Below are 72089 nucleotides of genomic sequence, written 5' to 3' on the forward strand. Positions count from 1 at the left end.
AAGTAAAGGTGACATCTATAGAGTCAGACCATCTAATTTTCAGTATGGGATTTTGGATAGTTTTTGTAGTACGATGGGTGTTTTGCCTAGAGTGTAGTGAGAATAGTATCTCCTTCCCATGGCAACAAGGTGCAGAATATGACTTTGCTCCTAAAAGGAGACAAAATGCTATGAATAATGTTTATAGCCTATAAAGTGACATTTTAAGAAGTTTACAGTATGATAAGAGAGCAGATGGCCTTACAGGGTTGAGGCAAAGTGGCAGATGCAATACCTCAGGGGCAGTCAGTTGTTATGTAAGGAATGATCTTATCCTTTCAGGAGGGATAGAAGGTTACCACTATTGATGGTGACCTACAGAATAGTGTCCCAAATGGGACTGTAGAGTGTGGTAGAGAGTAGTTGGCTTGGGTATCCTAGAGAGGATACGAGTTCCATTATAGGAACCATAAATTATCAGATCATGATGGATGTAAAGCCTTTGAATTGAATGACGGGTTTGGGTGCCCAGTATCTTAAGTTTTGGCTAATTGAGTAAACATGAAAAATAAATAAATAAATAAATAATAAAAAATACAATTTCTGCAGAATCAGTTCTCAAGGTAGTAAGGGTATTATGCAGGCTAAAGGATAGGAATATAGATCATACAATAAATGTATGACTACAATTTCCTGAGTTCCTTTCTGACTTCATATTGTTCAAAACAATAGTATAATCTAATTATAATATTGTTAAGAGTAATAAATTAGCGAAGATAAATCACAGAAGGCCAGTAGATAGAGAAGGTGCAGAATGAAAATTTGGACCATTGATTGCAGATGCAACATAATCTAAATGCCAGTGGAAATACTAGCTAGAGTGGTCAAAGGACCAAATCTGAGTAGCACAGATATGTGATAACCTGGTAGAGACTCTGAAAGATACAATTAGCAAGTACAACTGTCATGTTAGGGAGAAGGATGGAACCAGGGATAGAGTAGTCAAGTTCTATTTTGGGTAAGATAGAAGAAATAAATGAAAGGACAACCAGAAGGGCGCAGAATAAAAGGATCAAAGTTAAGATATAGGGTAGGCTAAGTATTATTCTTCACAAGGTGAATGATAAGGATGGAGAACCCAAAATGGGACCACAATAGTGAGAATAGTGATGAAGATATGGAATATAGTAATGTGATACTCATAGCAGGATGTAGTTGAGGTAGTGCCAGGGGCTAGAATATAGAGCTTGGAGTTGCATGATTGGATCATACTCTATCTATTCCCTATTCCTAAAGAGAAATGGATAGCAATGGGGCAAGATTCCTTTAACTTGATAACAGTATCAAGAAGATTAGGCGAGGAATACAATAATAATGAGCAAAAGCTAGAAAGTGTGCAATGGTATTATGAACTATCTAATCAGGTAGAAAAAAGAAGTTAGTAAGTAGTAAGTTGAATAAAAGTCAATCTAATGGTTCAAATAGGTATGGTGAGAGGAAAGACTGATAGATAATGACACATAGGCATTAGGTTAGACTTTTGAGATAGTGATAAGGTAGTTACAGGTTCATTATGAATGTCAGGAAAAGTCTTTAGTGTGATCAACAGAATCACTTTGCAGTGAAGTAACAATGACAAAACAATAGTAGGGGTAGAACGAAAAGTGACAAGTATAGGTGGTTATAAATCACTAGAAAGTTCAAGGATCAAACTAATGACCATAGGTAAGGGTGGAATTAGTGCTGAAAGAATCTATTAGTGAGACAAATCTTTCAGGATTCAACAAAAGTTAAGGGCACAATATAAACGATGATAGGTATGAATCATAGATCAAGTATAAGTAAAGTTAATAAATTATAAAGTATTATGTCAGGAAGGACAATGGTACGGTAGGGTTCATGCAGATGATACCTTATAGGTAGAGCACAATTGTGCTAGGAGATTACGAAATTTGAAAAGAAAGACTAAGAAACATAGGTTAAACGTTATTATATAAACAATCGGACGTAGTTGACTATAAGAGGATATTTTTCTTTCTCTTCAAGTTTAGCTCGTGCTTTTGGTTCTAGAGGATTATATAAGGATAGAGACTAAGTTAAGGAGACCTAGTTATTTGAGAGTTTGGTAGGCACCAATTCATACACAATCTCCTGATATGAGAATGACGGTAAGTGCATACCTAATGTTAAGCATGAAAGGACGATCAGAGTAGTGACAGGAGTTAAATTGAGTTAGCTACCAAGGCTTGCAATCATCTTAAACTATGAGCTGGAGGAAATTCTATTTGTGGATGAGTTTCAACAGATGAAATTGTTGCTGATGGGTAAATTTAAGGCTAAAGTTTGGAAAGTTGTGGGCAGTATATACGGTTATATTAGGGAGAATGAACGCATGGAGTATCTTGTTTGTAATTAAGGCATAACACACAATTTCCACAGCCATGTTAGTTCAGGTGGAACTTACAGTTTCAAGAGCTTATATCTAACCATGATGAGTAATTTCCTACAAAGGGTAATAGAGAATAATAATGTTGGGTGGTCAAGTTGGGAAAGGAGATACAAGAAGAATTTTCTATGGTCAATTACATGTGTTACATAATATGAAGAATGTGCTGGTAGAAGTCAATTGTAAGGTTAGAATTCCAGGAGTATTGGAACTAGTAATTAAGATAGGACTATGAAAAAAAGAAGAAGGATAAAGTTGATAATGGGATGGACATCCTTGAAGGAAAAAGTATAAGAATGAGAGAGGACAAAGGTTAAAGAATAAGTACAGTAGGTTAAAAGGATATCAACAATAGCAGAAATAGAAAAGGAAGTGGATAAGATCCAAAGGACAGGAGAAGAGCTCAATAGATTTAGTTACAATGATGAGAATAAGAAGGAATAAGCCTGCTAGGGACACACCAATGGATGTTTAAAATAAGTTATGGTGAGGTAATAGATTCAAGGAGTAGTAAATCCTCAACCTAAGTGTCAATGTGTCAGGAAGTTCGTCACACAATAAGAAGCTTTAAGAAGAAGTCAGGATATTCCCATTCCAGAGGAGGAGGAGGAAATGATAAAGTCGCTTGGACTGAGTTGTTAGGGAATATAAACACTTTTGTTATATAAGAGAAGAGACCCAGTTCACTTTTCAATGTTGATAAATAGTACACTTGGCCCTTGGACGGAACTCTACCTAACTAGTTACATAAGATGGATAGAGGTCAGTTTAAATGACTCAAAGCAAATTGGGAATTTGGAGTATCATAAGGGATGCACAGGTGTTGACCACTGAGATCATAAGACGAGTAAAGATCTCGAACAAGATGCCTAAGTTAGGTGCTACAAGAAAGCTACTCATAGGATGCCTTAGGATAAAGAACATAAGTCATGTCCTTGGGAAACAAAAATTGTTGAAAAGAAAGAATAAGGACAAAAATCACTAAGAGACGTGTAAGGGCGCAAGCTAACCACCAAATTGATTGAAGTTATGAGACATTAAGTCAAAAGCAGTGAGGTATAGCGAATACTTGAAATTTTAGAAAAATGGCCAATGAATAGTTACAAGATAAGAGCCCTCTAGGAAGAGATGATGACAGTTAGGACACTATAGTAGAATTAGAAAGCAGTAGAATGTCATCTATGATATACAAAGAGTTTGAACAATAAATGTTTTATCAATCTCTGCATAGCTAGAGAAATAATGATCACATTTGTCCCAATAATCTTCTTTTCTTTATCCTCAGTTTGTTTGAAAATTCGAGGATGAATTTTTCTAAAGGGGGAAAAATGTAACAACCCAATTTTTCTGATAAATATTTTTATTATTATTATTATTTTTCTTTTATTGAGCTAATAATTTATTTATATTTTATTCATGAATTTAAATTAATATTTTTACAATGGTAATTTTTGTTAAATGGGTATTATTTTTATATGTATTATTATTTTTATCATTATCATTATTATTATATTTATTTTTATCTTTATTCTTTATTTGTATGACTAGTTTTAAACATCCATATTAAATGTTTAATAAAATATTATTTTATATTATTAACAATTGATTTAGTAGTCATTAATTTCATTATTATTACTATTATTATTATTATCAATTTAAATGTATTAACAGAAGGTTAGGGACCTTTGTGAACAAACAAGAAAAGTTTAGGGATTTCAATAAAATTAAAAGTTAAAAAAAAAAAAAGCAGAGTTTTAAAAAATTTTTTTGCAAACAGCCCCCCCTCCCGTCTCTCTCTCTCTTCCTCCCGTCTCTCTCCCTCTCCCTCTCCCTCTCCCTCTCCATTCACTGCGTCTCCCGTCGACCCAGTGGCGGGCGACAGTTGGCAAAGGTCCGGCAAGCTTCCAGCGGTCCCCAGCGGCTCCGGCAACCCCCATGGACAGCGAACCGCGGCGAAAGGAGGCCTCAATGCGCGCAGCAGCTGCATCTTTTCAGGCTCAATTCCGACAAATTTCAGTGGCATTCCGGCCAGTGGAGGGTGGCACTCGACTCCTGGGACCATGGGCTTCCCATCCCGACCAGCACTGCTCCGTTCCATGGAGATTTCTGGCGAGTTTCGAAGAGAGAGAAAGAGGAGAGAGAAAATTAGGCAGTGGGCTTTCCAGCAAGTTTTCGGTCGATCCGACCATCGGATCGAAAATCCGAGGCAACCAATGGACTCAGGATGACGAAATCTTCGAGATAGGACGGGTTCCACTCTAATTGGACACCATTTGAAAAAGACGATAATCGGACGGTCCGGATCTCTTTATGAGATTTTTGAACTTTTTCGATTTTCAAAATTTAAAAATAATTTTATGATAATTATTAATAAAATTTGGACTTAATTTAGGTGCAATCGGCTCGAGGATAGGTCATCAGCGCCGGGACCACATTTTTAGCCAGATCCGGCTGTCCGGCGGCCCGTCTCAGAACATGGTCAATATTATAGTCAAGCCTAACATTCTCAGACATTTCGGACGCATTTCAAGTGCCAGATTTGGCATAGGTAAACCTGAACTCCAAGTTGCTCATTTTCGGGTAATACCGATTTAGAATGAAAATTCATAAAATATTCATGGGTGATTATAAAATTATAATTCTTTTTGCAATAGTCTTGTAACCCTATTAAGGACCACAAGGCAATATTTTAGAATTTTCAGAGCTCATTTGGATAGTTTTTGTAAAAGGGTTAGTTGTAAGGACTAAATTGTAATTTTTCAAATTGTGGTTATTTACTGTTTGGATTGGCCGGGCCTAGGAGGGGCCATGTGATATGATTGATTTGTAATTGTGTGATTTGTGGATATAAAAGTATATTTTGAACCCTTTTGCAAGTTGGGTAAGTCTTAGGTATAGGGGGACTCTGCCGGATTTTCGACACGACTTAGAGTGTCTTTGGTTCTTTTAAACTTGTATCGAGTCAACTATATTAAATAATTGTAATAAAATTGTCAGGTGAGCCGAAACAGTCTTCCTCCTTCGCCCAGCCGCCACAGTGACCTCGGTTCTAGTCTGTGAGTAAAATATTAATTTTAATTATAATTTCAATATTATTATATATTTAGGCATGCCCATACATCACTTATAAATATGTATCTATGAAGTTAAACACTAAGCGCATTTTATATTGCATTCTTAATTATTGAAGTGCCATGGATATTGTTTATAGTAATTTGGAGCAGTGTGCGTGCGTTGGCGTGTAGTGTGTGGTATTAGATATGAATAGGATGGGTAGACGCGGCTTGAGAGACACTCGCTGGGACCCGATCCTTTATGGATAAGTCGGGGTGGGCACGGCTCGAGATGATCTCGCTGGCCCCCGCATTTGGTTTATCAAGCGAAAGTCCGACTTGAGAGACACTCGCTGACAGATGTTGGATTAAGAGAACTGTATAGAGGATCAGCTCGTATATATGCACTATTTGAATATTATATGGGTGCGTAAGTGCTCCAAATTTACCTTTTTGATGTTATGATGTGATGTGTATGAAAATTTTGATGGTATTGCATTCCACTCCTTAAGATGCATTAGCTCTAGGTAGCTATAGAAATTGTAGTTAAAATTGGTATTTTACTCTTTGAGTCGAACGCTCACTCCTGTTCACCTATTTTTTCAGGCTACAGGAAGAGTTCTTTTACAGAGCAATCTGCTTTCTTCCTTGCAGTTTTAGTGTCGATTATTTAATTGTTTTATTATTTTTCTAAATTTTAAATCTAAAACTCCGTATATGTTAGTAGTAGTATGGACCTTGTTAGACATCGTGTTAATTTAAATTCTTGAGATTAATAAATGAAGATTTATATGATATTTAAACAATTTGTAAGTGATGGTATCAGGGTTGAGCGGGGCTCCCCTGACTTCAGTTTTTTTTGTTATCGGGTTAGGTTGATCCGAATAAAAATATTTTATTTTATTTAATTTTATTTGCATGTTGGGTCTAAGTTATTGGGCCTTGATTATGGATTTGAGAATAGTAAAACTTACTACGGAACTCGAGGGCTTTATATTAGCCCAGGTCCTAGTGTCGGTCCGGCCTATGGGATCGGGTCGTGACAAAAAAGGAGTTTATAAAATTTATTAAACAATCAATTGAAAATGAATATGCATGTGGCCATGACCCAAAACGCAGCTAAAATAGTTGCTTGAATGTCTAGTAGAGATACCATTCTTCTCATTTCTTGATTGGGCACCAGATCTACGGCTTCTAACAGAAAGATCTGCAAACAAAATTTTCATTCTCAGTAACAAGAGATTGTAAAATTAATTAGCAATCTAATTCTACCTTCTATCTTATATTCCTTGAGTTTCAAGCTTTTTAATGTAATTTACTTGGTATATGTATATAAACAAGAGTTTTCTTCCATATGGTTATCTTTCGCATCATAAGAGTACTTTAAGAGCATATATGATTCAAGAGGCTCTGATAATGTGACTAATCTCTTACTAACTTTCACTTGTTTCTAAATTCTATATTTTGTAGATTATCTGCATAAATTTGAATATGGGAGGAGTTTTAACTATGGCAGTTTATTCCTCTTTAGAAAAGACAGAATCACTATTTTTCCCTCACTATATTTCCTAAATAATATAACATAGAATGTCTTTGTATCTCGTTTATTAATATGATATATTATTCACATTATCTTCCAGATTTAAAATCCTACTCGTAGTAGTATTGTAAACAGCTAAAACCTCCAATCCATGTAGAGAGAGAGTCTCCTTTGCTCGTCTCATACGGACTCATCCCACAACTGATTTCTAATGGCATCTAATTCTCTCCTTTCTGCCCTTTTTACTTGTTTTGCTCCTCCTTCAGACGAATCAAATCTCGTCAGGCAGAACTAAACTCTTTCTTCCGACGAATCAGACCTCGTCTGGCAGAACAAAACTCCTTCCTTAGACGAATCAGGCTTCATCAGGCAGAGCAAAAAGTGAAGAGCTGGCGACGTTAGAATTTAATTTTGTATGGTGTCCGTTGTATGAAGCGCCAAATGTTGTGATGCCACCGCAATATGCCAATAGGCCGAGGGTTATTTTTGGGGACATGGATATTTTCTTTTACCCATCAAAATCAGATCCTCCTAAGGTGATGATAAATATTGACAAGATCTCGAAAGCCCTTTGGGAAGCTGGGTACAAGAACATGTCTTCGATTATTGAGAAACAGCTAACCTCAATTGTACCTTTTAATGAGCATGAACGAGATAGGATCATTTTATATAAAAACAATTCAATCACTATATTTGCTCCTCCTGATGAAGCTTTGGGCATGGAGAATTCGATGGATCTCCGATACCAGGTTGCAATATCCAAGGTTCAAAAAGAAGATTTTGATACATCCGATGGCTATGATGTACGCACATTGTACAATTATGGAAGAAGCCTTATGATCAGATTAGTACCCGAGCATGTTATCCTTGCGTCAATGGCGGAAATGCATGAGTGGAAACACAAAAAGTATGTGGTAACTAACAAAATGAATGGTAACTAACAACAAAAAGCTGCTCCAAATTTGCCCATGCAGTTTAAGTGTTGCCATCATGCATTTCATGTTTAGTGTGTTTTTTTTTTTTCAATAAATAAATAGCGATAATATGATCTTTCAAGTAATTAAAAAGCTTTAGCCAAGTCAAGTTCAAATGGATCGTTTGTGTGCTGGACTAGTGGATCGTGGTCTGAATGGGCTGGGCTGAGTAATGGACCAATATTGGGTAATAGGTCAAATTAAGTTCTAATCATATGAGCCGAGGCTGCCAAGCCCAAAAATTTATTTATTAGCAATTTAATTTTCCTTTTGTAAAGTTAGAGATAAGGATAAATTATAATTTAAATTTTGAAGTTTAGTTAAATTTATAATTTATCTCTATAGTTTTAAAATTAAAAAAAATTTAATACCTAACATTTTAATAACCTATAAGTTAATTTTTACCGTAAAAATTTTAATTAAATTATCGTTAATTATAATAAAAATGATCAAAATACTCTTAATTTTATTTTTTATTTAAAAATAATTTAGTCCCTAAATTTTTATTTTATTTTTATTTTATAATTATTAAAATATAAATTAACTACTTTAATATCCTTTAAATTTTTTATTAATTATAAAATTATATATATATATATATATATATGTGCGCGCGCGCGCGCTCGCGCGCGTGTGCGCTACTCCAAAAAGTGAAGGCATGAGCATTGAGAATTTGAAGTTTCTCGCTTACCAGGTTGCAAAATACAAGGTTGACAGAAGCTTTTACTTCAGGATTGCTGTCTGAGGGCTCTGAGCTAGTCACTTCGTTCATTGATGTTCATACCCATAAGGTCAGTAATCATAACGTCAGTGCAGTACGGGCAGGTCCTGGTTCCTGGGGTTGAAGATTTCTTCCACCCAACCTTTCGGTTGCCAAATTTCGGATACAACTACCAAATATAAAATATATAATTTAATTTATCTATTAAATAAATGAGTATCACATATTTTATATTATATAATTTTATAAAAAATTCCCGTTAATTTCTTTTTTTTTTTTCTAGTAACAAAGTTGAGTTAATTAAAAAAAAATAATTCTTTTAAGCAGAAGTCAAATTTATCATTATAAAAGTGAGAAATTTTTATCAATTTTTTAAAAAGAAAATGGTAGTCTCAACACTTTATAATAGCATAAAACGCTTTTACTTTGATAAAAAGGAGAATACGGGGGCTAGTAGAGGCGGGCAGAATGCACAGGCAAGCGGGGGAGGTTGGGTACTTCCATCCACTGAGCATTGGAACAGGACAGTAGCAGATGCTAGAGACAGGGCAGAGCCTATGCAGCACTAAGGAAGGACGAAATGTTCTTCAGATGTCAAAGGCAAGATTGGATATGCTAGAGGGGGAACAAGAGATTAAATTTGGGAACCATGAAGGAGATTCTTGAAGAACGTGTCAACCCTTTTTTGGGCTCATCCACTTCTGTAGTCTGAGAATAGGTCACAGAAATATTAGTAGCAGCATTTTAATAAATTTAGTTGCACCATGTCTGCATCAGCCTTGACAGATGAGGTGCTCAATGTATCGATTCCAAAAAATTTGTGACAGACCTCAGGAGGATTGTGCCAACCTACTAGGGATGCCCCTTAACTCATTATTTGGAATGCATTCTATGCTATCAAAAATATATATATACAGTAAATGGAAACCGAAAGAAGATTATAGTAAACCTAAAGGAGATTATTTGATGGATTTTTTGCCATCAGAACATAAGGTGACGGTAGATATTGACAAGACTACGAAAGTCCTTTGAGATGCTGGGAACCAAGATCATGTCTTTGATATCCAATTCCAAAAATCATAAAATAGAATTTCTAGAATGATGGCCATGCCTATCCCTTCTGCACACCTATGCATGCCACTTCTCCCACACTGCTTATAATTTCAAGCAGTCCCTAATGGAACCTCCTGCTCTCTATCTGGAAGCCTTACCTCCAAAACAACCATATCAATATGTACAAAATGGTTACCCAGAGTTACCGGCAATGTCTGCAGCTGTCTGTCTTAGAATCCCCTCCACAGAAGCCCTATGCCGTGCATCAGTCTCCTGCTGCAGCCTTCTTGAATGTTCTTTTAGATCTCTGGATGAAACATACAAGTTTATGTCAATAATTTATAAAAACAATTCTAAAAAATCAGGGGGTCAGGATGTACTGTGGTTTAAAACAACAATTTATTGATTTAATATGTATGTAAGGTTGAATCATAAACCTGCATCGTGATATGTGGCATTCAGGTTCTTTGCATGATGGAGCATGAAGTTGCAAGAGATACCACATTTTCTTGCACAGAACACAAACTCCAAAATGACCTCTCTTGCATTCATTCCCATGCCGGAAAAGCCAATTCACCTTCCGACAGTTTGGATATTGGCAATGTGGAGAACAGCATTGTGATGCATGCACGAGAAGATCAACCATGTCCCTAAGCTGCAATTTCATTTATGCTGTTTGATTAGGCCTAAGAGCAATAAACAAAGTACTGCAGCAGAGAAAATTCCTATACATGATACACAGACAATTCACATATACTACAACAGGGCAACAATTCAATAACAAAATCCCACTATCACTTGTCTTATTAAATGATCTCCATACACATCTATTAAATCGAGCCATTTACTGCAAACTAAAACAAGAAAGAATTAAATTAAAACCTTACTGCCAGCATAAAAATACTTAGACTTGATCCAAAAGAGAAACTTATAAACACATCATAAGTAAAATTCATGTAAAGTCATAACTTCCTTGGTTTAATTAGGTACAGCCACCTAGTAACTTATTCAACCTGTGACTGACCCAAATTAATTAATCTAATACTTTAAAAACAGTGGGTACACCTCTTAGCACTTACATTTGTAGCATTTGCAAGAACAAGCATTTGTTAGAATACTGAAATTCATAGTTCGTGATAACTGAAATCTATAATCTATCATCCAATAGTAAAATAAATCCCTATAAATGCATTAAGGTATATGATTATTCCCAAAATTCTACAGGTCAAACCTTGTACTCTCGCTCCAGTTATTATTCCTATGATATTTATTATTATTCACAATTTCACAATTTTCCTTCTTAGTACTAATTATGAATTGAAATCAATCAAATACCACAAAGATTGATATCCAAAAGTATTAAGTGCAAATAATGAACAATTGCATTAATAAAGAAAACTAATATAAAATCTCTTGAATAGAAACTAAATCCAAGGTACAGATTGGTAATTTATTTTTTCTTTTAATTAGACCTATATTTATTTAACTTTAAGTGTTTTGACATTACCGGATATTGAACATAGTTTCCTCTTAAAATCCATCTTAAGAAACCTGTGAACAAATTTCTACAATGCTCTCATTCAACATATCTAGCAAAATTTATCCAATGTGTTGGAAATAAAATAATCACTTTGCAATCATAAACTAGAAGTTGATTTCTCACTCAAATTACGATTCTCAAAATTTAAAATATATAAAAGGAGTTTATAAAATTTATTAAACAATCAATTGAAAATGAATATGCATGCAGACATACCCAAAAAAACAGCTAAAATAGTTGCTTGAATGTCTAATAGATATACCATTCTTCTCATTTCTTGATTGGGCATCAGATCTACGGCTTCTAACAGAAACATCTGCAAACAAAATTTTCATTCTTAGTAACAAGAGATTGTAAAATTAATTGGCAATCTAATTCTACCTTCTACCCTATATTCCTTGAGTTTCCAGCATGTTACTGTAATTTACTCGGGTCTTCCATATAAAGAAGAGTTTTCTTCCATATAATTATCTTTCGCATCATAAGAGTACTTTAAGAGCATATATGATTCAAGAGGCTCTGATAATGCGACAAATCTCTTATTAACTTTCACCTGTTTCTAAATTCAATATTATCTGCATAAATTTGAATATGGGGGTAGTTTTAACAGTTGCCTTCTTTCCTATATTTCAATGTTGTATCACAAAGGTGATTCTTTAAATATCCATTCTTTAAATACCATAATTTCCTGTATTCTTTGAATACCAATGAACATCATGAGGAGGACAAAGGAATGGAGATAAAAGTAAAAGAGGCAGAGGATATTTACCTGTTCGTATTCGCCCAAATCACTTTCCTCTCCCATCTTCTTCTCTTGATTTCTTGTAAGTAGAAAATGGGATGGATCAAAAGGGGTGTTTTGTTTCGGTAGGTTAAAATAAAATTAGTTTTGTTTTCTTTATCCAATAACAACTTTTCAAATTAAAAAAATATATTTTTTTTTTACATTTTTTTCTCTTTCTTATCTTTATTATTATAATTATTTATCACTAACATTATTAGTTATATATTTTATTCATTACTAATTAATATTAATTTGTAACAATTTAAAAAAATATATAATATAATAATAAATTTTAAAATAATATTTATTAATATAATTTATCAATATTTTAATTTTTATATGAAAAGAAAAAAATATAAAATAAATAAAAATTTATAAATTTATTTTGATTAAATATTAATTTACTCCATTCATAATATAACATGATATCTTCTTTCATTCTTCTTCCTTCTTTCTCTATTTTATACACTTTCAAAACTCATTTTCATTCTTTAGTTTTTATTTATTTTATTATATAATAAAATACTTCAATTAAATTTTTAATGCCTATTTAACATTAAAATTTTATGATTAAAAGTTTTTTTTAAAATGAATTATTTAAATGCTATTGAAAAAAAAGTAATCTAGAAAAAATCACCATCACCATAAAGCTTCAACTTAACTGCCTGTTTACATGCTAAAGCTTCCAGTATATGGTGGTTCATTTGGTTAAGTACTTTCTTGCATGACCACCCTAAAGGTTGACCAGTAGAATCTCGAAGTACTGCTGCAATAGCTCCTTTGCATCTTTGCTTTGCCAAAGCTGCATCAAAATTAATCTTAAAACATCCAACTGCAGGGGGGGACCATGATAGGGAAAGCTGAGATGGTTGGAAGAAAGATGTTCCTGGAGAAAGATGAGTGCAATGGAACTCTTCAAAAGAATGGACAGCAGCTGAAACCACCTCTTGGAATTGCATATATTGCTTCTCAAATATAAGCTTGTTTCTGGATTTCCATAATTGCCACAACAAGAAGGCTAGCAGAGGAAGATAATCTTGAACAGCTTGGAGTTGAGATAATCTAGCAGTAATTTTCGACCAACAATCAATCATAGAAACCCCATTAATCAGAGTTGATCGCAAATTGAAAGGAGAGTGAAACCATATTTACACCACTCTTGGGCACTGGAAAAAAAGATGCTTCATTGTTTCCCTTTCACCGTAGAAAGGACATTCAACTGGAATAAAAGGAAGCCTCTTATGTAAAATTCCCCCTGTTGGGAGCCTTTCCTTAAGGAACTTCCAAATGAAAAGAGCTATTTTAGTAGGAATCTGAATTTTCCATATGCTCCTCCAAAACAAAGAATTCTGTTGTTGAGAATTTGGTCTCAACAAAGAATTCTGTTGTTGAGAATTGCATATATTGCTTCTCAAATATAAGCTTGTTTCTGGATTTCCATAATTGCCACAACAAGAAGGCTAGCAGAGGAAGATAATCTTGAACAGCTTGGAGTTGAGATAATCTAGCAGTAATTTTCGACCAACAATCAATCATAGAAACCCCATTAATCAGAGTTGATCGCAAATTGAAAGGAGAGTGAAACCATATTTACACCACTCTTGGGCACTGGAAAAAAAGATGCTTCATTGTTTCCCTTTCACCGTAGAAAGGACATTCAACTGGAATAAAAGGAAGCCTCTTATGTAAAATTCCCCCTGTTGGGAGCCTTTCCTTAAGGAACTTCCAAATGAAAAGAGCTATTTTAGTAGGAATCTGAATTTTCCATATGCTCCTCCAAAACAAAGAATTCTGTTGTTGAGAATTTGGTCCTGGACCGACATTAGCAAAATTAAGATTCCTCCCATGAAGCTGTCTAGCAATTTGATATCCAGAGTTCACTTTATAATTCCCTCTCTTGTCATAATGCCATACAATCTTATCATTCTCCCTAAACTATCTTACAGGAATTGACAGAATATTTTGAACCTCCTCTTCACTGAAGTTTTGATTAAGGGCCACAATATCCCAAGAATTAGTGGACTCCTCTATCAATTGTGATACCCAAAAAACTGTCTGGTTATGATTAAGCTTCACTTGAGGAGGATTTGGAAAAGACTTAGGAATCCACAAATCTTCTTTGCACAAAATAGAATTCCCACTGTCAACCTACCAACGAACTCCTTTCTTCAATACTTGCCAGCCCCATAACAAGCTTTGCCACCCCCATGAAGGGGAGTTCCCCTGTAACACCCCTATTTGCATAGCCTGGTATATTTTACTATTCCGGTAACCGGTATCGGTCCGCATAATTAAGGTAATTAGAACTACATCTAAGACACCTAGATAAGCCCTGAATGCAAATAATTAGTGATTACTAGATAGTTAAGTATAAATAAGAAAAACAAAACATAAAAGGTTAAATGAGCCGGGATTCACAGCGATGGGTGACCTTCCCGGAAAATGACTGTCAGGTCAGTCTTAATCCAAATTTAAAACCAAAAAATGTAACGCCGCGGTCCTAAGGACTACTGCGAACATAGTGGAAAAGAGAAAATCATAGAAAAGAGTTGTTAAGCAAGTCAAATAATTAGGTCAGGGATCCGAAAGAAATATTAAATAACTAACAAACCGGATCAGACCGACGAGGGACAATTTGGTCAATTCACCCCTAGAGGTGACTCCTAACTTAACTATCCAATAAAATAGGAGAAATGAAAATTTCAGAGTCGAGAATTAAATTAAAGAACTATTGAAAAATTAAAGAAAAAGAAAAAGTAAGAAAATTTCCTTTATTATATCATCACCTTACCTCACCATGACATCATAATTCATTTTTTTGTTTATGAGAATTTTTGACCAAGTCAATTACATAAAATTACACCTAAAATACATAAAAAATTAAAAAGAATTTCACTTCTTCTTTTTCCTTGAGTTTCTGCTGCCCCTCCCCTTTGCCACCTCCATTGCCAAACCTCCATTAAAGCTTGCTTCAAGCTTTTGTTTCCTCACTTAAACCTAATTTCTCCCACAATTACTTCATAAAACCTTACTATCCTCACTTGAGAAGGAGATTTATCAAGAAAGAAAGGAAGAAAAGAGAGGAAATTGAAGAAGGAAACATCAAAGTTTGAGGTTAGTGTTTAAGTTTGTGGTTACATACACTTAGAAATTAGAGAAAATATAAACAAAAACAATTATGGGAGAGTAGATAGGAAATTCAGCCAGCATTTAAGGGGTATTGAAATTTCATTATTTTAATGGAATTGAAGTGTTAGCTAAGTTGAGTTGCGTGTATAGAAGTTGATTATAAACTTTAATTGTATTAGATTGTACAATTGTGTAATTAGGGTTCTTAAGCCTCTTGAAAAATTTGGAGAAATGGCCAATTGGTGCAATTGACGCTAATTGAGGTTAGAAATGGCCAATTGGGACCATTTGTTATGTGTATGAATTGATAGAATGAAATTACAATTTGGATTGGTTAGGGACACTATTATGGTAGCTTGACCTAGGTCTCTTTCAGGGACTAAAACTGAAAATTTACCAATCCAATTGGTGTGAGGCCAATTGCGAATGAAAATAGACACATAATGGCCCATTTTTTATTTAGGAACCATGCCCAGAAAATCACATTAACATAGTGAACAATTAGGTCAAACCCGAGTGGAGTGCACTGCCACTGTACCAAAATGACTAAATGAACAGTGTGGCCATAACTTGGGCTATACAGGTACAAATGACCTTATTTTTGTGGAATTAGAAAGGTATGACTTAGCACTACAACTTTCATGAAGAACACCAACCCAAATTCTGCCCATAACTAAGTCATTTTGCCACCCAAAATTAGAGATCCAAAACTGCCAGAACCAATTAGGTGCCCAGAAAATCTGGGTTAAACCAATCCAGCCAACCATGTTCAAATGGCCATATCTTGGGCTACGAAACTCCAAATGGAGTGATTCAAAAAGGGAATTAAAGATAAGACAATAAGGAACAACTTTGATAAAGGACACTTAGCCAAATTCTTACAGTAACCAGGCCAATGGAACAGTGCAAAACAAAACTTCAAAACTGAAAATTTGAAATTGTGCCTAGGAAACCTAAAAATTGAAGGGGCAACCAAAATCAACTAATTAAGCAACCAAAATGTGGTATGTGAGTGAAATTGAAATTCCTATACCTATTAAGCATAAGAAAGTCAACAATTTAACTTGAATAGTATCGTGAATAGTAAGCCTGAAATGCAAAATTCAAAGAACGTTAAATTAAGCATATTAGAGCTAAACATAAGTAATTGTGAATTTATTATTGAATTTATTATATGTTATGCTACTGAAACACTGTAAAATTATGTGTTTCAGTTAAAAATAATACCGGGAAAGAATCCGAGATATCGAGTCAAGGCCTAGAGGCGACTCGTACAAGGTTTGTGCACAACATAAAATTTTTCTGTAAATTCTCTTGATAATTTGTTTTGATGAATAAATTGTGATTTATTTTTATTGCAAATTTGTGAATGAAATGAATATTATGCTTTTGATTTAAATTGTTGGAAATTTAATTGTATGTGTTTGGATCGTCAATAAATGTTTAGTAAAATGTTAAGATAGTTTTGAAACCACAGTGTCATGACCATATATCTGAATGCCTCACTAGCATGCCTAGTGGGAGGAATTAGTTTTGAATTTTGAATTCCCTCTCTGGCTAAAGTGTTGAGGTGTGTGCTAGTAGATGAAGAAATTGAATGGGTACCCATAGTTTGAACTAGCTAGCCTTGAGATTCCTCATAAGCCCTCGGCTATTGAGATGAATATTGTACTGATGGCATGATATAACTGTGTGTTTTTATGAAATCTATTTTGGGACTTCCGAAATGAGACTATTTTGACTAAAATTATAAATTGTGTTTTGTATTTGTTTTCATTTTCAGTAACATATTTGAATAAATATGATTTGATTTATGCATAAAATTTTATTTTAGTATGTTATGCACCACTGAGTCATAGTTCTCAGCGATGACTGTTTATTGCTGTCGCAGATAGAGAGACTAGTAGAGCAGCTGAGTGAGCTGCTGAGGATTTCAGAGCTACTTCTGGACCTTTTGTCGGGTATAATTTTATACCCTGATTGTACATGTTTATTTTGATGTAATTGATTATGTGTACATTTGTAAATTGGTCATAAGCAGTTGTACAGATTTTGTAATAATATTATTTTGGATTTTTTGCTATAATTTTTGAACTGATAAATGTAAGTTAATTTTTCTTTAATGCAATGTGTATGAAATTAATTATTACTATTTTTGGAAATAATTGAATTGAAATTTTGAGTTGTGAAATATTAATTGAATTGTGGAGTTTGGAGGAAATTGTGCTGATTTGAGTTATAATGGTGGTTGTGAGTTGATGAAGTATTATATTGGAAGTGTTTTCTACAGGTAAAATTTTTGGTTTTTCTCAAATACTACCGGCACTCTGTCGAAATTTTTCTAAAATTTACAAAAAAATAAAAATGGATAAAAATTTTACATAACTTTTAAGCGTCAATTAAATATTTTTAATGCTTGCTAGAAATGCTCATCACTTTTAAAAAGTAAGAAAATTGTTTTAAAATCTCTTATAGTGTATTTAATGGATTATCGGTAGATGGAGTCGGTAATTCATTAGGTATACTACGGGATCATGTTATGCCTTACAAAGGGGTAAGGTGTGACATCCCCCTCCTTGCATTCATGAATGAAGAGTGAGAGAAATATTTTGCTTTGAGTAATCTAGCCAAAAGACAAGAGGGATTTGTCAACATTCTCCATCCTTGTTTTGCTAAGAGAGCTTGGTTGAAATCCTCCAAGTCTCTAAAACCCAATCCTCCTTGTGTTTTCGGATCACACATCTTCCTCCAAGCTACCCAATGAATTATCTTTTCCTCTTTCAATTGACCCCACCAAAATCTTGCAACGATACTATTTATATTTCGGCAAAAAGAAGAAGGCAATTTGAAACAAGCCATTGCATAAACTGGAATGGCCGTCGTCACAGCTTTAATTAGAATTTCTTTTCCCCCTTGAGATAGCAGTTTCTCCTTCCACCCTTGAATTTTATGCTGAATTTTCTCTTTGATCAAAAGCCCAATATCTATTTGTTTATGAACTTGAATTTTGATAAATCCAAAGTAAATATAGAGATTTTAAAAAATAAAGATTTCAAATTACAACATTATCTTTGTTATTTAAAATTCAAAGTCAACTTAAGTTACATTTGAATTCTAGTATTTAAATTTGAAATTTGAATTTTAAATGTTTGATTTAAAATTTTAAATTCATAAATTTAAAAATCTTGTATTTAGTTAATGGAATAGAATTTCAATAATTATAATATTATATAGAATTTTACATTAGATTATAGTGAAATATATTTGAAATGACAAGATAAAAGTAGTTATTTTAAATATTTAATTTTTAAACTAGTATAAATACGTAGTATTTGGACCAAATTCAATCCAATGTGATTCAGAAATCAAATCACTCAATCCAAATATAGCATTAAAATACAAATATTTAACTTTATTTTAAATTTAAAATTTAAAATTTTTTTATTACCTAAATAAGATATTTTAAAATTTTAAAATTTTAAATTATAAATTTCAAATATGATATTTAAAATCTAAATTTTAGATGGAATACATGAATCCAAACATAATATTAAAATATTTTAATTTCAAAATTATTATCTTCCAATTTTAACATTTTTTACTCGATTGGCTTGCACTTTTGATGGGATTTTAGTCAACTAAATGTGATAAATCTCGACCTGTTATATCAACCTAACCGTTAATTTCAAAAGGACGTGTAATACATTTAATTTACACATAATATGAAAATATCTAAATTGTTGAATAATTCATAAAATTAAGATCAACTCAATGATTTAAATTTGACTCGTTTAGATCTATAAGATTAGTTCGAGAGAAATTTTTAGTTAAACTTTTTCATAAACTAATCAATAATATCATTTCAAGTTAATATAATTATGAAAGTCTATTTTTATTATTAATTCGTGTGTGCATATATTTTCGATAAAAAAAACATGCGATTTGTTTTTAAAAACTTTAAATTATGAATAATGTGAATTATATATTTATAAATAAATATGTAATTTATTATTAATTATTCTTAAATTCTAATAGCAAGTAAGGATTCTATTAGTTAGTTTATAGATGATGTATGGTAGATTGAATTTAAATAAGAATTCTTTTTAATTTTAACTCTATAATTTCTCAAGTGCAGCGATATTTTGTTGCTTTACAATTAATTTGTATTTTTAACCAATATGAGCCCAAAATGACTAATTAAGTCATGTTACAATCTAATCACTTATATCTACTTTTTTATTTTCATACTGTCCCAATGGGGGATATAATCCCAATAGGCTCCTCTTCCCTCTCGATCTAATTTTAGTGGTGATTTAAACCTAGTTAATTTTCTTAAGATGCTATCAAAGTTTTCCAATTGATGTTGCGCGTCTCACAAGTATTTAACACTGAAATACTGAGTGTGAGGGAGCTTGTTAACATTCTGTATTGATTTGGAATAGGGGGATGTGTCCTTTATAAGGCTTTGGGTATATTGCAACCATATCCCATGGGTCAGACCGGCACTAGGACCTGGGCCGGCATAAAACCCCCGAAGCCGGTAGTAAGCCTTATTGTTCTCAAATCCATAATCAAGGCCCAAAAACTGAGATCCAACATGTAAATAAAATAAATATAAAATATTTTATTTTAATTCGGGTCAACCCAACCCAATGAATATCAGCTACTAAAGCAAAGGGAGCCCAGCTTAACCCTATTACCACCATTTACAAATTATTTATATATCATAAAAATTTTCGTTCAATAAAAACCAATAACTCAATTTGACACTGTCTCTAGCAAGATCCATAATACTGCTAACACATGCGGAGTTCTAGATTTTAAATTTAGAAAATAATAAAACAAATAAATAACTGATGTTAAATCTATGAGGAAAAAAGTAGGTTACTTTAAAAAAGAACTCTTCCTATAGCTTGGAAAAATAGGGTGAACAGGAGTGAGCGTTCGACTCATAGAGTAAGATATTGATTTTATATACAATTTCTATAACTATCTAATTGTAATGCGTCCTTAGAAATGAAATGCATCATCTTAATACAAACCACGCAAAACAAGTCATATCACACCCAAGACAATCTGGAGTACTCACACATACATATATTGGGAGCTGATCCCCCTACTCAGCTTACTTAGTTCCAATATTTGCCAATGAGATTAACTCAAAGTTGGACTTTCTCCTAATATCTAAATTCGAGGGCCAACGAGATCAACTCAAAGCCGTACCTACCCCTACTTATCCATAATAAGGATCGGGTTCCAACGAGTCAAGCTCCAGCCGCGTCTACCCGTCCTACCCATATCCACATACACATCCACTCACACACACAACTCCAGATCACCATAAAATAACAACAACAGCAATGTCAACAAGCACAAATGCAATAAAATGTGTGCCTAATATTTAAATACATACATATATGTATAAGTAATGCATGAGCATGCATTGAATAAATATTAATATTGAAATTATAAATAAAATCAATATCTACTCACAGTATATTGTGGGTTATTATGGCTGCTGGATAAAGGAAAATAACTAACCTCGATCACCTAAATAATTATATTATAAATTTATTAATACTAATTCATGATAAGACTCCAAAGAGACAACAAACAGCCTAATTTATATCAAAAATTAGGCAGAGTTTCTCCTATACCTAGGACCTACTCAACCTACAAAATGGTTCAAATAATACTTCTAAAATCACACATCTCAACCCATATCTCATCAACATCATATGGCCCCTCCTGGCCCTCTAAACCAGGCAATAGTCACAAACTTAAAAAAGTATATTTTAGCCCCTAAAAGGGACATTCTGCAAAAGTCACTCAAATAAACTCTAAAAATTCTAAAACTTTGCCCCACGGTCCTCAGCAATATTATAAAGCTATTGCAAAAGGAATTATAATTTTTTAATAACCCTCGAATATTTTATAGATTTTTATTCTAAACTCGGTACTAAATAACTGAAGAAACTTTGGGTTTGGGTTTACCTATGCCAATTCTAATGCTTGAAACGCGTCCGGAGCATCTGCAAATGGTGGGGTAGCCTATAACTTTGACTCGGTTCCGAAATGGTTCCAGCAGCTTATCTGCTCAGCCCGAAATTACAGATTCGAGTAACAATCGAATTTTTACGAAACGAAAATACCTACGCGAAACCCATAATGCCAGGTTTGGAATAAAATATTTACATATAAAATAATTATTTGAAAATTAGAGATGTTACATTCTTCCCCCCTTATAAAAATTCATCTTCGAATTTTATACAAGGCAGAATAAAATTACAAGATTACATATTGAAAAAGTAGAGGTATTTGCTACCTATATTCCACTTTGACTCCTAGGTGCATTATTCCACTGACTGGCTCCTCTATAAAATCTTAACCATAGGAATCTGCTTTGACCTTAATTACCTCATCTGATAGTCCACTATGGTTACAGGCTGCTCCTTGAAAGTCAATTTCTCATTCAACTCTACTACATCTGGTTGTAGCACATGTGAAGGGTCAGGAACATACTTCCTTAGCATGGAGATGTGGAATACTAGGTGGACATGAGAAAGGCTTGGTGGTAACTCTAACTGATCGGCAACTGTTCTAACTCTATCAATGACCTCAAAAGGTCCTATGCATCTAGGTGGCAGCTTGCCTTCCTTCCCAAACCTCAGGACTCCTTTCATTGGGAAGACCTTTAAGAATACATAATCATCCACTGCAAACTCTACATTCTTTCACCTAGGATCCCCATAGCTCTTTTACTTGCTGTAGTATCCTAGCTATCATCATCATTTCATAGCGAAACTCATACCTCAAACCACTCCTTAATATTTTTCTGACATCTTCAGTGCTCACTATACCTCCACTGTGCTTGACTTGAAATCTCATAACTTCCATCAGCTTTGGTGCTTACCTCTCCTTCATTGTGCCCTAACGTATCTCTTAGTGACTTCAGTCCTCATACCTCTGTTTCAACAATCTCTACTTCCTAAAGACATGACTTATGTTCCTTATCCTATAGTATCCTATAAGATGCTTTCCTGTAGAACCTATCATAGGCATCTTATTCAACATCTTTACTTGTCCCACGACCTCAATGGTTAACACCTGTGAATCTTTTCACTCTCAGGACACTTCGAATTTCTAATCTACCTTGTGTCATTAGTAAGGTCCTTAGACCAACTCCTGTCCATCTTATGCATCTAGTCCTATAGAGCTCCATCCAAGTTCCAAGTGTACCCTACACTATCTATCAACATTGGAAAGTGAACTTGGTCTTTTCTCTTACATGACAAAAGTGTTTGTATTCCCTGATAACCCAGTTCATGCAACTTTATCATTTCCCACTCCTCCTCTAGAATTGAAATATCTTGACTTCTTCCTAAAACTTCTTATTATGTGACGTACTTCCTGACACATTAACACTTAAATCATGATTTCACTACTCCTTGAAACTATCATCTCACCATAACTTGTTTTAAACATGCCTTAGTGTGTCCCTAGCATACTTATTCTTTTCATTCTCATCATTGTAACCAACTCTACCGAGCTTTTCTCCTGTCTTTTGAATCTTATCCACTTCCTTTTTCTGTTTTGCTACTGTTAACATCTTTCTAACCTACTGTACTTATTTTTTAACTTTTGTTCTCTCTCACCCTTATACCTTTTCCTTCAAGGATGTCCATTCCATCATCGAATTTAACCTTCTTTTTATTTCTTAGTCCTATCTTGATTACCAGTTCCATTATTTCTAGAATTCTAACCTTACGATTGGCTCCTACCAACACATCTTTCACATTATGTAACACTTGTAATTGACCCTAGAAAATTCTTTTTATGTCTCCTTTCCCAACTTAACCATTAGAACATTATCATTCCCTACTACCCTTTATAGGAAATTGCTCGTCATAATTAGATAGGAGCCCTTGAAACTATAAGTTTTACCTGAACTAACATGACTGTGGGAAATGTGTGCTATGCCATAATTCCAGACAAGATACTTCATATGCCCATTCTCTTTAATATAACTACATATACTGCCTACAGCTCCCCAAACTTCAACCTCAAATTTTCCCATCAATAATAATTTCATTCATTGTAACTCATTGGTAAATAGTACTTCCTCCAACTTATAGTTCAGAAGGGTTGTAAGCCCTAGTAACTAGCTCGATTTAACTCCTGTCACCTCTCTGATCGTCTTTTCATACTTAACTTTAGGTACACACTTATCGTCATTTCCTTTTAAAGAGAATGTGTACGAACTAGTGCCTACCAACTTCTTAAATACTGGGTTACCTCAACACAATTTCCATTGCTTATGTAGTCTTCTTGAGCCAAAAGCACGAACTAAACTTGAAGAGAAGGAGAAATCAGCACACTATTGTCTGTAGCATAATGTTCAACCCATGTCTCTTGGTCTTTTTCTTGAAATTTCATCATCTTTTCTTATAAGATATCAGCTACAATAATCTTTTTGTTGTACCACCAATTTGTCTGACATATCATCTTAAGATTTACTATCTTTACTTATACTCCATTTATACCTTTTATGCTTACCCTTGTTCTTTTACATCCTTACATATATTCTAGAAGATATCTCTCACTAACAAAATTTTCTAGAATTGTTTCTAGTCATAATTACTGTCATAACTCTTATCCTAGTACTTCTCAGTGACTTGTGACTATTACTCATACATATTTCTTCTAACTCTATCTCCTACTGTCGTTCTATCACTTATTTTCATTCATGTTTCCTTATAAAGTGACCCTATTAGTCATACTAAAAATACTTACCTAACCCTTGATCACAGACCCCATAAATGCTATCTCACCATGTCTTCTCAGGACCTAAGCCTATGTGCCATTTTCCACCATCCTTTTTATTCGTCATCCTATTTGAACTATTAGGTTTACTTTTATTTAACTTACCACTTATTAATTCACTCATTTGCCTGATAGGATAGTTTAAGATACCATTGCACATCCTATAACTTTTACCTGCTCTGGTTGCATCCCTCAACTAACTTTCCTCACACTGTTAGAAGTTTAAATGGATCTTATTCCAGTGCTACCTACTCTATCTTGGGAACAGGAATAGACAAAGTTTGATCCATATCCTGCAACTCTGAACTCCATGTTTTGGCTCCTGACACTGCCCGAATTATGACCTGCTCTAAATCCTACACTTCTGGATCCTATATCTTGATAACTATCCTCACTCATGTAATCTAGTTATGGGCTTTCTAATATTGCTTTTCAGTTCATCCTATTTACCTTGCCCAACATGGCACTTTATGTACTTTATATTTCACTTTCATCTTCTTAATATTGTCATATTCTTGACTATTCGATTTGCTCTTTAATTCATCTCTTTTATCTTACCCAAAATAGAACCTTAATTACTTTATTCTCTAGTTCCATTCTTCTTCTTGACCTAACAGCTATGCTAGATAACTGTACTTTTTAGTGTCTTTGCTAGGTCATCTTCACCTTTGTACTACCCAGAATTGGTGTTTCGATCACTCTGATTAGCACTTTCACCACCATTCAAATTTCTCTCTTGTTACCTCTGAAGCCAATTATCCAAATTTTTATTTCCATGTTTTCTTTCATCTACTAATATTCTATGACTTATTTTCATTGACTTCTAGCCATTGTCCCTTTCGCTGCTTAACTATAACTACCTCTAATACTTCAAGGAGGAAATCTATGGGGATTCTAATTTCTTAAATCCACTCAATTAGTCAAAACTTATGGTACTAGACACCATAATCCGTCATTCAATTCATTGGCTCTTCATCCATCATGATCCAATCAAGTATGGTCCTTACAATGAAACTTATACTCTCTTCAGGATACTTGAGCCAACTACTCTCTACCACACTCTATAGTCCTATCTGGAACACTTTTTTAGGTCACCATCACTAGTAATAATCTCATGTCTTTCTTGAAAGCATAAGATCATACCCTACATCATAACTGACTATAACAGGGGCACTACATCTGTCACCCGGCTCAAAACCATGTCAAATCATTTACTCTCTTATCATACCATAACTTTTTAAATTATCATTTCATAGGCTATAAACTTTATTCCTAGCCTCTGATATTCTCTAGGTAGTAAGGTTGTACTTTGCATCTTACTAACACATGAGGGATATATTATTCTTACTAAGCTTTAGGCAAATGTCTCTTATCATGGTAAGACTATCCAAGACCCCATATCGGAGACTAAATGATCCCACTAAGTAAGTGTTATTATTACACTGCAACCATAGTAAAAACCTCTAGTCTCGTACCACTTATGCTATAACTCTATGCTCAAGTTAAGATAACTGCGTCACTAACTTTAGTTATCACCCATCTGCGATCTTTGATATTCTATCTCTAAGGTATTAAACCCTAACTAGGAGTTTTCCTAACTCCTCTACAGAAATAAAACTCTGTCTTAACATAACTATACCAAAACAAAGGTTGTTTGCAAATACTCTAATCATGGTGCATCACGAGGAAGCATGTAGCTCTACACAATAATCCCATGTCGGTACTGTAATCTACAGCTTACAACACAAACATCGACAACATTGTATAGTTACTACAATACGACCCACATACCAGATTTTTCGAATCTCTTATCTCTCTTGAACTCACTAATACTATACACTTACTCTGACGGGGTTATCCACTGATAACTACTAGCAGTGGTACCCTCGCTCCCATCTAAAGCAACTATATTGCTAAAAATTACCTTTATGTTCTCATGCCTTGCACTAGATAGGCACTGATAAACCCATTTTATATAGGTATTTTAGGGTAGTTTTGCATCTATTTTGCCCTTTTTAGTTTAGTAATTTTATGCTTTTAGTGCTTATTTTAGTTAATTTGTTAATTTTAGTTTTATTATATTTTATTTTTGGAATTTTAATATTTTTGATAGGTTTTAATAAGGTTTAAAGGCAAAAAGGTGCATATAGAAGAAATTCAAAGTGATTTGGAAGCTTAAAGTAGTGTGAAAAATGAAAAAAAAAATTTCTAAGGAAGAAGACCAGCCGAGATTTTCAAAGGCTTCAATATGCCCCATGTTGAAGGTCGTGTGAAGAAAAGAGTCATTCAGCAGGAATCCACATGAGGCATATAGATTCAACACTGGGTCGAGCAAATAGAGATTTTAGAACAAAACACACCGAATGTTTTAGGGACTTCAACATGCCTCGTGTAGCTGGTCGTGCAGAATCTAAAGGCTCCACATCCGAATCAACATGAGGCATGTGAAAAATGACTTAAATCAACATGAGGCATGTGGGATGGCGCTAGCAGATTTGCTGACATGGAAAAATTTTCTTTTTTCACACCTTTTACACCTTTTGTCTTTATCCCTTTAGAGACTTTTTTTAGGGCAAACCTGGAGGGGATATATAAGCATCATATTCTCATTTTTAACCATAAGTAGAAAGAGAGAAAATTCAAAAGAGGAAGGAAAGAAGGAAACACGCCATTTTTCTGGAGAAAGGACACCGGCAGAGTGACGTTTCTAGCTTCCATTTTCAGAGATTTAGATTCTCTTCTTCTGGGTTCTTTTATTTTTAGTGTAATTTTCATGTTTTCTTGCTCTATTTCATGTTTACTACTTGTAAATACAAGCATGAGTGAGTATATACTTAAGATTTCAGAGTTGGGTGTAATGATTTAAGTTTTATTTGTGGATTTGGAATAGTTTTAACCAGATTTTAGTATATATAAGTTTTGATTCTTATCTTGTGTGCTCATTTACATACCCATTGTTGGTACCCTTTGAGTTTTGTTCTTAATCATAGATTGAAGGACCGAGAGATGAAAATCTATGATAGATAATCAAGATAATGAACTTAATCACTTAGTGTTAAAAATAAATTAGTGGGTTAAGAGGAATTTTAAGTTGATTAAAGTGCTTAAATAGTTTTGGGTAATTAAACATTGCATGAGAATGGGGTTTAGTTTCCTTTAAAACACTTTTTAGTTTGCTTGAAAGAGAAATTAAAGGAAATCAGAATCAATTTCCTTCAAACTTGTATTTCCGTTAATCTTGGTTTTGCCTATCCAAATCCCAATGAAATTTACTTCATGAATCTCAACTCTGGAATCAATTTTTACCATTAATTAATTAAATCTTTAATTACTTGCTGAAATTTTAGTAAATTAGTGTAGTGCTTAGAATTTTAATTTCTTAATTCATTATAATTTCCTTATTTTCCCAATTTAATTTGCTGCATCTCTTACTCTATTTTTGGCACAAATTATTGATAGCACAAATAATCATGACTTTTATGATTTGGTACTCAAACAACAAATCTCTATGAGACAATATCTTTTCTTTACTACTTGAACGACCCGTACACTTGTGGAGTATGCATCAAGTTTTTGGCGCCATTGCCGGGGATTTGTTTTTGTTTGATATTAGAAGATTGATTGTTTGGTTAATTTGGGCACTTTATTTTTAATTTTAATTTCTTTTCTTTTTCATTTTACTTTGAGATTTTCTTGTTTTGATTTTTCAGGTACATATCTTTTATATGAAAAGAACAAAAAGTGCATAAATTAATTTAATTTTTGATTCTGAGATTAAAAAGACAGCTAAAGCTTTGAGAGCAAAGTCTAAAAGAAGAAAAGCTGAACTCAAAATTCAAAGACAGCAAGAGCAACATCAAGAGGAATAAGTGATAGAAGTTATGGCAGACAACAACAACAGATCAATTAAGGATCATGCTTTTCCTAGTTTTGAATATTTTAGACCAAGTATTACAAGGCCTAGAGTGGAGGCACATAATTTTGAGTTGAAGCCCTCACTTTGTCAAATGGTTCAACAATCACAGTTTGGGGGAGGTCCTACTGAGAGTCCACATGTGCACCTTGCACATTTTCTTGATATTAGTGACATGCTGAAGATAAATAGAGTATCAGATGATGCCATCCATCTGAGATTATTTCTTTTTTCTTTGAAGGATCATGTTAGGGAGTGGCTGCATTCATTACCTTCGAGTTCAATAACTACTTGGGATGAGTTGTCACAAGTTTTCTTGGCTCAACACTTTCATCCTAACAAGACTGTAAAATTGAGAAATGAATTAACTTCTTTCAAACCAAGGGATGATGAGAGTCTCTATGAAGCATGGGAGAGATATAAGGATCTTCAAAAGAGATGTCCACATCATGGAATCCCTAAATGGATGCTGTCGCAAGGGTTTTTGAGGTCGCTAGACGAATTCTCATCGAAGTGAGAAAAGTGAGGAGTCGCCACTTTAATTTTGAGGGAAATTAATGAAAATCATTTAAAAATAAATTAAAAAAAACCACTTTAAAAATAGAGATTCTAGGTTCAGGGTCCGCATACGGGTGGGGAAGGTGTTAGGCAACCCACCTCGTCCCTCAACAAGGGTAAGCAGATTTAATGTTATGCTTGTCGCAAGGTGTTTTGCGGTCGCCTGGACGAACCCTCACCGAAGTGGGAAAGAGTGAGGAGTCGCCACTTTAATTTTGAGGGAAATTAAAGAAAACCATTCATGGAATGCGAATTAAAATGAAACCACTTCAAATATAGAGATTCGAGGTTCGGGGTCCGTAAACGGGTGGGGAAGGTGTTAGGCACCCCACCTCGTCCCTCAGTGAGGGTGAGCAGATTTAACCTTACGTTCTTTATAAATTAGAATCGATAGTTAGAGGAGTTCGAATGGAAATGTTAATCCTTTTGATAAAAAGGAATATTTGATTTTTCACAAATTCGGATTACCCAGATACATAAGTAAATGAGACAACCATAGTGAATTGGTGTTGTGTTACGATTTTCGTTTGTGGGATCACTTTGCATATTTGTTAGCATTTGATTTGAGAATCGGATAAGAACTCTCCTCCGATCTCTTTTAGATTAAAATTTCGATTGGAGATTGGATAAGAACTCTCCTCCGATCTCTTTTAAATATTTGCTAAAATTTTTGGATTAAGAATCGGATAAGAACTCTCCTCCGATCTCTTTTAATTATTTATTTATTAAAATTTTTGGTTGAGAATCGGATAGGAACTCTCCTCCGATCTCTTTTGAATATTTATTAAAATTTTGGATTGTTAATCGGATAAGAACTCTCCTCCAATCTCTTTTGAATATTTATTAGAATTTTTGGATTGAGAATCGAATAAGAACTCTCCTCCGATCTCCTTTAAATATTTATTAAATTTTTAGCTTGAAAATCAGATAAGAACTCTCCTCCGATCTTTTTTAAATATTTATTAAATTTTTAGCTTGAGAATCGGATAAGAACTCTCCTCCGATCTCCTTTAAATATTTATTAGATTTTTAGCTTGAGAATAGGATAAGAACTCTCCTCCGATCTCTTTTTAGCTTGAGAATCGGATAAGAACTCTCTTTCGATCTCTTTGAATATTTATTAAAATTTTTGGCTTGAGAATCGGATAAGAACTTTTCCGACCTCTTGAAAACTGATTACATCTACACATCATAAGAGCCTAAGATTAAGGGTTCTGGCATTCAAAGATGCCGGGGATCTGAATAAGGCTTCTTTTAACTCATTGGTACCTCGTGACTAGACAGGGGATACCAGACTGAATTTTACCAACCTCCTATGTGGTCGCCTTACCAGTACCTTTTGACAGGCGATACCCGATCTGTTCCATTTGCTTATCTAAGATTTGGTTTTATTCCACCTTATAACGTCTTACCCAATCGTCTTCTGTGTTAGTCTAGTGATTCAACTTTACTATTTTCCTGACTTATTATTCAGACCTTTTATTATTTTAAAGAAACTCTTAAGATACAGTTATCTACATTTTATCCAACTACTTATACGCTACTCGGGACTAGAACACTTGCATTTAGAAGTAACAAAGACTAACAAAAAGAATGGACTGATTAACAAAGAAGTAAAATCGAGAATAACCTTCTTCGCATTTTTTTAACGCAATATAAACTTGGTGAAAATTACAAACATAAAAAAAAAAAAAGGAAATACGTAAAATAAAAATGAGCACTTGATAAAGCAGCGATATAAGCACTCACCTGTAGGGAGCCGAATCTATTGAACTAACTACGGAATCACAAAACGTAATAGGACTGCGGGCTGATAGCCTGAGGGCTAAGGTTCGCCTTGAAATGAAGGATACTTCGCTAAAATGCAGTCAGGTCAAAATAATAACCGAGTTTGAATGAAGTTGAGCTTGGACAACGGGAGTGGAAATAAAGATAACAAAGAACTGAAAGTGAGAGTGTCACAGGATAATGAACGAACTGAAAATGGAGAGTTTCAGTATTCAGAAATCCCTTTGCAAGAAAATACTTCAGAAAATTGGTTTTTAAAGTTTTTCTTATGAAAGCTTAAAAATAGCAGAGTAACGAACTGAATTAAGTTTCAGAGTCCTTCCGCTATAGTCACCACCTTTTTCTTCGTCCTCCCTTGAACAGTTTTCATGCAGGTATTTATAGGGACCGGGTGCTCCCCATGAAGGGTCAGGATTTATTTTGAGGGAGATGGAAGGTTTGGATTTTGAAGGACATGATCTGATGCTTGGGTATTAAAGAGAATCAGAATGAACGGCTGAGATCCTTTTCAGAAATTTTTGTCCTTTTCCTCATCTAATCTGACGGCTCAAATTTTCTTATCCGGGGCGATCCGAGGGCTGGGAATAAAAGGCGCCGGTCTTGTTGTCTTCTTCTTTGATCCAAGGGCCCCGGGTTCATCTTTACAAGTAAGATCAACGGTGGAGATTGGGATGCATAGCGCTATCATGACATACTCTGGCACCTGTCAGTAATGTTGGCGATTCTGAGGCGTGCGGTGGAGATTTTGTCTGCAACGCTTTAACTACCTCGTCTCTGATTATGATGACATTTAGCGGTAGTTGTCTTATTCTCTTTGTTTTCTGACCTCCCTTCCCTTCCGATCTTTCTAACATGATCCTTTTCCGATCTCTCATGCCGGGCTCCCCTCTTCCGACCTCTCCTACTCCGATCTTCCCCTTTATCCGGTCCGATTCAGTCAAAGCATTCATTCCTTCGATTCCCGAGACATCCACTTCGTTTTCTGCTTGTAATAAATGCTCAGACTTTCCCTATATATATACCTTCAATGGGAAACCCCTCCGCATTTGGTTTTCTCCTCTTCCTTCTCACATTTCTTGTTCTAACCGCTCCGACAATAATCCAGGCCATGATAGTTGCTTTTGATCTTTTTCTGATTGTCCTTTTGATTCCTCGACTGAAAATTTACGATCCCAGTGATCGGAGAATTACGATAACTCCATTTGATGACAGTGAGAGAACCGGACTAATTTGCTGACCTGGATCGAGGACCTCGATCGTGTCGATCTCGAATCGTTCGACCGATATAGTCGGCGAACTGATTTTGGGTGAAAAGACTGCTAATATTCCCCTTAACATCGGTGACTTCGCCTTGAAGTTCATTTGGCTCCTCACCACATTAGGCGTCCCGACTACAGCTCAGTTCTGGTCGATGATAGTGGAGATGACTCTCCATCCTCATGAGAGTCATAATCACTCCATCTGAGCTGTACATCTATCTGTTATCTATGGCCGGACAAATCTTTTGATTCAGCCATGAGACTAGGTTTTGACATAGGCCTTTATTAGATAGGATGTTCCACCGATCTCTAAAGATCGCCCCTATGATGTAATCAGACCTTTAATGTAATCCGATCTCTGGAGATCGCCCCAAATGATGTAATCCGACTTTTAATGTAATACGATCTCTAGAGATCACCCAAATGATGTAATCTGACCTTTCAGCAATAAAATTTTATTTTGACAACTATCATTTTTATTATTATTGCATTGATTATTTTTCGATCTCTGATGTGTTTATCTGATCCGGTTCCTAACTGAACAGCCCTTGATCAATCCGTACTTCTAAACATTCGCCTTAATTCACCGATCTCTAACTAGCCGATCTCTCCTTATCATGGAATTTCTGGAATATTCGTGAGACGTGTCAGGAAAGGGCTGGAGAATCCCGCAAATCGATGCACCGCTTGGAATAGTGTGAGCATTAAATGCTCAGACGGGTATAAATAGGGGATGGGTCAGCCAGTTGCTCTCTTATGTCATTTTCAGCATCCTGCGAGCGATTCCAAAATTCTCTCGATTTTTCAAGTTCTTCCGACACCGATCAAGCTCCGGTAAGGGTTTTGATATTTCTTTTAGCTTAAATTTTCTATTTCCTTTGAAAATGAGCGACGCCGAGGGTCAGAGAGCGGCAAGCCCCCCTTCCATTTAGATCTCGTGGTCGTCCGATGAGGTAGAGGTGGTCGGGCCAAGCGGGCGACCTGAACCTCCTAGGACCTCCGTTTCAGCCCGTGGTCAAGCGGCACCTTCGAGGCAAACACATTCTTCAGGGAGAGAAAACCTCCCCATGGACGAGCTACCATCAATTCTTCAAGAAGCCGACCTTCAGTCGTTCAGCCAAGAGTATAATATTCAGCCCGATTCATACGAGCTCATTAAGTGTCACGGCGATATTCGAGTCGATCACTTTTTCGAAGAGAATGACATGATTATGGTATATGAAGAGCAATTAAAAGCCGGGCTGCGGTTCCCTCTTAACAACTTCTTCAAAGAAGTTCTAAACTTTCACCAAGTGTGAATAGCCCAAGTTCACCCGAACTCATGGCGGATCCTAGTGGCCTTCAGAGGCCTTTGCCGAGCCAAGGGACTCAGTCCTACAGCTAAGGTGTTCGCCGAACTGCATAGGCTAACCCGTGGAAAGGACGATGAGTATTGGTTCTTCCAGGCAAAGCCACATTGCGGGCTTTTTACCGATCTGCCCTCCTCCCTGAAGAATTGGAAGAATCGCTTCTTTATTCTAAGGAGCAAAATTTCGAACGGCTTTGAGGGTTTCCCACGCAGCTGGCTACATCAGGGTTCATTAATTCTGAAGCGCATCACCCTGAATAGGGAAGAGGGCATAATGGTGATGGAATTGAAAGATCAGGTGGCCCGACAGAAGTTCTCTTGTTTAGATGCAGTGACAGTCGAACTGCATCACTGGACAATGGAGTTGATCACTGGCGAAGATCACGGGCTTCAGCTCTCTGACCTCGGCCTCGGTATTTTCTATATCTCTGATCTTTGGGCCTTAGTGATCTCACTGACCTTTTCTTTGTGCAGTTATGACGAGTGGTGAGGGTTTGCAGGAGAGCCGGAAGCGAAAAAGAGAGGTCTCCCGGAAAGTGCGGGAGATGAAGCGGGCCGAGCTGCTTCAGATGCCCAGGCATGATGCTGGGGAAATACAAGGAGGCTCGTTTCAACCCTCGGGACAGCCAATCCCCGACATAGAAGTGGTCCGGTCTCCTCCTCGCCAAGAAGAGTCGCCACCCCCCCTCCAGTTACTTCGAGTGCGGAAGGGGGTTCTTCCCATCCTACCTTGAGGACCCTCTCCCGCAGCGCTCAAGTACTGATCCACTCCCTGGAGAAGAACCGAACTGTTTGGGAGAATTCGGGTTTGGCTAAGGTTTTGGGGGCCTCTATCTGCCTTCGGAAGGATCGGGATAGGCAATCCCCGAACAACCTCGATGACATCTTGACCCAGACTATGAGCCTAAACGTGGAGAGCTTGGTGAACCAACATATTGTCCAAGAAAAGGCTCACCGCTTGAGGCAAGAGGTCGAAAAGGTGGGTTAGGAAGCCGCTTCCCTTTGGTCTCAACTTTCATCCACCCAAAACTACATATCTGAAATTGAGGGGCGGATGAAATTCTACGAGGATAAGCTAGCCGAACAAGCCCATGTTCTTGAAGAGGTTCGGGCGCTCCGAGCCGCTGATGTCGCTCGCCTCACTAAGGAGCTTAAAGCAAAAGAAGAAGAGGCAGTGACGAGGGAGGCCGGTGCTTATGTAAACGCTCATGGGGATCTCTTGGCCGAGCTCAAGAAGCGATATCCCGAGGAGGACTTCTCTTGGATGGTGGATCTGGCTCCCCAGGATGAAGGTGAGGATAGTGAGGAGGAGGCTGAAGGTGAGAGAGGAAGCGAGAACAGGCTGGGGGTGATCCTCCAGCTGAATGACTTGTATATATTTTAGTTTGAAATGAAATGAAATTCCCTTTGTTTAATGCTTGGATGGGATCGGAGAGTATCTGAATTGCATAAGCACTTGATTGTCTGAACATGTCACAACAACTAAAAGTGATTATTAATCTAAGTGTAAGAGGTCGGAAAACACTATAAGCATGAGATCGGCTGAGAACAAACGCTAAACGGGACTTGATTAAAATTGGAAATTTAACTTGACCACTTAAGATCGGAATCATCATTAAACCGGATCGGAACCTTAACTTTATCAGACGATTATCTCCAAACTTTTAAAAGGGAGATCGGCAATAAGACTGGTGACATAAAGATCTAGTGTTGGTTCAATTTCGTTTGACAAGAGAGATCGGAAATGTAATTGACAAGTCAGGAGACTTGGCAATTGGTTTGAGAGATCGGTGAGGCTTTAAATGATAAGGGGACTTAGTATTGATTCGATTCATTTTGAGAAGAGATCGAAAATGTGATTGACTGGCAGAGGGAGAATCAGTGCAGGGGATCGGCTTCAAAGTTTATTGATTTCAGGGATCGGCCAAAATATGGTGTCAACAGCTGCCCCTCTTTATATAATTCCTACTGTAAAGAATTTTCCGTGTAGGGATTATGTAAAGATTCAGACCCATATTTTGAACGATTGGGCATTGAAATGTTGAGGTTGGTAACAGGAATTTAAATGTTGAAAAATTAAAGTCAACTTGGGTCAAGGAACCAAAAGTTGATTAACAGGAAATTTAAATGCAAGAAAATTAAAATCAACTTAGTTGATTTAATTTTTCAGCATTTAAATTTCCTGTTAATCAACCTCTGGTTCCTTGATCTAAGTTAATTTTAATTTTCCTGCATTTAAATTTCCTATCAATCAACCTCTGGTTCCTTGATCTAAGTTGATTTTAATTTTCAAAGAGGTTGATTGATAGGAAATTTAAATGCAAGAAAATTAAAATCAACTTAGATTAAGGAACCAGAGGTTGATTAACAGGAAATTTAAATGCTGAAAAATTAAAATCAACTTAGATCAAGGAACCAGAGGTTGATTAACAGGAAATTTAAATGTTGAAAATTAAAATCAACTTAGATCAAGGAACCAGAGGTTGATTGATAGGAAATTTAAATGCAGAAAAATTAAAATTAACTTAGATCAAGGAACCAGAGGTTGATTAACAGGAAATTTAAATGCTGAAAAATTAAATCAACTTAGATCAAGGAACCAGAGGTTGATTAACAGGAAATTTAAATGCAGGAATATTAAAATCAACTTAGATCAAGGAACCAGAGGTTGATTAACAGGAAATTTAAATGCTGAAAAATTAAAATCAACTTAGATCAAGGAACCAGAGGTTGATTCACAAGAAATTTAAATGCTGAAAAATTAAAATCAACTTAGATCAAGGAACCAGAGGTTGATTAACAGGAAATTTAAATGCTGAAAAATTAAAATCAAATTAGATCAAGGAACCAGAGGTTGATTAACAGGAAATTTAAATGCAAGAAAATTAAAATCAACTTAGATCAAGGAACTAGAGGTTGATTAACAGGAAATTTAAATGCTGAAAAATTAAAATCAACTTAAATTAAGGAACCAGAGGTTGATTAACAGGAAATTTAAATACTGAAAAATTAAAATTAACTTAGATCAAGGAACCAGAGGTTGATTAACAGGAAATTTAAATGCTGAAAAATTAAAATCAACTTAGATCAAGGAACCAGAGGTTGATTAACAGGAAATTTAAATGCAGGAATATTAAAATCAACTTACAAAGCAAATCTAATCTCGACACGGAAAGTTCCTCCACTACGAAGTGTACTTAACTGGATCCCGAAGGCCAATGAGTAATGGAGGACGATTTACAAGACTTGACATACGATCTCATTTCTTCGGATGCCCCTTTTCTGTTCTTGACTTTCTTCTTATTTTGCGAAAAGCGCCCTTGCGGGTTTTCACTTTCCTTTTGCCCATTTGACTAGAAGCGCCCTTCCAGGTTTTCACCTCTATTTTTTTTTTAGGCCATTTCCTGCAAACTCATAGCAAAGTACGTGAGGTTATCAATTTTCAAATCCTAATCTTATGGCAAAATCTTAACTGATTAATAGTGCAGAGAAAATAGCATTAGAGTGTGAGTATAAAGATAAAGCAAAAAGACAAATTCAAACGTGAAGAAGATAGATTGGATTGAAAGGATGACTTTATTAAGGCTTTAAGAAACAAAGATATAGTTTTAAATGAAAAGGGTACAAGGATAGATCTCACGTATTCCTTGTAGTCAGATTTGAAGTCCTTTAACTGTCATTATTTCAAGTGCTCTGAAGCCTCATGCCATGACGATTTATTTCCATCCTCGGTTTCATTCCCCTTTCCTTATTTCTCCCTTTTGGTTCTTGGGATGCCCTTCCGAGTTTTCACCCTGTCGCAAGGGGTTTTGCGGTCGCCTGAACGAACCCTCACCGAAGTGGAAAAGAATGAGGAGTCGCCACCTTAGTTTTGAGGGAAACTAAAGAAAACCATTTGTGAAGACAAATCGAAAGAAAACCACTTCAAAACAGAGATTCTAAGTTCGGGGTCCGTAAACGGGTGGGGAAGGTGTTAGGCACCCCACCTCGTCCCTCAATAAGGGTAAGTAGATTTAACTTCGCATTTTTATAAATTAGTTAGGAGGGCTTGAATGGGAATGTTAATCCTTTTAATAAAAAGGAATATTTAATTTTTCACTAAATTTAGATTACCCAGATACATAAGTAAACGAGATAACCTTAGTAAGTTACTGTTGTATATTAGTTTTGTTTGAAGGGCTATTTTATTGGAATTCAATTTTTGGAATTGGATGAGAACTCTCCTCCGATTTCTTTTGAATATTCATTTAAATTTTAGATTGAGAACCGGATAAGAACTCTCCTCCGATCTCTTTTAATATTTATTTTTAGATTGAGAACTGGATAAGAACTCTCCTCCGATCTCTTTTAATATTTATTTTTAGATTGAGAACCGGATAAGAACTCTCCTCCGATCTCTTTTAATATTTATTAAAATTTTTAAGCTTGAGAAACGGATAAGAACTCTCCTCCGATCTCTTTTAATATTTATTTGAATTTTAGATTGAGAATCGGATAAGAACTCTCCTCCGATCTCTTTTAATATTTATTAAAATTTTTGGATTGAGAATCGGATAAGAACTCTCCTCCGATCTCTTTTAAAATTTATTTTTAGCTTGTGGATCGGATAAGAACTCTCTTCTAATTTCCTTTAAAATTTTTGTTAACGTTTTTAAGCTTGGGAACCGGATAAGAACTCTCTTCTGATTTCCTTTAAAATATTTGTTAAAGTTTTAGATTGAGAATCGGAGAGGAACTCTCCTCCGACCTCTTTTAATTAAACGGTGGTCGGATGAGGATTTTTCTGATCTCTCTAAATTTTACCTATCGAGAGAGCCTAAGGCTAAGGGTTTTGACTTTCAAAGGTGTCAAGGGGTCTGCGCGAGACCTCTTTAACTTATTGGTACCTTAGGACTGGGCAGGGGATGCCAAACCGAATCCTCCGACCTTCCAATATGGTCGTCTTACCAGCATTTTTGGCAACCGATCTATTCCATTTAGTTACCCAGGTTTTGGTTTTGCTCGTCTTAGGACGTCTTGCCCTATAACCTATTGAGTTATTCTAGTGACTCAGCTTTACCATTTTCCAGGTTTATTATTCAGACCCTTCATTATTTCAAAAGGACTCTTAAGTTGCCGTTACCTACATCTCATTCAACTACTTATGTATCGCTTGGAACTAGATGACTTACGCTCAGAAATAATAGAGATTAACAAAGGTATCGACACGGAAATAAACTAGAGCACAACCTTTCTTTATATCTTTCTAGCGTGATATGAACTTAAAGAAAATATCATACATAAAGAAAGAAGAATGGGAATGCGTAGAACAAAAACTAAACTTAATAAAATGGCAACATGAATACTGACCTGTAAGGAGTCGATTCTAGTGAACTAACCGAGAATCACAAAACGCAATAAGATTGCAAGTTGATAGTTGGGAGACTAAGGTTCGCCTTGGAACAAAGAGTGCTTCACTAAATGCAATCGAGTCAAAATTATACTTGAGTTTAAACGAGATCGAACATGGATGATGGAAGTGAATATAAAGATAACAAGGAACTGCAAAATGTGAACGCTGTGGGATGATGAACGAGCTGAAAATGGAAAGTTTCAGTGTTCAAAATCTTTTTAAGAAAATACTTCAGAAAACTAGTTTCAAAGGTTCTTCTTATGAAAGCTGAGTAACGATCTGAATTAAATTTCAGAGTTCTTCCGCTATAGTAACTTCCTTTTTTTTCGTCCTCCCCCTGAACAGTTTTCATGCAGGTATTTATAGAAACCGGGTGCTCCCCATGAAGGGTCATGATCTATTTTGAGGGAGATGGAGGGTCAGGATTTCGAAGGACATGATCTGAGGCTCAGGAATTAAAGAGGATCAGAACGGACGACTGAGATCCCCTTCATAATTTTTGTCATTTTCTTCTTCTAATCTGACGGTCCTAAATTTTCTTGTCCAGGGCGATCCGAGGGCTGGGAGTGAAGGGCGCTGATTTTGTCGTTTTCTTCTTCGATCCGAGGGCTCCGAGCTCGTCCTTACAAGTAAGATCAACAGTGGAGATTAGGATGTACTGTATTTGTTCGTGACGCATGTCAGAAATGCGGGCGATTCTGGGGCGTGCGGTTGAGATTTCTCCTGCAACGCTTTAACTACCTTGGCTCTGATTATGACGATAATTGCCAGGAGCTGTCTTATTCTCTTTGTCTCCCGATCTCCCCTCTTTTCCGATCTTTTCAATGAGATCCTTCTCCTATCTTGCATACCGGTCTCCCATCTTCCGATCTCTGTTATTCCGATATTTCCCTTAATCAAGCCCGGTCCGGTCAAAGCATTAATTCCCCTCGATTCCCGAAGCGTCCGCTTCGTTTTCTGCTTAGCAATAAATGCCCGATTTTCCCTATATATACCCCCTGACAGAGGAGACTTTCTTCATTCGATTTCCCTCTCTTCCATCTTACTTTCCAGTTCTAGCTGCTCCGACAGATGTTCCGGCCATGATTGTGGCTGTTGATCCCTTTCCGATGGACCTCTTTATTCTCCGACTGAAAATTTACGACCCCGGTGCTCGAATAATCGTGATAACCTTGTCTGATGATGGTGAGAGGACTGGACCAATTAACCGATCTAGATCGCGGACCTTGATCGTGCCGATCTCGAGTCGTTCGACCAGTATAATCGGCGAACCGATTTCGGCCGAGAAGACTACTAACATTTCGCCGACCCTTGGTGGTCGCTCTTCCGAGTTTATTTAGCTTCTCACCACATTAGGTGTTCCAACAGCGGCTTTCCTCCACATTGGGTGTTCCGACAGCGGCTCGGTTCCGGTTGATGACATCCTTTGGATCAGTCACAATGTTGACTTTGACATAGGTCCTTTAGATGGGATGTTCCACCGGTCTCTGAGATCGCCCAAATGATGTAGTTTATTTTCTATGTAATCTGCTCTCTAGAGATCACAGAAATGATGTAGTCCAATTTTAATGCAATCCGATCTCTAGAGGTCACCGAAATGATATAATCCTATCTTTTGGAAATAAAGATTTTATTTGTCAATTATCATCTTATTATTATTGCATTAATTATTTTCATCTCTGAAGTATTTATCCAATCTGACCTTTAATTTAAATGACCCTAAACTGATCCGTAATTCAAAAGATTCATCTTAATCTGCCGATCTCTAGTTAGCCGATCTCTTTATGGAATTTCCAGAATATTCATGAGACATGTTAGAAACAGCTGGCAGATCTCGCTGACCGATGCACCGCCTGGGATGCCGTGAGCATTAAATGCTCGGACGAGTATAAATAGGGGTGGGGGTTAGCCATTTGCTCTCTTGTGTCATTTTCAGCTTCTCGTGAACAACTTCAAAATTCTCTCGTTTTCTCAAGCTCTTCCGACTCCGATCAAGCTCCGGTAAGGGTTTTGATCCTTCTTTTAGTTTAAATTCTTTATTTCCTTTGAAAATGAGTGGCGCCGAAGGTCAGAGAGCGGCGAGTCCTCCTTCCATCCAGTTCTCATGGTCATCTGATGAAGTAGAGGTGGTCGGGCCAAGGGCCCGACCTGAACCTCCTAGAGTCTCCGTTCCAGTTCGGGAATAAGTGACGTCATCAAGGCATGCGCCTTCTTCAGGGAGAGAGAATCTTCCCATGGACGAGCTGCCATCGGTCCTTCAAGAAACCGATCTGCAGTCATTCAGCCAGGAGTACAACATTGAGCCCGATTCATATGAACTTATCCGGTGTCACGGCGATCTCCGAAGAGAACGACATGATTATGGTATACAAAGAACAGTTGAAAGCCGGGCTGCGGTTCCCTCTTGACAACTTCTTTAAGGAAGTCTTAAAATTTTTCCAAGTGTGCATAGCTCAAGTTCACCCGAACTCGTGGCGGATCTTAGTAGCCTTTCGAGGCCCCTGCCGAGCTAAGGGATTCCGTCCTACGCCTAAGGTATTCGCCGAACTGCATAGATTAACTTGTCGAAAGGACGACGAGTACTAGTTTTTCCAGGCGAAGCCACATTGCGGGCTCTTCATCGATCTGCCCTCCTCCCTGAAAAACTGGAAGAACCGCTTCTTCATTCTAAGGAGCAAAATTCCGAACGGCTTTGAGGGTTTCCCTCATAGCTGGCTACACCAAGGCCCTTTAATTCCGAAGCGTCTCGTATTGAATAGGGAAGAGGGTGCCATGGTGATGGAGTTGAAGGAGCAGGCGTCCAGAGAGAAACTCTCTTGCTTAGATGCAGTGACCGCCGAGCTGCACCATTGGACTATGGAATTGATCACCGGCCAAGATCGCAGGCTCCAGCTCTCTGACCTCGGCATCGGTATTTCCTACATCTCAGATCTCAGGACCTTAGCGATCTCACTGACCTCTTCTTTGTGCAGGTATGGCAAGCGGCGAAGCCTCCAAGGAGAGCCGGAAGCGAAAGAGGGAGATCTCCCGGAAGGTACGGGAGATGAAGCGAGTTGAGGAAATGCAGACACCCAGGCATGAGCCCAGGGAAATACAAGAAGGCTCGTCTCAACCTTCGGGACCGGTGATCGCTGAAGTGGTCCGATCCCCTCCTCGCCGGGAAGAGCCGCCTCCACCTCCTCCAGTCGCTCCGAATGCAGAAGAGGGTTCTTCTCAACCTAACGTGAGGACTATCTCCCGCGGTGCCCAAGTCTTAGTCCACTCACTGGAGAAGAATCGTACGGTTTGAGAAAACCCTGGTTTTGCTAAGGTCTTGGCGTCCTCTATCTGTCTCCGAGAAGATCGGGATAGGCTGTCTCCAGATAACCTTGATGATATCCTGACCCGATCCATGAGCCTGAACGTGGAGTGCCTGGTGAACCAGCACATCATACGGGAGAAGGCGCATCGCCTGGGTAAAGAGGTCGAGAGGATGGGTCATGAGGCAGCTTCCCTCCGATCTCAACTTTCATCCGCTCAGGGCTACATATCTCAACTTGAGGGGCGAATGAAGTTTTATGAGGACAAGTTGGCCGAGCAAGCTCACGCTTTTGAAGAAGTGCAAGCGCTCCGGGCCGATGAAGCTGCTCAACTCGCTCACCTTGCTGAGGAGCTCAAGGTGAAAGAGGAAGAGATAGTGACTGGAGTGGCCGGCGCTTACGTGAATGCTCACAGAGATCTCCTGGCTGAGCTCAAGAAGCGTTACCCTGAGGAGGACTTCTACTGGATGGCCAACCTGGCTCCCGAGGATGAAGGTGAGGAGAGTGAGGAGGAGGCTGAGGGTGAGAGAGGGGACGGACAAGATGTAGATCAGGCTGGGGGTGACCCTCTAGCTGAATAACTTGTACAAATTCTTGAAATGAAATGAAACAGAATGCCTTTTTTTGTTCGATGAATGGTTGTGATCAGAAAATTTCTAAATTATTTAAACACTTGATTGTCTGAGTATGTTGAAATAACTGAAAGTGATTATTAACCTAAGTGTGAGAGATCAGAAAACACAATGAGCATGAGATCGGTAGGGAACCAACGCTAAACGGGACTTGATTAAAATTAGAAATTTGGACTTGAACATTTAAGATCGGGATCATCATTAAACTGGAACGGAACCTTTGATTATTCTTAAACTTTTGAAAGGGAGATCGGCAACAAAAATGGTAACAAAGATCTAGTGTCAGTTCAATTTCGTTTGTCAACAGAGATCAGGAATATACTTGACTGGTCAGGAGATTCGACAATGGGTTTGAGAGATCGGTGAGTGATTTAATAGACCGGTAAGGCTTTGACTGATGTGAGGACTTAGCATTGATTCAATTCCTTGTGAGGAGAGATCGGAAATGTGGTTATCTAGCAAAGAGAGATTTAGTACTGGGGATCGGTTTCAAAGTTTATTAATTCTGGGGATCGGCCAAAATATGGTGTCGACAGCTGCCCCTCTTTACATAATTTCTATTAAAGGGAAAAATTTTCCCGTGTAGGAATTATGTAAAGATTCAGACCCATATTTTGGACGATTAGGTGTTCGAAGTTAGGGAACTAAGGCATACCTAAGTTAGTGACCTAGAGATCGGCAACAGAAGTTAAAACACTAGAAAATTAAAATCAACTTGGGTCAAGGAACCAGAGGTTGATAACAGGAAATTTAAATTGCATGAAATTAAAATCAACTTAGATGAAGGAACCAGAGGTTGATAACAGGAAATTTAAATGCATGAAATTAAAATCAACTTAGATCAAGGAACCAGAGGTTGATAACAGGAAATTTAAATGCATGAAATTAAAATCAACTTAGATCAAGGAACCAGAGGTTGATAACAGGAAATTTAAATGTATAAAATTAAAATCAACTTAAATCAAGGAACCAGAGGTTGATAACAGGAAATGTAAATTGCAGGAAATTAAAATCAACTTAGATCAAGGAACCAGAGGTTGATAACAGGAAATTTAAATTGCAGGAAATTAAAATCAACTTAGATCAAGGAACCAGAGGTTGATAACAGGAAATTTAAATGCATGAAATTAAAATCAACTTAGATCAAGGAACCAGAGGTTGATAACAGGAAATTTAAATGCATGAAATTAAAATCAACTTAGATCAAGGAACCAGAGGTTGATAACAGGAAATTTAAATGCATGAAATTAAAATCAACTTAGATCAAGGAACCAGAGGTTGATAACAGGAAATTTAAATTGCGGGAAATTAAAATCAACTTAGATCAAGGAACCAGAGGTTGATAACAAGAAGTGTAAATTGCAGGAAATTAAAATCAACTTAGATCAAGGAACCAGAGGTTGATAACAGGAAATTTAAATTGCGGGAAATTAAAATCAACTTAGATCAAGGAACCAGAGGTTAATAACAGGAAATTTAAATGCATGAAATTAAAATCAACTTAGATCAAGGAACCAGAGGTTGATAACAGGAAATTTAAATTGCAGGAAATTAAAATCAACTTAGATCAAGGAACCAGAGGTTGATAACAGGAAATTTAAATTGCGGGAAATTAAAATCAACTTAGATCAAGGAACCAGAGGTTGATAACAGGAAATTTAAATGCATGAAATTAAAATCAACTTAGATCAAGGAACCAGAGGTTGATAACAGGAAATGTAAATTGCAGGAAATTAAAATCAACTTAGATCAAGGAACCAGAGGTTGATAACAGGAAATTTAAATTGCACTTACAAAGCAAGCCTAATCCGGACACAAGAAATTTCTCCCCAATGAAGTGTACTTAACAGAATCCCGAAGGCCAATGATGAATGGAGGACGAGTTGCATGACTTGACCTATGGCCTCATTTCTTCTAATGCCCCATTTCTGTTTTTTCGACTTTCTCCCGAAAAGTACCCTTGCGGGTTTTCACTTCCCTTTCGTCTATATGACTAGAAGCGCCCTTCCGAGTTTTCACCTCTAGTTTATTTTTTTTTTTCTCACTTTTTCAGGACGCCCTTCCGGGTTTTCATCCTTCACTCATTTTACAGAAAGCGCCCCTTCGGGGTTTTCGCTTTCTTTCACACATTTTGCTAGGAGCGCCCTTTCGGGTTTTTACTCCTACCCCTTTTCTTCCAGGTCATTTCCTGCAAATCTCATAGTAAAGTGCGTAAGGTTATCAATTGTCAAATCATAGTCTTATGGAAAAAATTTTAACCGATTAATAGCGCATTAAATAACGAGATTGCAGAAAGATAATGCTAAAGAGTGGGTATAAAGGGAAGATAAAAGCATAGGGAACGAAATGTGACTTTATTATAGCTTTAATAAAAACAAAGGTAGAGTTTCAAAGGAAAATGGTACAAGGATAGATCTCACATATTCCTTGTGGCTGGCTTTGAAATCCCTTAACTGCCATTATTTCAAGTCTTCTGAAGCCTCATGTTTTGACGGTTTCTTCTCCATCCTCGGTTTCATACCGCATTCCTTATTTCTCCATTTTGGTTCTTGGGACTCCCCCTTTTTTTTTCACTTTTTTTTTCTCACTTTTTCAGGACACCCTTCCGGGTTTTCATCCTTCACTCATTTTACAGAAAGCGCCCCTTCGAGGTTTTCGCCTTCTTTCACACATTTTGCTAGGAGCGCCCTTTCGGGTTTTCACTCCTATCCTTTTTTTTTTTTTTTTAGGCATAGTATCTCTTGACGGTGTCAGCATTCACAGGTCTTGGAAATTCTTCACCGTCCATGTGAGTCAAGATCAAGGCTCCCCCGGAAAATGCCTTTTTAACCACATAGGGTCCCTCATAGGTTGGTGACCATTTACCCCGGGGATCGTTTTGATTCGACAGTACTTTCTTCAGAATCAGGTCCCCGGGTTGGAATTCGCGTAGGCGAATGCTTTTGTCAAATGCCCTAGCCATTCTCCTCTGGTACAACTGCCCATGACATGCTGCTGCTAACCTTTTCTCGTCCAGCAAGTTTAATTGATCCAACCTTGACTGGATCCATTCTGACTCATCAATACCTGACTCCTTCAGAATCCTTAAGGAAGGAATTTCAATTTCAATAGGTAATACTGCTTCCATCCCGTAAACCAGTGAGTATGGAGTTGCCCCGATTGAGGTTCTTACAGAAGTCCGGTATGCGTGAAGAGCATAGGGAAACATATCATGCCAATCCCTATATGTGACTGTCATTTTCCGGATTATTCTTTTGAGATTTTTGTTTGCGGCTTCCACGCTCCATTCATCTGGGGACGGTATGGGGAGGAATTGAGATGTCGGATCTTGTATTGATCACACAATTTCTGAATCTTAGGACCATTCAGATTCTTGGCGTTATCAGTGATGATTTTGTTGGGGAGACCATGCCGGCAAATGATGTTGTTTCTGAGGAATTTGAGAAATGTGTTCTGTGTAATATAGGCGTATGATGTTGCTTCGACCCATTTGGAAAAATAGTCGATTGCTACCAGGATAAACCTGTGTCCGTTGGATGCCTTAGGGTTGATGGGGCCAATCACGTCGATGCCCCACATTGCGAAAGGCCATGGCGAAACGAGGTTGAACAATTTGTGAGGTGGAACATTTATCGGATCTGCGTAGATCTGACACTTATGGCATTTTCGGAAATATTCGATGCAGTCCTTTTCCATGGTGGTCCAGAAATATCCCCGTCGCATGATTTGCTTAGCCATCATATGTCCATTAGTATGGGTGGCACAGTTTCCCTCATGAGTCTCAAAAAGGATTCTCTTCGCCTCTTTTGCATCCACACATCTCAACAATTCGCCGTTGGAGCTCCTCTTGTATAGGGTCTCTCCACTGGGGAAGTATCCCAATGCTAATCTCCGAATTATCCTCTTTTCATTTTTGCTTGCCCAGAAGGAATTCTCAGTTTTTGCAATGAGACTGTGGATGTCATGATACCAAGGTTCATCATCAGGTTCAATCACGAAGCAATAAGCTGGCTCATTCCTTGTCTTAATCTTCAGTATCTGAGTCATCTGCCCTTCTTCAATTTGAGCCATAACAGCTAAAGTAGCTAAGGCATCAGCAAATTGATTCTTGTCTCTACTAAGGTGAGTGAAAGAGATTTCTTCAAATTTCTTAGTCAGTTTCAGTAAGTATTTCTGATACGGGATTAGCTTAGGATCCTTAGTTTGCCATTCTCCCTTAACCTGATAAATGATCAGAGCTGAGTCTCCATACACCTTCAACTTTCTGATTTTCATTTCGATGGCAGCCTGTAGACCCATCACACAAGCTTCGTATTCCGCGACGTTGTTGGTGCAGTCAAATCTCAACTTGATAGCTATCGGAAAGTGTTTTCCATCCGGGGATATCAACACAGCTCCAATTCCATTACCGGACAAATTGACAGCTCCGTCGAAATACATTTCCCATACATCGGCTGGCCCTTTTTCCTCACAGTCTACTTCATTAATATGCTCATCAGGGAACTCAAAATCCAGGGCTTCATAATCCTGGATAGGATTTTCTGCTAGGAGGTCAGCGATCACGCTACCTTTCACCTCCTTCCGGGTCATGTAGACTATGTCATATTGGGAGAGTATGACCTGCCACTTGGCTATCCTGCCTGGCACGAATGGGCTTTCGAATACGTATTTGATAGGATCCATCCTGGAGATGAGCCATGTCTTGTGATTCAACATGTAGTGCTTGAGGCGGTTCACCGTCCAAGCTAGTGCACAACAAGTCTTCTCTAAGAAAGAGTACCTCGACTCACAATCATTGAACTTTTTACTCAGGTAATAGATAGCCCTCTCTTTTCGGCCAGTGTCATCATGTTGTCCCAAAACACATCCCATCGAGTTCTGTTGGACTGCCATATACAGGATCAGAGACCTCCCCGCCACTAGTGGAACCAATACTGGTGGGCTTGACAAATACTGCTTGATTGTCTCGAAAGCCTCTTGACAAACTGAATCCCATTGAGTGGTATTGTTCTTTCGGAGCAGTTTAAAAATAGGCTCGGCCTTAGCGGTGAGATTGGAAATAAACCTTGATATATAGTTCAATTTTCCCAGGAAACTGCGTACCTCCCTTTCTGTTCTTGGGGATGGCATCTCTTGAATAGCTCGAACTTTATCGGGATCTACCTCTATTCCATTCTCGCTCACTATGAATCCCAACAATTTCCCTGACCTAGCTCCGAATATGCATTTGGCGGGATTCAGTTTCAACTGATATTTCCTGAGTCTCTCAAATACTTTCCTCACCACCTGCACGTGGCTCTCTTCTCCCCTAGATTTGATGATCATATCATCCACGTATACCTCCACTTCTTTATGCATCATATCGTGGAATAATGTGACCATAGCGCATTGATAGGTAGCACCGGCATTCTTCAGCCCGAAAGGCATGACCCGATAGCAAAATACTCCTCATTGAGTGATAAAAGCGGTTTTCTCTTTGTCTTCCTTATCCATTGGGATTTGATTGTACCCAGATGCCCCATCAATGCATGAACATCTGCCCAATCCCGCCGCATTGTCTATTAACACATCGATGTGGGGGAGAGGGAAGTCATCCTTTAAGCTTGCTCTATTAAGATCCCTGTAGTCAACGCACACCCTAACTCTCCCGTCCTTTTTCATTACTGGGACGACGTTAGCTATCCATTGGGGGTATTTGACTACTTCCAGGAACCCAAAGATCATATCAAGTTTCTTGACTTCATCCCGAACTTTGAGCAGTGTGTCAGGATTCATTCTTCTTAGTTTCTGTTTCACCGGGATTGTCCCCGGAATAAGGGGAATTTTGTGTGCCACTATCTGGGGGTCCAAACTAACCATATCATCATAGCTCCAGGAAAATACGTCTAGGAATTCTCTAAGCAAACTGATCATATCTCCCACTTCTTCACTCTCCACAACCTTAAGTTCCCTATTTACTTCTTTCGTGCCTAGATTTATGGTGCGTGTTTCATCGCCACAAGGCACTAGGGAAGGTTCATCCTTTTCATCGTTTTCTTCTGTGAGCTCCACCTCATAATCACTTGAAGTAATGACAGTTATAGGGGTTTCAAAATTAAGCAGAGGAATTTCCGAGTCTATTGAATTATTAGGTGTTAATTGATGAATGGTCCTGAATGAACGAAAATAGAATATATTATAAGGATGGAATTCAAATGGAGAAAAGAATTGGAAATAAATGCGCTATTAATTCATTAAAAATTTATGACATAAGAAAAGGGTCCATTTACAATGTTACACTTGTCATCATGGACAAAATGATCAAGTGCAGATAACCAAAGGTACTTTACTCGAAATTAAGTACAGGGATGTCCTCCACTGTCCAGTTGTCCAACTCTTGCCCCTCAGCTATTGGCGAGACCAGACCCTCATACAAGGAATCTAGGTGGATGACGTCAATGGACGGTTCATCAGGTGATTCTTCAACCTCTGTCGGATTTTCAATGACCGGTTCGGTGAAGATCTCCGCGATTCTCGGGACTACCTTCCCTTTTCCCATTTTCTGATCAAATCTTTGATCCCGAAGCATTTTCCTCATCCAGAATCGCCCATTCATAAGGGCATCTTCCTCATATCCCAAACCGCAGCGGCCTATCTTCTGGATAGTTGGTATGGGTTCAACGATTCCCTGTGATTGGGCAATGGGTTTGACGTAACATTGGGGAGAGAACCATTCCCTTCAATCTTCAACCACCCGTTCCTGATTAGGGCGTGCACCCTTCCCCTGAGTGCCCCGCAGTTATCGGTTGAATGCCCTTGTGCCCCTCCATGATACTCACACCGGGGAATGGCATCATACTATTTGGGGTATGGCGGCTGAATTGGGTCAAGGGGAATCGGCACTATTTGGTTTATACCGACGAGGAATTGGTATATTTCGCTGAGTGGGAAAGGGAGAGGTGGATCAGGGTTTCTTTGGGGTCTTGGGTTATTTTGGGGTGGTCTGGGTTGAGCGGGTTGTGGAGGAGGTCTGGGCTGGTAAGTTGTCGGTGGTGGATACTGTGGGCGTGGGTGAGGATAATTTGGGAAAGGGGGTGGAATATTTGCAATGGTTTGTCCATGAGGGGGAGGATATGGCCGATAATTATTTAGAGGTAATGAAGATTGTGCGTTCTGTCGGGTGATGGAATGCACATCACCCTCTTTCTTTTTGCCAAAACTGGCAGTTTTCTTTGTAGGATTCTCAATCAACTCTTGCAGTCGTCCCATTCTTAAGTTAGCTTCTATTCTCTCACCAGCTTGGATAATATCCGAGAAGCTGTTGGAGGTATTTCCAATCATCAGATTGAAATAAGGAGCCTTCAACGTCTCAATGAACAAGGAGCATAGTTCATTGTCAGTCACTGGAGGATATACTTCTGCAGCCTTCTCCCTCCATCTTTGGGCATATTCCTTGAAGCTTTCCCTGTCTCTCTGTACTAGGTTTTGGAGGTCTCTCCTTGTGGGGGCCACATCGCAGTTAAATTTATACTGCTTCAGGAAAGCATCTGCCAAATCTTTCCAGGAGCGCAGTTTGCTCCTATCCAACTGAATGCACCATCTCAGGGCTGCCCCGGAGAGGCTCTCATGGAAGAAGTGGACTAGAAGTCTGTCATCTTCTGTCAGGGCGGACATTTTAGCAATGTAGGTGGCCAGGTGAATGCGGGGGTCTGAGTTCCCGGTGTACTTGTCGAAGTCCGGGAATTTGAACTTGGGCGGCACCACCACATCAGGAACCAATCTAAGTGACGCCACATCAATTGAACCATACATGTTCAGCCCCTCTATAGCTCTCAATCTCTCTTCTAGAGCGAACAGCTTCTCGTTTTCTCTCGTCTTATTTTCTCCTCCCACTGCAAGAGGTACTCCCCCAGTTGGGAAATGAGGGGCGGAATGAATTGGAGGGATCAGGACTGAAGGGGATGGTTTGGCATTTGAGATAGCCAGATAATAGGAGAAAGGTGGTTCATTATTTAGTGGGGCCGGATTGACAGTGATTATCGGATCCGGGATCGATGGCTGGAAAGTGAAAGAGGTTGAAGCATAGTGAGAATCAACCGTTGTAGGAGGCGGGGGAGGTAGTGGTAAGTTAGGGTCTGAAGCAGGCTTATTATGGGACATTTCCCTTATTAGTCTCATGAGCTCCGAGACTTGGTCTTTCAATTCGAAAACCTGTCCTTGTAGGTTCTGGACTTGTTTCTGGTCTTTCATTATCTTCTTTGTTCGTGATCTTGTTAAGTACACTCGTTTGGGTTGAACTGCATGTCCAGTCAGGCTTACTTTGTTTGAAGCAATGTTGATTTTCTGTAGGGAGTAAAAAAGTTTTAATGAATTTTGAATTTCATAAAAAAAAATAAAGGTCCTGGTTCTGACAAAGGATACAGTGGCATTTTGGAGCCAAAATAAAATCTGTGGAAGAATGATTGCATCAATTTTATCATGGCATCGTTCGATAGTCTGACTGTGAATGACTGGATTGAATGTGCATCTATGATACCTGTCCATATGGCACATCTAATTTTTCGCATAACCCTAGCGAGGGGGTTCCTACGGGAGTTATACTATTCATTCACAATTTTGCTAAACAATGGCCCAAAAGTTATTCCATTAACAGAATAATTCATACACAGCATTTTTTATATCGACCTAGGCTCAGGGAGGTTCTTTATAATGTAATGACATTTCCTGAGATACTCATATAGCTTTTCTTCTTGTCTGGCAGGATTGAACACTTTCAGGGCATACTCGGATTCAGGTAGGAGTTCTTGTTTCCCCTGTGCTATCATTTTCTCCAGTTGGTCAACATTCTCTTTCAACTCCTGATAGAGAGCGGCTTATCTTTCTTTTTCCTTTCTTTCTTTAGCACATTCCTTCAGAATATCATTGATAAGCAGTACTTGTTCCTTCAGTTCAAACTTCTTCCTTTTGCTTTCTTATTTATACTCTTCTACGAGTATCTCCTGGTATTTCATTTTCTCCTGAAGCTTGCTATTCTATACTTCTACTTCTTTTATTACAGCTTGGAGAGAGCTTTTTTCCTTTTCCCACTGTGTCTCTTGCTCTTCGAACCCCATCTTTTCGGTCCTTGCCTCTTCCCTGAGCCTTCTTACTTTTCTTTTGAGGGTCTACTGTTGGTCCTCCAACTGTTTTATTTGTTCTTGCAGTTGCGAGTTTTCGGTGTTTGCCTTTTGTAGGGAGTCGGCCAAACAATCATCAGCTTCTTCTGAAAGGACATTTTGGCGAGGGTTACTGCCTTCGAATTTGGTTGGATCTGTGGTTAAGTGTTCTTGATCCCTGTCAACCCTCCATTTAAGATAATCGCCCGTGACACTTGGACCTTTAGGCGACCTTTCCATCATAGTGATGTTTTCCCAGGATCTGCGAGCTATTTTCAATCCTTCCTCATCCTTGAGCTCATGGTAGAAATGACCTCGGTGGTATTCTTCAATGTTGATTCTGAACTGTGTTGAGCCGAATTGTCTCATTACTAATGCCGGAGTGTAGCTTGTGTATCCAGTCACTCCGATTAGGGATACTGATTGATTACCCCTCGTGCTGACCAAAATGAATTGACCCAACGTCCACAATTTCCTCCAACAGTAGTCATGGCTGTTGAAGCTCAAAATCCGTTCTTGCCACTACGGCTCATCCTTTGAGCTGATTTACTAATCTGGTCATCTTCTCGAGGAGAGGTTGGTCTTCTTCTCCACAGGACAATAATTGAGAACAGCATTTAATGGATCCCTTGCCTTGTTGTCTGCAGTAAGTAAGGGTTAAGAAAGTCTCGGTAAGAATTGTCGGTACTGGATTGACCTTCTGTTTTCCTACTGCCCAGAACATCTCTGCAACATTGCAGGTTATAATTCCAGAAGGTCCAGGAAACAAGATCAAGCCGTAGATCCCTAAAGCGAGCATCAATGAAGCTTGATCCCACTGCTCATCTTGGATGTATTGATCCAACCACTTCTTGAGATAAGTCCAATACCATCCATGCGTGTTCACTTTAACAGTTTCCCTCGCCTTTGCTTCTTTCGGGGGAATCCCCATCATATGCGCGAACCATTTCCAGGTCTGCCTATGCTCGTGGTGCAGGTATATCCGATTCTGCGCCGCATAAGGAATTTCTAGCAATGCCTGATACTCTTCCATAGTGGGAGTAGTATCAATATCGTTGAAAGAGAACACCCCATACTTAGGATTCCAAATGACAGCATGGCCTTTAATACTGGGACTTGGACTTTGACTCGTATCAAGGTTGCAATTCTCCCATATTTCTTCTTAAATCGTGCTTTGACCTGATCGGGAAATGACTTCCAACCATTAGCCAGACCCTCGAGACTGTTCATTCTAACCTCAATTTTGCTCAGGTCCAATGGAGGTAATAAGCTAGTATCACTTTGTGGGGGCTCTGAACTATGAGGCGGTTTGGGCCATGGTTTAGCATTCTGTTCTGGTCTAAGAATTTCTCCTGCCGACAGACCCGAGGATGCCATGTTAAAAATGATGCTTATCCTTTTACAGACCTTATTTTGGTGATGCCTGTAGGAAAGACTTGTTAGCAGGATAAATTCAGGTAGTTTTGAATTATACTGTTGGCAGAGCGACACCTACACATTTATCAAAGTAGGAAAGTGTGTAGGTTTTCTTAACAGTATGATTCAAGATTACCCTCAAAAATAAGAACTAAATAAAACACAAGCAGAATAGGGTAAGAGTAAGTATGCCCTTTTTGTCCTAAAATAAGGAGAGTCCTAGTACCGGCTAGGTGCTACCTAATTGGATAGTTCTATCTTATAAGGTAGCTTGCTACGGCTTCCAGCTATCGTGACAGTTTAGCTCAAGGTCTAATCTTCTAAAAGCCACAGGTTCCCAAATTGCCCCTACTGTAAACAGTAGAGCCCCATTCTATCCCCCATGATACTGTCGGGAAAGTTTCACGGGTATCACAATAAATAGAACGAGTTTCAATCTGAGCAGAAGCCTTCACGGATACTAACGGGGTAAAACCCACGGGTACCGCTACATGACCCCCTCTTACTTTCCTAAAAGGGTAAGAAAGCCCGGGTATAGGGCTGAAGTGTGTGAGGACATTACGTGAGTGTTCAGTGTGTGAAGGGACACCTTTACCTCTTCCCAATATAGGGGGATTTTTATTTTTTCTTTTTAGACGAAGAATGCTGTAGAATATAAAACAAAAAAAAAAACAAAGCGGTTAGCAGAAATAACAAACATCAATAGACTAAGGTTTTCGAATTTCGTAAATTGAACCTATCTAAATATAATTCTAATTTATTGGAACATAAAATTAAATTTGTTTTTGGACCTCTGGGCCGGGGTTGAAGGAAAATCAACAAATTCCCCAGTGGAGTCGCCAAGCTGTCGCAAGGTGTTTTGCGGTCGCCTAGACGAACCCTCACCGAAGTGGGAAAGAGTGAGGAGTCGCCACTTTAATTTTGAGGGAAATTAAAGAAAACCATTCATGGAATGCGAATTAAAATGAAACCACTTCAAATACAGAGATTCTAGGTTCGAGGTCCGTAAACGGGTGGGGAAGGTGTTAGGCACCCCACCTCGTCCCTCAGTGAGGGTGAGCAGATTTAACCTTACGTTCTTTATAAATTAGAATCGATAGTTAGAGGAGTTCGAATGGAAATGTTAATCCTTTTGATAAAAAGGAATATTTGATTTTTCACTAATTCGGATTACCCAGATACATAAGTAAATGAGACAACCTTAGTGAATTGGTGTTGTGTTGCGGTTTTCGTTTGTGGGATCACTTTGCATATTTGTTAGCATTTGATTTGAGAATCGGATAAGAACTCTCCTCCGATCTCTTTTAGATTAAAATTTTGATTGGAGATCGGATAAGAACTCTCCTCCGATCTCTTTTGAGAATTTTTAGTGAGAATCGGATAAGAACTCTCCTCCGATCTCTTTTAAATATTTATTGGAGTTTTTATTGAGGATCGGATAAGAACTCTCCTCCGATCTCTTTTAAATATTTGCTAAAATTTTTGGATTGAGAATCGGATAAGAACTCTCCTCCAATCTCTTTTAATTATTTATTTATTAAAATTTTTGGTTGAGAATCGGATAGGAACTCTCCTCCGATATCTTTTGAATATTTATTAGAATTTTTGGATTGAGAATCGGATAAGAACTCTCCTCCGATCTCCTTTAAATATTTATTAAATTTTTAGCTTGAGAATCGGATAAGAATTCTCCTCCGATCTCCTTTAAATATTTATTAGATTTTTAGCTTGAGAATCGGATAAGAACTCTCCTCCGATCTTTTTTAAATATTTATTAAATTTTTAGCTTGAGAATCGGATAAGAACTCTCCTCCGATCTCTTTGAATATTTATTAAAATTTTTGGCTTGAGAATCGGATAAGAACTTTTTCGACCTCTTGAAATCTGATTACATCTACATATCATAAGAGCCTAAGACTAAGGGTTCTGGCATTCAAAGATGCCGGGGATCTGAATAAGGCTTCTTTTAACTCATTGGTACCTCGTGACTAGACAGGGGATACCAGACTGAATTTTACCGACCTCCTATGTGGTCGCCTTACCAGTACCTTTTGACAGGCGATACCCGATCTGTTCCATTTGCTTATCTAAGATTTGGTTTTATTCCTCCTTATGACGTCTTACCCAATCGTCTTCTGTGTTAGTCTAGTGATTCAACTTTACTATTTTCCTGACTTATTATTCAGACCTTTTATTATTTTAAAGAAACTCTTAAGATACAGTTATCTACATTTTATCCAACTACTTATACGCTACTCGGGACTAGAACACTTGCATTTAGAAGTAATAAAGATTAACAAAAAGAATGGACCGATTAACAAAGAAGTAAACTCGAGAATAACCTTCTTCACATTTTTTTAACGCAATATAAACTTGGTGAAAATTACAAACATAAAAACAAAGGAAATACGTAAAATAAAAATGAGCACTTGATAACGCAGCGATATAAGCACTCACCTGTAGGGAGCCGAATCTATTGAACTAACTACGGAATCACAAAACGTAATAGGATTGCGGGCTGATAGCCTGAGGACTAAGGTTCGCCTTGAAATGAAGGATACTTCGCTAAAATGCTGTCAGGTCAAAATAATAACCGAGTTTGAATGAAGTTGAGCTTAGACAACGGGAGTGGAAATAAAGATAACAAAAAATTGAAAGTGAGAGTCACAGGATAATGAACGAACTGAAAATGGAGAGTTTCAGTATTCAGAAATCCCTTTGCAAGAAAATACTTCAGAAAATTGGTTTCTAAAGTTTTTCTTATGAAAGCTTAAAAATAGCAGAGTAACGAACTGAATTAAGTTTCAGAGTCCTTCCGCTATAGTCACCACCTTTTTCTTCGTCCTCCCTTGAACAGTTTTCATGCAGGTATTTATAGGGACCGGGTGCTCCCCATGAAGGGTCAGGATTTATTTTGAGGGAGATGGAAGGTTTGGATTTTGAAGGACATGATCTGACGCTTGGGTATTAAAGAGAATCAGAATGAACGGCTGAGATCCTTTTCAGAAATTTTTGTCCTTTTCCTCTTCTAATCTGACGGCTCAAATTTTCTTGTCCGGGGCAATCCGAGGGCTGGGAATAAAAGGCGCCGGTCTTGTCGTCTTCTTCTTTGATCCAAGGGCCCTGGGTTTGTCCTTACAAGTAAGATCAACGGTGGAGATTGGGATGCATAGCGCTGTCATGACATACTCTGGCACCTGTCAGTAATGTGGGCGATTCTGAGGCGTGCGGTGGAGATTTCGTCTGCAACGCTTTAACTACCTCAGCTCTGATTATGACGACATTTAGCGAAAGTTGTCTTATTCTCTTTGTTTTTCGACCTCCCTTCCCTTCTGATCTTTTTAACGCGATCCTTTTCCGATCTCTCATGCCGGGTTCCCCTCTTCCGACCTCTCCTACTCTAATCTTCCCCTTTATCCGGTCCGATTCAATCAAAGCATTCATTCCTTCAATTCCTGAGGCATCCGCTTCGTTTTCTGCTTGCAATAAATGCTCAGACTTTCCCTATATATATACCTTCAACAGGAAACCCCTCCGCATTTGGTTTTCTCCTCTTCCTTCTCACATTTCCTGTTCTAACCACTCCGGCAATAATCCCGGCCATGATAGTTGCTTTTGATCTTTTTCCGATTGTCCTTTTGATTCCTCGACTGAAAATTTACGATCCCGGTAATCGGAGAATTACGATAACTCCATTTGATGACAGTGAGAGAACCGGACTAATTTGTCGACCTGGATCGAGGACCTCGATCGTGTCGATCTCAAATCGTTCGACCGATATAGTCGACGAACTGATTTCGGGCGAGAAGACTGCTAATATTCCCCTTAACATCGGTGACTGCCCCTTGAAGTTCATTTGGCTCCTCACCATATTGGGCATCCCGACTACAGTTCGGTTCTGGTCGATGACAGTGGAGATGACTCTCCATCCTCATAAGAGTCATAATCACCCCATCTGAGTTGTACATCTATCCGCTGTCTATGGCCGGACAAATCTTTTGATTCAGCCACGAGACTAGGTTTTGACATAGGCCTTTATTAGATAGGATGTTCCACCGATCTCTAAAGATCGCCCCTATGATGTAATCAGACCTTTAATGTAATCCGATCTCTGGAGATCGCCCCAAATGATGTAATCCGACTTTTAATGTAATCCGATCTCTAGAGATCACCCAAATGATGTAATCTGACCTTTCGGCAATAAAATTTTATTTTGACAACTATCATTTTTATTATTATTGCATTGATTATTTTCCGATCTCTGATGTGTTTATCCGATCTCGTTCCTAACTGAACAGCCCTTGACCAATCCGTACTTCCAAACATTCGCCTTAATTCACAGATCTCTAACTAGCCGATCTCTCCTTATCATGGAATTTCTTCTTTATTCTAAGGAGCAAAATTTCGGACGACTATGAGGGTTTCCCAAGCAGCTGGCTACATCAGGGTCTGTTAATTCCGAAGCGCATCACCCTAAATAGGGAAGAGGGTATAATGGTGATGGAATTGAAAGATCAGGCGGCCCAACAGAAGTTCTCTTGTTTAGATGCAGTGACATCCGAACTGCATCACTGGACAATGGAGTTGATCACTGGCGAAGATCGCGGGCTTCAGCTCTCTAACCTCGGCCTCAGTATTTTCTATATCTCTGATCTTTGGGCCTTAGCGATCTCACTGACCTTTTCTTTGTGCAGTTATGACGAGCGGTGAGGGTTCGAAGGAGAGCCGGAAGCGGAAAAGAGAGGTCTCCCAGAAAGTGCGGGAAATGAAGCGGGCCGAGCTGCTTCAGACTCCCAGGCATGATGCTGGGGAAATACAAGGAGGCTCGTCTCAACCCTCGGGACAGCCGATCCCCGACATAGAAGTGGTCTGGTCTTCTCCTCGCTAAGAAAGCCGCCACCCCCCCCCCTCCAGTTGCTTCTAGTGCGGAAGGGGGTTCTTCCTATCCTACCTTGAGGACCCTCTCCCGCGGCGCTCAAGTACTGATCCACTCCCTAGAGAAGAACCGAACTGTTCGGGAGAATCCGGGTTTGGCTAAGGTTTTGGGGGCCTCTATCTGCCTTCGGGAGGATCGGGATAGGCTATCCCCGAAAACCCGCGATGACATCTTGACCCAGACTATGAGCCTAAACGTGGAGAGCTTGGTGAACCAACACATTGTCCAAGAAAAGGCTCACCGCTTGAGGCAAGAGGTCGAAAAGGTGGGTCAGGAAGCCGCTTCCCTCCGGTTTCAACTTTCATCCGCCCAAAACTACATATCTGAAATTGAGGGGCGGATGAAATTCTACGAGGATAAGCTGGCCGAACAAGCCCATGTTCTTGAAGAGGTTCGGGCACTCCGAGCCGCTGATGTCACTCGCCTCACTGAGGAGCTTAAAGCAAAAGAAGAAGAGGCGTGTGAGGAGAGGCTTGGTGTAAACGCTCATGGGGTTCTCTTGGCCGAGCTTAGGAAGCGATATCCCGAGGAGGACTTCTCTTGGATGTGGATCTGGCTCCCTAGGACGAAGGTGAGGATAGTGAGGAGGAGGCTGAAGGTGAGAGAGGAAGCGAACAAAATGTAGAACAAGCTGGGGGTGATCCTCCAGCCGAATGACTTGTATATATTTTAGTTTGAAATGAAATGAAATTCCCTTTTGTTTAATGCTTGGATGGGATCGGAAAGTATCTGAATTGCATAAGCACTTGATTGTCTGAACATGTCACAACAACTAAAAGTGATTATTAATCTAAGTGTAAGAGGTCGGAAAACACTATAAGCATGAGATCGGCTGAGAACAAACGCTAAACGGGACTTGATTAAAATTGGAAATTTAACTTGAACACTTAAGATCGGAATCATCATTAAACTGGATCGGAACCTTAACTTTATCAGACGATTATCCCCAAACTTTTAAAAGGGAGATCGGCAATAAGATTGGTGACATAAAGATCCAGTGTTAGTTCAATTTCGTTTGACAAGAGAGATCGAAAATGTAATTGACTAGTCAGGAGACTTGGCAATTGGTTTGAGAGATCGGTGAGGCTTTAAATGATAAGGGGACTTAGTATTGATTCGACTCCTTTTGAGGAGAGATCGGAAATGTGATTGACTGGCAGAGGGAGACTCGGTGCAGGGGATCAGCTTCAAAGTTTACTGATTTCAGGGATCGGCCAAAATATGGTGTCGACAATGCTCTTTATAAATTAAAACTGATAATTAGCGGGTTTGGAATGATGATGTCAATCCTTTGTTTAGATAAAAGGAATATTTGATATTTCACTATTTAGGGTTGCCCAAGAACACAAGTACATGAGATGACCCTTCAGTGATTAGGTGTAATGTAACGGATTTTTGTTGGGAGTCAATTCGCATACTGAAGTTTTGATATTTTAATTTGGATTTAAGTTAAGAGAATTCGAGTAAAAACTCTCTCCCGATCTCTTAATGTACTCTATTAAAAATTTAAGCGGGAGACTTCGGATAAGAACTCTCCCCCGATCTCCACATATTTTATTAAGATTTTTAGCCAAGAATTTGGGTAAGAACTCTCCCCTGATCTCTCAGTGTATTTTGTTTAAAATTTAAGCATAGTGTATTCTGTTTAAAATTTAAGTGGGAGATTTCGGATAAGAACTCTCCCTCCGATCTCTTAGTGTATTATGTTTAAAATTTAAGCGGGAGATTTCGGATAAGAACTCTCCTACGATCTTCACATATTTTATTAAGATTTTTGGCCGAGAATTCGAGTAAGAACTCTACCCCGATCTCTTAGTGTATTTTATTTAAAATTTAAGCAGGAGATTTCGGATAAGAACTCTCCTCCGATCTCCACATATTTCATTTAAAAAAAATTAGGTTGAGCTCGGGTAATAACTCTCCCCCGATCTCTTAGTGTATTCATTAGAATGGCGTTTGTAGGAACTTTAAAACTAAGGATTCAGGTAAAGGATCCTTCTGGACCCCTTTTATGGGAATAAAGTACCGAAGACACAGGAAACCCGTGTAAGCTTTTCCTAGCCTACGGGACCTTATAACTAGATGGAGGATGAAAAACCGAACTCTTTATTGATCTTCCGCATGATCGCTTTTTTCGAACTCTTTGATCCGGTCTCTTTGTAGTTGCTTGCTCGGGATCTGAGCTTATTTTAATCCCAGATCTGTTGTCCTATCGCCTGGGCTCGTTCCGTGACCCAATCTCATAACTTATTTGTTTGACCTATTCTTGTTTCCATCTTATCTGACCTATGCTACACCCATCTTTCTTTGTCATTTTTTTATTATTTATTTTTTTTAGACAGAAAACTCTCATGTCAAAATACCCCTGCCTATAATTTTTGAGTATTTACAAGTCGCTGATGACTCGAACATCTATTCTTGAAAGGAATGAAAACTAAATGACGATAAATGGAATTTGCAAATGAAATAAAAGAAGACTCAAGAAATAACTATCGGCCTAGATAATCTATTTTGAGATTTAGTATGACTGGATATAAAAGAAATTTCAAAAGAAAACCAAAGAAAGCAAAACAAGGATATTCAACAAAATAACAGTTTAGGCGCTTACCTGTTGGAAGTTGAGGAGACAGATGAGCTGACTTCGAAATTCATAAATCTTGTAGAGGTCAAAGCCAACAGCCAAAGGACTCAAACTTACCTGGAGTAATGGGAATAGGTCGGAACGAAGTTGAACTCGGAAGGTAATATTAGATACTAGAGCAGTGGGAATGAGTTGAAGTGAAGATGGTTGCACAGAAATTGAAAATGGAAGTTTCAGGACTTAGAGCTCCTTTTGATGAAAATACTTGAGAAAACTGGAGTAATGGGAATAGGTCAGAACGAAGTTGAACTCGGAAGGTAATATTAGATACTAGAGCAGTGGGAATGAGTTGAAGTGAAGATGGTTGCACAGAAATTGAAAATGGAAGTTTCAGGACTTAGAGCTCCTTTTGATGAAAATACTTGAGAAAACTGGTTTCTAAAGTTTCTCCACACTTCGAAAGCTCAGAATGGAAAGTAGCAAGACTGAATCAAATTTCAGAGTCTTTCCACTATAATCACCACCACCTTTTTTTTCGTCCGTCCTACAGTATTGTATGCAAGTATTTATAGGGAACGGGCATCCAAAATGAAGGGTTAGGATCTCACCAGGGGGAGACGAATGGCTTAGATTCAAAAGGACATAATCTGATATCTGAGAATTAAAGAGAATCAGAATGGAGGGTTGGGATTCCATTTAGAATATCGGTCCTTTCTCTTCTTAATCCAACAGTCTAGGGTCTTACCTTACAAAATGGATCCAAAGGCTGGGAATAAAAAGTGTTGAATTTGTCGTCTGCTTTTGATCCGAGGGCTCCAGATCTATCCTTACAATTATAATCGATGATAGAGATCGGGATGTACAGGGCTGCTTTAACTATTTTGGCGTCTGGCAGCTAGGTGGGCATCCTTGCAGATGAGATGAGCGATGAGGATCTGATCATGCCTGCAAATGCTTTAACTAACTCGGATCTGATGATGAAGAGAGTTAATTGGACATTTTTTAACCCCTCTACATTCTCCGATTTCTATAGGTTGCCTCCCGTTTCTTCCGATCTTCCCATCATGACCATCCCCTTTTTTGATCTCTATCTCTTGCATCGGGTCCCCTCATATTTCCCGATCTCTCTCATTCCTGATCCTTCCTCTCTATCTAACTTACATTGGTCAAAGTAATAAATTCTTCAGTTACCGATGCATCCGCTTCGAGTTCTGTATGCAATAAATGCCAAGGCCCTATATATATGCAGCAGTAGGAAATCATCTTCACACTTCACCCTTCCTTTTTCAGTCTATTTTTAATGCACCACTTCCCCAATTCTAGCTTTTCTAGTAAAAATTCTAATTAGGATGGCCCTTTTGATCTTTTTCCAACTGTTTCCTTCGTCCCTCACCTAAAAATTTATGACCCCGCGATCGGAGAGCTATGAGAACGTCGTCTAATGATAGTAAGGGAACTGGACTAATTTACTGATCAAGATCGAAAGTGACTACCGTACTGATCTCGAATCAGTCTATTGATACAATCGGTAGATTGATCTCGAACAAGAGGACTGTTAATTTTAATCTTGATGTTGATGATCACTTCTTAAATTTCATTTGGCTCCCAACCATATCGGGCATCCCAACTGCAGCTCAGTTCTGGTCAATGACATTGGCGATAACTCTGCTCAATATCATGGGAGTCATAGTCACCCTATCTGAACTGCACATCTATCCAAAATTTGTGGCTGGCTTTCTGATCAAACACATCTTTTGATTCAGCCACAAGACTAGGCTTTGACATAGGCCAGGGCCAGCCTTCTGGGCCTCAGAGTAGTCTTAAGCTAGGTAGATCAGCCAAATTATGTAATCCTATCTTTTGGAAATGAAATGAAAGTTTTTATTTGAATGTTTTTGTTTTGTTATTGCATTAGTTATTTTTTCGATCTCTGATAAGCATATCCGATCTTATCCCTAGACGACATGTCATTCGCTGATCCATGGGTTTGGAAATTTGTTCAATTTGATGACCTTCATTAACCGATCTCATTTATTTGATTTTTTTATTATGTTTATGGAACCTTCTTGCGACGTGTCAAAGAGGTGGCCCAGTTTCGCTAACCAATGCGTCGCTTGGGACTTCGTGAGCATTTAATGCTCAAACGAGTATAAATAAGGGAGAGGTGACTCATTTGCTTTCTTATGTCATTTCAGAGCTTCCCAATAGCAATTTCAGCACTTCTTCTCGCTTTTTAGTGTTTTCAGGCACCGATCACACTTCGGTAAGGATTTTGATCTTTCCTCGATTAATTTTCCTTTCTGTTTTCTGAAAATGAGCGGTACCGAGGGTCAGAGAGCTGCAAGCCCGCCTTCTATCCATAGTTTGTGGACCTCGGAAGAAAGCGATGTGATTAGATCAAGCAGACGATCCAGCACGGCCATCGCTTCGGTTACTGGTCCAGCTACCAAACCCAAGCAAGGAACCTCTTCGAGAAGGGGAAAACCTGCTAGTTGATGAGCTGTTGTCCGTCCTGAGAGAAACCGATCTCTAATCCATAAGTCAGGAGTACAATCTGTGGATCAACTCCTTCGAACTGATCAAATACCATGGCGACCATCGGGCCGATCACTTCTTTGATGAAGGCAATCTCATCATAGTATACGAAGAGCAGCTGAAGACCGGGCTCCATTTTCCCTTGGATGAATTTTATAAGGCCGTTCTAAAGTTCTACCATGTCTCGGTAGCTCAAGCGCATCCGAACTCCTTACGGACTTTAGTAGCCTTCAGGGGCCTCTACTGAGCCAAGAGACTGGAGCCCATGGCTAAAGTCTTTACTGAGCTGCATAGGCTTGCTCGAAGGAAGGATGATGAATTCTGGTTCTTTCAGGCAAAGCCGAACTGCACGCTTTTTATCGATCTCCCTTCTTCGCTGAAAAACTGGAAGGATCGATTTTTCATCCTTAGGACTAAGGATCGAAACGGCTTTGAAGGGATCCCACGTAATTAGAATTATTTGGTCCCCCAACTCCCTAAGAGGCTCACCTTAAACAAGGATGAAGATGTCATGGTGAAAGAGTTAAAGACTCAGGCGTCCACCCACAAATTCTAGTGCTTAGATGCGGTTATGGCTAAACTGAAGTGGTGGATGATGAGGCTGATCACCGACGAAGACTATGAGCTTCAGCTCTCTGACCTCGATCCTGGTACAATCCATATCTCTAGCCTCTAAATCTTAGCAAACTCACTGACTTCTTCTTTGTGCAGGTATGGCGGGTGGCGACGCTTCTAAAGAGAGCCACAAGCGAAAGAGGGAGGTCTCCCAAAAGGTACAGGTGATGAAGAAGGCTACTGCTACTGCTGCTCAGACACCTCAGCGAGATTTGGTACAAATACCGAGCTCCCCTCCTCGACCTCAAGAGCAGCCAGTCTCTGAAGTAGAGGTTGTCGTTTCTCCACCTCGACAGATTGAATGTTTGCCTCATCTAATCACTAGAAAGGAACCGTTCCACCCGAGGGAATCCTGGCCTAGCCAAAGTTATAGACGCCTCCATCTGCTTCCAAGAAGATTGGAACAGATTTGGCAGAGGAGAGTATCGATGATATTTTAACTCAAACAATGAGTTTGGGCTTGGAGGCTATTGCGAATCAAAATGTGATCAGAGAAAAAGCCCATGCCTTAAGGAAGGAGATTCTTAAGGCAGTCCAGGATGCCTCAGTTACTAAGGCTCAGCTCTCCTCTGCCAATGATTACATCGCCAAATTGGAAGATCGGATGAAGTATTGTGAAGAGAGGATAGCTAAAGTGGAGCGAAAACTTAAAGTCTCCCTAGCTGGTCGATCTGTCGATCTTGCTCATTTTACCGAGGAACTTTGAGTGAAGGAGGAGGAGCTCCATGCCAAGGAAGAGGAAAGCACAATAAAAGAAGTTGGGGCATATGTGAACGACCATAATGACCTCCTAGCTGAGCTAAAGAAGCGTTATCCTGAGGAGGACTTCTCCTGGATAAATCATCTCATTCCAGAGGCCGAAGAGGAGAGCGATAAGGAGCCTGAGAGAGAGGGAGAGAATGAGAGAACTGATAATGTACCCAGAGAGCAGGCTGGGGAGATCCTCCTGCTGAATGACATGTATATTTTTATTTTGAAATGAATTGAAATCCTTTTTGTTCAATTTCTTTGATGAGATCGGAAAGCATCCAAACCAAATTGTCTGAGTATTTAATTGATTGAATGTAGTTGAACATTAAACTTGGACGCGACTATTAATCAAATTATAAGAGATCGGAAAAACATTACACGTGAACATGAGATCAAACTAAGTCATGACCAAATACCAAATGAAACCTTAAAATATTAGAATTGCAGAGATTTGCCATTGACTTTGAACTTTTAAGATCGAAATCATTATTAGACCGGATAGAAACCTTAACTTTATTTTAAGGAATATCTGGGGCATTCAAGTGAGAAGTCCGATCACAACATTAGCCAAATGAAGTTCTGTAATATTTGTACAGAGAGATCGAAGAATATCAGTAGATAAGATTGGATGATCCGAAGACCCAGTGTTGACTCAAACTCATCTGATAAAGACCAAAAGATTAAGAAAACAATTTAACTTAAGCGTGAGATCGGTCTATTCCAGGGACGAGCAATCGGCGAGTCCAAAAAAGCCATTTGTGATTAGGGACATCGGTTGAGAGCGGATAACAAAGTTTCAATTTTAAAAGTCCTTGCCTTCGGAGGTCGGCCAAAATATGGTGTCTACAGATGCTAGTTCAACATTTCTACAATGGTAGTTCTCTAGCAATTAGAAGTATAATTGATGCATCTTCAAGAGGTGATCTTATGGAGAAGTCAGAAGATGAAGCTTATTCAGCACTGGATAAAATTGCTTATAACAATTATCAATGAAGTTGTGAAAGAAATGAAATGAAGAAGCCATCAGCTGGTGTATATGTTTAGATGCCATGAGTATGGTCAATGCCAAATTTGATGCTTTGAGGAGAAAAATGGATAAGTTAAGCATAAAGGTTGATGCTTTAATTAGAGGATTTAGTCATGCAAAAGATGTTGGTATAGGAAATATGCATTGTATCAATGATTTTCCTTCTTATGGGCAAGAGATTGGAAATGAGCAAGTTGATTTTGTTGGAAATTATAATCAGAAACCAGTTGGTAATCCTTTTTTGGCTACATATAATCCAACATGGAGTAATCACCCTAACTTTTTTTAGGGAGGTTAACAAGGACAACAGTAGTAGAATTATCAACAACCTCCTAATTTCCAGCAACAACAGCAGAATTTTCAGCTAAACAAAGTACCACCTAGATTTCCACCACAAAGGAATCAAAATGCACCTGTTCCACAACCATCAGTTCAGTCTTCAGACCAAGATTCAATTTTAAAGTCTATGATGGAGAATTTCTTAACTGCTCAACAAAAACAAGGAAAAATGATTCAGCAATTAACTTCAAGGATAGATCAGCTTGCCATTCATAACAGGATGTTGGAAAACCAAATAGCTCAACAAGCAAGTTCTTCTAGCAAAGCACAAGGAAAACTTCCAAGTCAACCAGAGAATCCTAGAGAACATTGCAAGGCAGTGATCCTAAGGAGTGGGAAAATTTTGGGAGATGAAAAGAAAGATGAGGTAGAAGAGGAAAAGAAGAAAGAAGATGAAGACAATAATGAATCTACTTCAAATCATGATGAAGTTAATGAGGAAGCAAACAAAAAGAAGGGAATTGAAAAAGAAGAAGAGGAAAAGTATGTGCCTCCACCACCATACAAGCAATCATTGCCATATCGTCAGAGGTTTCAGACAGCAAAGCTAGATAAGTAGTTTAGGAAATTTTTGGAAGTTTTGAAGAAATTTTACATAAACATTCCATTTACAGATGCAATTTCTCAATTGCCCTCATATGCTAAGTTCCTGAAAGAAATTTTGTCAAATAAGAGGAGACTAGAAGATTATGAAACTGTGGCATTGACAGAGGAGTGTAGTGCTCTCTTACAGAATAAGCTCCCACTGAAGTTGAAGGATCCAGAAAGTTTCTCTATTCCTTGTCACATTGGGGACACTAACATTGACAAAGCATTGTGTGATCTTGGAGCTAGTGTAAGTTTGATGCCTCTCTCTATTTTTGAAAAGTTGAAGGTTGGAGAATTGAAGCCAACAACCATTTCTTTGCAACTAATTGATTGATCTATCAAATATCCAGTAGGAATTTTGGAGAATATACCATTAAAAGTTGAGAAATTTTTCATTCCTATGGATTTTGTGGTTTTTGAAATAGAAGACGATATTCTCATACCTATCATTTTAGGAAGGCTATTTTTAGCCACAGCAGGGGCTATAATTGATGTGAAGAATGGTAGATTGACATTAAAAGTTGGAGAAGAGGAGGTGGAATTTAATTCAAATCAAGCTTTGAAGAAACATCATGGAGTTGATCCTTATTTAAGGGTAGATGTTATTGATGAGATAGTAGAAGAAGAATTTAGGAAAAGATATCCTAAGGACCCTTTGGAGAATTGTTTGGTACATAGTAGAACAACAAAAGATGAAAATCCTAAAGTTGTAGCTTTTCTCAAAATTTGGAGGCTACTCAAGAAGTTGTAGGAGATCAAGTTTTGCAAGTTGAAGAGTTCAAACATGAAGTTACACAACCACCCTTGCTAGATGAGAAGGAAGCACCACAGGTAGACCTCAAACCGCTTCCATCTACATTAAGGTATGCTTTTCTTGGACCTAATTCAACTTATTCTGTCATTATTAGTGTAATTCTGAATGATGTACAAGTTGAAAAGTTATTGAGAGATTTAAGAGCGTATAGGAAAGTCATTGGTTACACCATTGATGATATCAAGGGTATAAGCCCTACCTTGTGCATGCATAGGATTCTTTTAGAGGATAATTTTAAAGCCACCATAGAACATCAAAGAAGGTGGTGAAGAAAGAAGTCTTGAAATTGCTTGAAGCTGGGATCATTTATCCTATTTCTGACAGTAGTTGGGTTAGCTCAGTTCATGTAGTCCCTAAGAAAGGAGGTGTGATTGTTGTGAAAAATGAAAATAATAAGTTAATACCTACTAGAATTTTCATAGGATGGAGGATGTGCATAGATTACAGGAAGCTTAATAGTGCCACTAGGAAAGACTATTTTCCCTTGCCTTTTATTGATCAAATGTTAGAAAGGTTAGCAAAACATTCATATTTTTGTTATTTGGATGGGTTTTCTGGTTTTTTCCAAATCCCAATACATCTTAGTGATCAAGAGAAAACCATATTCACATGTCCATATAGTACATTTGCATATAGAAGAATACCTTTTAGCTTATGTAATGCACCAACTACTTTTCAGCGGTGTATGATGGCCATTTTCTCTGATTTTATTGAGAAAATTATGGAAGTTTTTATGGATGATTTTTCAGTATATGGTTTTTGTTTTGATAATTGTCAATCTAACCTCTCTAAAGTGCTTAAAATATGTGAAGAAACAGATTTGGTGCTAAATTGGGAGAAATGTCATTTTATGGTGTAAGAAGGCATTGTTCTTGGACATTTGTGTCACATAGAGGAATTGAAGTGGACAAGGCCAAAGTAGAAGTGATTGAGAAGATACCTCCACCAACTTCAGTGAAGGGAATTAGAAGTTTTCTTGGGCATGCTGGTTTCTACTGGCGATTTATAAAGGATTTTTCAAAAATTATTAAACCTCTTACAAATTTGTTAAATCATGATGTTTCTTTTAATTTTGACCAAGCTTGTTTTGATGCTTTTAACAGGTTGAAGAAAGCTCTAACAACAGCCCCTATTATGCAACCTCCGAATTGGTCATTGCCATTTGAGGTTATGTGTGATGCTAGTGACTTTACTGTAGGAGCTATACTTGGTCAGAAAAAAGAAAAGAGGTCTTATGCAATCTATTATGCCAGCAAAACTTTAGATGATGCTCAAGTAAATTATGCCACCACTGAGAAGGAATTTTTAGCTATGGTATTTGCTGTGGAAAAGTTTAGGTCATATCTGATTGGATCAAAAGTGATTGTCTATACAGACCATGCTACCATAAGATATTTGATGAATAAAAAATAAGCAAAGCCAAGACTGATAAGATGGGTTCTATTGCTACAGGAGTTTGGTTTACAAATTAAAGATAAAAAGGGAGCTAAAAATATTATAGCGGATCTTCTATCAAGGATTAAGTATGAGAATAAAGATGGAATTGAGGAGGAATTGCAAATTGACGAGTTCTTCTCAAATGAGCAATTGCTTGTTGTTGTTGCCGCATTGCTATAGTTTGCAGATTTTGTCAATTACATGTCATGTGGAGTTTTCCCACTAGATTTGAGCTATCAACAGAGGAAGAAATATTTGCATGATGTGAAATTTTATACATGGAAGGATCCATTATTATTTAAGAGATATAATGATGGCCTAGTTAGAAGGTGCGTGCCTGAAGAGGAAATAGGAAACATTTTAGAGCATTGTCATTCTTCTAACTATGGAGGTCATTTCCATGTGGATAAAATAGTGGCTAAAGTACTTCATGCTGGATTTTATTAGCCACACATATTCAAAATTGTGAGATAATTTATTTTGAGATGTGATAGATGTCAAAGAGTGCGGAATATTTCAAGAAAAAATGAAATGCCACAATAAGAAATTTTAGAGATTGAGTTATTTAATGTTTGGGGCATAGATTTCATGAGACCATTCCCATCATCTTTTGAGAATAAATATATTTTGGTAGGTGTGGATTATGTATCAAAATGGGTTGAGGCCATTGCTTCCTCTACAAATGATGCAAGGGTAGTAGTGAAATTTTTGAAGAAGTTTATTTTTACTAGATTTGGATCTCCAAGAGCTTTAATCAGTGATGGTGGATCTCATTTCTACAATAAACAGTTTGAAAATCTTTTGAAGAAATATGGAGTTACTCATAAGGTAGCTACACCTTACCATCTTCAGACCAGTGGACAAGTTGAAGTATCTAATAGGGAATTGAAGAGAATTTTGGAAAAAATTATTAATCATTCAAGAAAGGATTGGTCATTGAGGCTAGATGATGCATTATGGGCGTATAGGACAACTTACAAGACACCCATTGGAACTACACCTTTTAAGCTAGTCTATGGGAAATCATATCATTTGCCAGTTGAGTTGGAACACAAAGCATATTGGGCAATCCGAACTTTGAATTTTGACTTAAAAAGTGCTGGAGAGAAAAGGTCGCTTCAATTAAATGAACTTGAAGAGATAAGGTTGGATGCCTATGAGAATGCTAGGATTTTTAAGGAAAGGACTAGATTTTAGCATGATAAGTATATTAAAAGAAAGGAGTTTAAAGAGGGTGACCTAGTTTTATTGTATAATTCTAGACTTATACTCTTTCCTGGAAAGTTGAAATCAAGATGGTCTGGTCCTTTCAAGGTCATCAAAGTTTATCTACATGGAGCTGTGGATATTTAGAGTGAAAATTCTGGGTTTTTTAAAGTTAATGGTCAAAGGCTCAAGATTTATATCATAGGCTAGCCATTTGAGAAAGGAACAAGTTGTTTCCTTGATGATCCACCAATTCACTAAATTAAGGATGGCCAAGCTAATAATCTAAAATTAGCACTTTTTGGGAGGCACCCCAAAATTTTTCCTTATACTTAATTTTTCTTTTATTTTGTTTCGTTTTATACCCCATTGAACTCAAATTTGATATTAAAATTTCTTTTTGCAAGTTAATGGTGATTTTTAAGCAAATGTGTATACTGAATTAAAAGAATAAGTGTTTGGGAAGTTGTTGAACCTTATATTTGTTTTTCATGGTACATGTTGTTCTTAACAAAGTTAAATCTGAACTAATTTGAGCTTTATGTCTGATTGTAGTAACATGGTGGAGTGGAAGGCCATTTTTGTTCCAAAATTTTGAGGAAATTGGTGAGAAATGTAAAAACTTTCATGGTAATCAATAGCAACATGCTTTTGATTTTACTTTTTGGGTAATTAATTTTGAAGTATTACACTAAGATTGACATATTTGCCATTGGATATTTTATGAAATTTCATAGTACAATTCTGTAGAATTTTGGTCATGTGAACAGTGTCTGTAGCAGAATTTTGTCCCTTGTCCATGAATTTTTAATGTTGAGTTTTGGGTTAAATTTGGGTGTTATTCCTTGTGGTATGACTGTTAATATGAATATTAGTTGAGTAATGTTTTAGTTTGTGCTTGTTGGATTGATGAATTTTAATTGTTCTTAGTGATTAATTGGGTTTCAATTGGATTTTAAGTGAAATTTTTGTGCAAATTGTGTTTTGGGTTTGGTTTCAGTGTGTTTAGGATCACATTTTTGGGTTGTATATCAAGTCATTTAGCACTAGGTTCAACATGATGTATACTAGGGGTAGTGTCACCATCAAAACCTGTTCTTAGCACTTTAAATTGCTAAAAAAGTAAAACCTGTCGAGAATTTCATGGGGTCTCACATGCCTCATGTAGCACCACATGTACAACCACACGGGGTATGTTACTTTTCTCTTTTATTCCAACATGCCTCATGTTATTCATCTTTTCCCAAATCACACAAGGCATGTCACCCTACAACTATTCTCAACATGCCTCATGTCAGACCCTAAGTATATCACCACTTAAACCTTTACTCTAGCCATCTCATTCTATTTCATCTCATTAGCCGCACGATCCAAAAGCTTCACTGTTCCTTCCATAGTGCCCACCAAACAACCTTCAACCCACATACCCAAGCTACGAGCCATAAAAATGGCTAGTAACAATAACTCTTCAACCCCAATACCAAATCCTATACCACCTAATGCTACACCCAAAATTCCCATTTCGGCCCCAAATCTCCAAATTCCCGATACGAACCCTAACTCTTCGCCTCGCCAATCCTCTCATCCTACCCCTAATCCTAATAATGCAACCCAAGATGCCACACCTTCCTCGCAAAAACACATAAAATCCGCCCCTTCCACTGTATATGAGTCACGAAAAAGAAAGAAATCAGTTCTAGCTCCTCTGCTCCACCAAAACAACAAAGGGTTGTTTCTCCACAACCAATCAGTACCAGGACCTGCTCTGCTGCCCAAGGTCCTATTTCTCCATAGGTCTCTTCTGCTCTAACTAGGGTTTAATCACCTCTGCATCATTCCCCAATAGTGTCTTAAACTGGTCCAGTTATCCCTCAATTCGGCGAGAAGGTAAATTCATTTTACCCATGGACTTTTAGAGATTTTGAAATGAGGAAAAATTATGAAGCACTTGCTAAAAAGAAAATTCATGCCACCAAGTACATTGATGAACACAGTCTCAAGGAGATAGGGCTATATGACTCTGTTAGTGAATATTTGGAGAATGTAGGTTGGAGTGATTTTGCTAAAATTCAAGAACCTACTTCTAAGGAATTGACATTTGAATCTTTAAGCTCACTAAAATTGGATTTCTAGCCCATAAACAATAACCATAGGGACATCATTTCCTTTAGGTGTTTGGGTCAGGATAGAGAACTTGACACTGCTCAAGTGAATGCTTTATTTAGTTTTTGTAATGATGGTGCAAAAGTGATTGAGTGGCAAAGGACTATTTATGACCCCTCTTCATTTTGGAAGTCAATTGCACCATATGGAAAGTATTACAACCCTAGTTCTGCTAAGGCCTCAACTATACAAGACCCTTCTCTGAGATACTTACAAAGGTTCATGTCTTATACTATATTAGGCAGGGGCACAGTAATGAAGTTGTAGGAAAAAATGATTGCATGAAAGAGAAGAAAAAGATAAATGGTGGTTGTTTT

At 38.0% G+C, this 72089-nt stretch overlaps 2 protein-coding genes and 1 non-coding gene across 5 annotated transcripts; 1 reads left to right on the plus strand and 2 right to left on the minus strand.

Annotated features, from left to right (window-relative positions):
* Positions 1-9586: 9586 nt before the first annotated feature.
* LOC110666257 (histone acetyltransferase HAC1-like) lies at positions 9587-12189 on the minus strand. 3 transcript variants are annotated; one of them, XR_002497130.2, is made up of 4 exons: positions 12076-12189; positions 11523-11622; positions 10204-10421; positions 9587-10073 (listed from the first exon to the last, which is right to left on the minus strand). XR_002497130.2 is itself a non-coding variant. In XM_021826682.2 (4 exons), exons 1-4 carry the CDS (start codon positions 12109-12111, stop codon positions 9959-9961), a joined length of 423 nt encoding a protein of 140 aa, XP_021682374.2. In that variant the 5' UTR covers positions 12112-12183; the 3' UTR covers positions 9587-9958. The 3 variants fall into 3 exon arrangements, 2 of the variants coding, with proteins under 2 accessions (XP_021682374.2, XP_021682375.2); XM_021826682.2 differs by having other exon boundaries at positions 11569-11622; positions 12076-12183; XM_021826683.2 differs by lacking the exon at positions 11523-11622 and having other exon boundaries at positions 12076-12162.
* Positions 12190-28304: 16115 nt separating this feature from the next.
* LOC131179017 (small nucleolar RNA R71) lies at positions 28305-28411 on the minus strand. The gene has a single exon (XR_009148024.1). It is a non-coding gene; the product is annotated as a small nucleolar RNA R71 (small nucleolar RNA).
* A 36878-nt stretch (positions 28412-65289) lies between these two features.
* LOC131178800 (uncharacterized) lies at positions 65290-66486 on the plus strand. The gene is made up of 3 exons (XM_058144740.1): positions 65290-65451; positions 65569-66088; positions 66179-66486. Exons 1-3 carry the CDS (start codon positions 65290-65292, stop codon positions 66484-66486), a joined length of 990 nt encoding a protein of 329 aa, XP_058000723.1.
* The last annotated feature ends 5603 nt before the right edge of the window (positions 66487-72089 follow it).

Source organism: Hevea brasiliensis, chromosome 3, assembly GCF_030052815.1.
Source record: "Hevea brasiliensis isolate MT/VB/25A 57/8 chromosome 3, ASM3005281v1, whole genome shotgun sequence".
NCBI classification, from domain to species: Eukaryota; Viridiplantae; Streptophyta; class Magnoliopsida; order Malpighiales; family Euphorbiaceae; genus Hevea; species Hevea brasiliensis.

Coding starts and splice junctions, on each gene's coding strand:
- LOC131178800 (XM_058144740.1), top strand. CDS start 65,290: ATGGATAAGTTAAGCATAAAGGTTGATGCTTTAATTAGAGGATTTAGT. Junction 65,452..65,568: donor GAAATTATAATCAGAAACCA/GTTGGTAATCCT, acceptor CCTAATTTCCAG/CAACAACAGCAGAATTTTCA. Junction 66,089..66,178: donor CAAGCAATCATTGCCATATC/GTCAGAGGTTTC, acceptor TTCCATTTACAG/ATGCAATTTCTCAATTGCCC.
- LOC110666257 (XM_021826682.2), bottom strand. CDS start 12,111: ATGGGAGAGGAAAGTGATTTGGGCGAATACGAACAG. Junction 11,623..12,075: donor ATTTGGGCGAATACGAACAG/GTAAATATCCTC, acceptor TTTTGTTTGCAG/ATGTTTCTGTTAGAAGCCGT. Junction 10,074..10,203: donor TGCCACATATCACGATGCAG/GTTTATGATTCA, acceptor TGTTTCATCCAG/AGATCTAAAAGAACATTCAA.